The sequence below is a fragment of the Pinus tabuliformis genome, chromosome 9 (assembly GCF_031772625.1).
Source record: "Pinus tabuliformis cultivar Carrire ecotype Pingquan chromosome 9, CPIR1, whole genome shotgun sequence".
In the NCBI taxonomy this organism is placed as follows: domain Eukaryota; kingdom Viridiplantae; phylum Streptophyta; class Pinopsida; order Pinales; family Pinaceae; genus Pinus; species Pinus tabuliformis.
This window is the reverse complement of record NC_142307.1, coordinates 816935828-817007916: the sequence shown is the minus strand read 5'-3', so window position 1 is coordinate 817007916 and position 72089 is coordinate 816935828. Positions and strand designations below refer to the sequence as shown.

The 72089-nt window shown below is 37.4% G+C and overlaps 1 protein-coding gene and 1 pseudogene across 1 annotated transcript in view; both read left to right on the top strand.

Moving 5' to 3' along the window:
• Positions 1-38665: 38665 nt before the first annotated feature.
• LOC149151295 (carbon catabolite repressor protein 4 homolog 4 pseudogene) lies at positions 38666-39469 on the top strand (annotated as a pseudogene).
• Positions 39470-68610: 29141 nt separating this feature from the next.
• The window catches only part of LOC149151294 (uncharacterized), a 5942-nt gene continuing 2463 nt past the window's right edge, over positions 68611-72089 (top strand). The window contains exons 1-2 of the mRNA XM_089443109.1: positions 68611-70062; positions 70587-72003. Coding sequence (XP_089299235.1) covers positions 68611-70062; positions 70587-72003 — 2869 coding nt within the window. The remainder of the gene's footprint in view (positions 70063-70586; positions 72004-72089) is intronic.

Genomic DNA, 72089 nt, shown 5'->3' with positions numbered 1-72089 from the left:
TCTTCTCTTGTCTCAAGTAGCTGTTCTCTTGTCGCAAGTAGCTGTTCTCTTGTGATCTTGCGGTAAGTTGTAGCTGGACAAGCAAGAAGGCAAGTAGCTGTGAACACCCAAAGAGAAGGGAGATCGGATCGAGGGACAAACGGAAGACACCGGTAAGTCTATTGATCTCTCTTCTTTCACATTTCATAAAGGAAGAAACCAGTATAGCTGTACTCGTTTGTTGCTAAGGCACTATCACACCTTAGGTGGATAGGATCGTCCTGCATAGGCATTTTTCCCCACAACACTAATGGCACAACACATTTGATTACATTGATATAATTGGAAATAGTAGCGAATCTGAATTTATATGTATTAAGTAGTTATCACCATCATATGATAAAAATGTCTGAAGATAGGCATGAGTCTCCAAGCCAAGTTGTTGTGTTCGAAATCGTAAAGTGGCGGCTTATTAATCTTATTTTCTTTAACCTTGATACTTGCTTGTGAATCTTTAATTATCTTCTTTGAGTTCTTTAGTTATATATTTTCATCAAACAATACCAAGAAACAATAACAACAAAAGAGGACATATATAGGCTCCCAGTTAGGGAAAAACTCCTCCAAGGGGAAAACCCATAAACTCCTTTTCTTAAAATCTGCTTCAAATGAGATACAATGATCCAATCCCTAGACAAAGTCCTTCTCCCAATACCAAGTCATCCCTTTCCTCAAGTCCTTTCTTGATTTGGTAACAAACTGCTTCTTTCTTGCAACTTTGACCTGCCAACTTCTACAACTTTGACTTCCCAACTATTGCTACTCGATCTGCAACTTTTTCCCTCCTACTTCGTCCCTACAACGTCTTGGAAACCTTAATGTAACCTCCTTTTGAGACCTACTTAGAGCAATACAACTCTCTTAAGGTCAACAAGGTCTAAACAAGAGTTTTCCCTCTTGCAACTAAAACATTTGCACTTCGTCCTTGTGAAACATGAACCCGCAATTTCAACCTCCTATTGCAGCCCAGAAACCTTAGAACTTCACATGTGTGAGAGAGATAGAGCCCAGAAACAAGAGATTTCGTCCTTCCGCTTCTTTGACCTTCACTCTCCTTGCAACTTCCTAGCTTTAGATCAAACATTTTTTTGATAGATAAAACATGTGAGTGAGTGTGTCGAAATGAGGTCGAACTGCTTCCTTTTATAGCCTTCTCAAGGGGTCGAATTCCCTCCTTTAGGCTGACTTGAGGATCCCACTGCTGACTTGTACTGTTGGAGATTCTAGGACTTTCTAGACTAGAAAATAATTCCCTTTACAATTGCAAATTGCCTAGAAGGGTCTTATAAAAATTATTTTGACTCTTTTGACTCGTGACAATAAATACTAAGACTTCACAAACCCTAGAAGCACAAAGAACATGCTTTTACCTAGAAGACCATGAGTAATGGCCATGAAACCCATGCTTTTATAATAATAATTTTCTTTTCTTTTTCTTGTTTGTTACATAGGATACATATTAAAATGAGTACAACAATTATAAATATCGAAACTAGTTACATTCTTCAACACTCCCTCTTAACTAGGGAGGTATTCATCATTGTACAACCAACACAACATCACACCTCAAACTGAAGAGTTATCAAGAAGAGTTGGATTGATAATCCATATTGTACGTGTCATCATTATGACCAACACTATCCCTGAGGCCTAATTGGACAAGCTCTTCTTTGTTCAAGAGAATTATGATGGGAAGCTTTATGTGTGATACAACACTACCTCTCTAAGGCACATACCCCATCAGATGTCCACAAAGCATGTTCTTTTAGGAATATTCTTATCTTGGATCTCCATACCTGAGTCCTCAAAGAATATCGATCCTCTTCGACCACTCTTCTCTTGGGTTCTCATCCTATCCTCAAAGGGTGTCGGTCCCTTTTCTTTCTTGGAAGTTATATCCTCAAGGAAACCACAAATTCTTATAGAATCCTTCACTATTGTTTCTTCACCTCCTGAAGAAGAGAATGCACATGTGATGTTCACCATCACTCCCTCTCAACCTGCAAACATGACATCCATATTCTCCTTTCATCTTGAGAATAGATCCTTGCTCCTATTTAAGGAGACTCCTTTTACTTCTTCTGAAAACCAAAGGAGATTACAAAATTCTTTTTGAGAAGTCAACACCACAAACCTTACAACTTGTCTTAATCAGAGTATCAGCTACTAGTTTTCCATAACTACATGACTCCCTCTTTCCTTCACATCTCCTGCGTCTTTTCGAGGTATCATGGAACCATATACACTCTTCATTCTTGTGACATGACCTAGATCATCGTTCTTTCTCATCACTTTCTTTCCTCAACATGAAGGCATTTCATCAAGCGTTCCCAATTTTTAGTTTGATCAAGGCCTTCCTAGTGATATCATTTGACCTTCAGGTTATCTTTTCGTACAAATACCCTTTCATTTCCAAGATGGACTTATCCTGAATTCATAGTTTCCAGGTGCCACATATTGAGATTCCCTCAATACTTTTCATTCATACAATTGACCTTGCCTCAACTATCATCATCCATTCCTACAACATCCTTTTCTTGTAGCCATAAATAATATGTTATCAAGATAACCAGACCATAAATGAAAGAATTACCTTACCATGGTGACCTTCTCCTTCCATCAACATCCTCATCGACCATATCCATTTGAACATTCCTTCTTGCATTAGAGTGCCTAAGGATCGAACTTGATTATCAAGTTACAACTTTTCTTTCAGAGATTACACTAGATGTTAATCAATATCAAATTCATATTCTAGGAAAGTCCCAATCCTTTTATATATTCTTCAATAAATCAAATTCTATTATTTTCATAACCAATTTTTTATTTAATATCCCACTATTATTGGCTTGTGAATGTCCACATTTCCTATTTTCAATGTTTTAGGTTCATTTAATAATCATCTTAGGATTTGACCGAGTTACCTCCTTAGGCAGCTCTGAGGGTATGAGATGTTTGGGTTGGGGAGGTGCCCTCTTTGTTGACCAAGGTCATAAATGGTTACATATGAGATGATCCATCATTTGAGAGTGAAATTAGATGTTGGTACAAATGATATATTAATATTTTGTTCTTTGACCTGGTTATCATCTATGACGAGCACAAATGCCTTGAGGTCTTTAGATGCATAAACATTAATGTAGACTCCATATCAATGCTATTGGAACCAGACCAAAACTGGTGGAACGAGTCAGATTGATTGAGGTTTGAATTGGAAAAGGTTGGTTTGGTATAAGACCATTCGGTTCCATATAATGTGACGAAGGACATTCCTGAAAAAATAAAGGGAAAAAACAACAATATTTTTTGAGTGGGGCATCCTAATTAAGTCGAGGGCCCTACTATTTCTATGCGATTAATGGTAATGTTTTTACTTAAATTTTTGACATTACCATTAATTATTTCAGGATGTTTGAGAGTGGTTCTAACCTCATAGGATTTCATATGAAAAACTTAGAATTTTAGATCTTGCTCAAAATATGGTGAAATTAACATTTTGTCATGTACCTTGATGATAGTGCTATTGATTGTAAAAATGTACTCATCACTCAAACAAAAATATTTACTTGACATGTTAAGCTTTTCTGTCTTATTTTAATGGAATGATTTTATTGATATGTCGGTATTTGTTGTAGCATGATTTGTTTTGGATGCTAGAGGCCATCTAGAGCCTTTTTATAGATGTATTTTTGGTTTAGAGATTGATTTCACTCTATGTTATTTTGGTTCGATGCATTGTTAAATAATTGAGAACTTTTTCATATTTGTGTATAATGGTTTGGATTCATATGGATGCACATGAATATATACATTTTTCTTTAAATTTTGAATAATTTATGTTAGCACTTTGTAATTCCTCCAGGCTAGGAGAGGAACCCAAAGGTAACCACAAACCTCTTTAAAACTGGGATCTAGCCCTTCAATCTTCAGAGAGGGCTCTCTCTATATGGATCTTCAATCACTTGGATGGCTAGTTGTCTTAGGTTTTAGGAAATGTATTGAGATCAGAGAGGAAAGAGTTTAACGGTTTGATGGTAGGGAAGAGGGAAAATCCATTGGGGATGTAGTCATATTAAGCTAATGATATTCATGTTAGAAAATTATATATTACCGAGCAATGGAACACACAAAATATTGCATAAATATAAACACAGAAAATGCATAAAACAAGAGAGACACATATATACGTGGTTCACCCAGTTTGGGCTACATCCACGGAGAAACAACCAGCCCTTATTTTATTATATTATCCAGCAAACTGAAGATATACAACCTACAGCAGATCTGTTGTAACACCCTCTTCGCTCTCAATCTCCTCTCTCTTCCTCACTCAGAATACAGATCTTCAGATATACATAGACGCAATACAATTCCCTCATATATAATGAGGGGTTACCTTCTAGGGCAAAAAACCCTAAATTAAACATAACTTCTACCATCAGATCTTCGCCTAATGAACGGCCCAGATTGACTAGAAATTACTATACTTTTACAAGGCAATTTTACATCTATTCTTAGCTTCAGGGGTGCTGCCCTCGAAGCCCCCCGCCCGGGGGGGGGATACTAAAAGGTTGCAACCGCCCCCCTCCCCCCCCCCCCCGGATTCCCTCTACAACGAATATTTTACGGGTGGCGTTGCCACCCCATTTCGAACTGGGGTCCAATGCGGCGACACCTTTGGATATAGAAGATAATCAAGCTCCACACCAACAATTCAGCGAGAGGATGAAAAAAATGAGGAATCTTTAGACAGGGGCAAGGTAGACAATCCTTCTTGTGTTTTTTTATAAAATTTCATTGTAGAGGGGTGGGCAGAGGAATAGTGGAATTGACAACACCTAAAGCATCTAGCCAAGGATGAAATCTAGATATCTCAATGGAAGAAAAACACTAAAATGTTCAACAAGCCATAATAGAGCACTTAAAAAGTGAATTCTGAAACAAATTTTGCTTAATTAAACATGAAGAAATAACATTTCATGCATGATTGTAATAAGAGAGAAACTCACATACATAGGAAAAAACATCACCATCAACAGATTGACACATGAATCCCTCAAAAAAGTAGACATCGACCTTCATCATTCACTAAAAAGTTTTAAATGGAAAAGTATAATGCACAATGTTTTCTTCTCTAACCTTGACCAACCAACCATTTTCACACTAAAATTCATTAAATATATACAATCAGCTTATTCGTGGACTTATGGGGTCGTGCTCAACCATTTCCCCAAAGATAGAGTCAGCTACATTAGATTTAGAAACTATCTACTAGGAAATAGGGACCGAATTTATGGAAAATAGGGGTCAAATATTAGACCATATATCTCGAATCATAACAGATGTTACAAAACTAAAGGAGGTTTTTTTTGTATGAGATTGTTCTTGAAAGAAACCTCTCTCAGTAATCGTGGTACGAAAGAATGTGAATTATGATACAGAAGAGAAATTTAGAACTTGAGAGTAATCGTGGTACAAAAGAATGTGAATTATGATATAAAAGAGAAATTTAGAACTTGAGAGTGATCGTGGCACAAGAAAATATCCATTTTGCAAAAGCGCATCAACACCCTACAGACAAAGCGCAACAACTTTACTTTTCTTTTCAAAGTATCTGAGGAGGACAAGAAACTTGTTCGATGACTTCTTGGGAGCCAATGCATGTATTTACGATCCTCCACATGGCCCCAGGACTCCCTTTGACCGTAATAATTTCTTTCTAATTTGAAATGAAAAACCACAACATAATGTAGAAGCGTAGAAATTTTGATAATATGTTGACTCAACCTTGCAGTTGACTTGACAAGACACCACTGAACTCGACCCAATGATGAAAACAAAAACCTGTTATAATCTTCACTCATGACTTGATTGACACATTTTCATAAACTTATTAAATTTATACCTTAGGAAATCAATGACTATTTCCATCCTCAATTTTTTTTGACATAACCTTAACTTAGACTCAAACTAATTACATGATCTCACACATCTCTCAAAATACTAATAACTTGATCTCTAAGAGATCATAGAAAACCTTTCCAAATTGACAACAATAATGAAAATACTAAGCTTGACTTTGATTACTATAATATAAGACACTAACAATTTATATATTTTTTGGCCGACTAGATTTTTGGTCCGATTTTTTTATAGGTTCTAGTCCAATTCTAACTAGTTGGGAGGACTACTTATTTGGTCAATGGTATGGTTCTGATAACACTGTCTCATATTGAGGCTGAGGGTTGGAAAATAACTAAGGTTGATGGTAGATAACTTCCATTAGAGGGGATGCAATCTAGTCTAGGCCATAACTTCATCAAAAGGCCTGGGAAATCCACCTATATTGGGAAAGTTAGGTGGGCAATTTGTTCAATTGAAAAATCAATAGTTCGTGGGCCTCAAGCATGATTTCATGCATATGGGTTGAGTATTGTGTCACTGAAATAAAATAGGAAGAAATCTAGGAAGAAATCTTTGGTTAGAGTGAGGAGGGGTGAAAAAGCCCCACGTGAATTTGGTGTTTAATCAATGACTTAGGAAGCACCCTTTCATTGAAGTAATTTAAGATGAGCCAACTCTTAAATGAATTACATCTCTAGAACAAATTTTTGAGGAGCCTTGAACTCCATCATCTAGTTTGATAAATTGACAATGTATATATTACCTTGGGAAGTTTATATTTAAACAAAAGGACAAGAAAAGCTAATGTTGTAAAATTGTGTAATTACTCAACCACCCTAAGGATCACAATCTCTCTAGTTATAGCTTTTCCTTCTCTAATTAGGGTTTCAATGATCACCCAATTCATGATAATCTTTATCTTCACTATGTGAGAATATCAATAATGAACGTAGTAATAAATATTGTATTTTTCTAATTTATGAATATACTAAATTTACTTGTATTTCTTTGGTTTATGAATTTCATCTTTGTTATTTCCACATTACATCTATATTTTTGAATTTCTTTTCACTTAAAAGTGTTGCTTAGTATATCATTTTCATTGTGAGAATATATTTGTAACATATATCTTTTGTGTTTCTTTTCAATTTTAAATCACTTAAAAGTGTTAATCATATATTTGTAATATATATGTCTTCTATTGTATGTTTTATAACTGTGTGATGATATTATCATTAAAGGAAGATGAAAAATCAATGATAATTTGTTAAATATTTTAATGGTGCATATGACTTTTAGTATGACAAGTATATATCATTTTATATGATATGGAATGGAAACTTTAATTCAGATGTAACCACCATTTAAAGGAATTTTTACTAAAATTTACCAACGATTTGGCTTGATTGGCACACCTAATGACACAACTTTACATTAAATTCATGAATATATTTTAGTAGCAAATATGAACCTGTATTTCTTTGTCACCTGCATATTGTTGTCTCTGATCTTCCAATCCAATGGATATTCTGGAGAATGGGCATGAATCTCCAAGCCAAGTTGTGTCATCAATGATTTGGAAATCAAATTTATCTTAGAAGTGGAATCAACAAAGAGTCAACACCACCATATTTCTGACTTAAATCTTCAGTAGGAAGAATATTTCTCTTTCCTCTTCAATTTTTTCGTTTCCCATATTTTTCTATCTATTGGGCTGATTTTTGTTCTTTATTGGCAGATTTATCTTGCTAATTTCTAGATGATTTCCTTTTCTCTTTTAAGAGTGATTTTCTTTTGCTTGTGGATAAGTCTTCTTGCACATACATGACTGATTTTTTATACTTGCAACTGTTTGTTTGCATATTTAGCTTTTATTTTTGGGTTGGGCATGCAAATTTTATAGCTACTCTAAATTGCATTCAATTTCTTCACCTTCAACTTGAGCAGTCATTGCTTGCTTCACATCTTTGTTTTTATTTTCTCCTTTCACCTTCAACTTGAGCATTCATTGCTTGCTTCACATCTTTCTTTTTATTTTCTCCTTTCTAAGTTCGTCGATGATGCAATGCTCGCAATGATGTTTTGGTTCTCTACATGCTTGAGATGTTGCAATTGCATTTTATTAACATTTTATTTATTTTTTAATTGTGATTTTGTGTTCAAAATTGCTCCATACGTTTTGCTTATTTTTCATCTCTATACTTTTTCATGGAAACATCATAAAAATTGCGTGGACAAGAATTATGACTAATGGCACAATATCACATTTTTTTTCATCAATATACCTGGAAATAATAGAAAATCTGAACTCACATTTCTTTGTCATTGCATATTGGTGTCGTTGATCAACCAATCCAAGGTGTATGCTTGAGGATAGGCATGAGTATCCCAGCCAAGTTGTTGCACCAATGATTTGGAAATATTTTTTTCTCAAAATTGTGATCAACAAGAGTCAATGATTTGATCCTTCCATAAGAAGATTCTTTGTCTTTCCTTTTCAATTCTTTTTTCTTTTGCCTTAAATTTTGACTTTCAGGTTTGATTTTTTTCTTCATTGGAAAGTTTTTCTTGGTTATTACTAGCTGATTTATTTTTCTCCGCAACATTTCCTTTTTGGGGGGTTTGTTTATAGGTCTTCTTGCACATACATGAGTGATTTTTCTTTAGCCATAGCTGATTTTTCATGCTTGCAACTTTTTATTTTAGTTTTTTATTTTGCATATATGGGATTGATTTTAGGTCCATACATGTAAGTTTTACATCTCTAAGTTTCTTTCATTTTCTTCTTTGTTTTTATTTTTTATATGGATAAAAGGATGGAGCTTCCAACATGTCTTCGTTTTATATCCATCAATGCTACAAGGCTCACAATAATGCTTGGAGTCTCTACATGTTTGAGAAGAGTGCACATGTTTTTCTTGTCTTTGAAAAATATGTGATTGTAATTTTGTTTTCGAAATTGCTTATCTTGATCCGATGGCAGCCGACTTGAATTTTTCTTATTCCCTCCATTTCTATACAACTTGCTTTCTTGGAAGCATCATAAAACATAATTATGACTAATGGCAAATCACATTTGATTTCATTGATATACTTGGAAATAGTAGCAACTCTGAACTTATATGTATTAAATATTTATCATAGTCATATGATAAATATGTTTGAAGATAAGCATGAGTCTCCAAGCCAAGTTGTTGTGTTAGAAAATGTAAAGTGGCAGCTTATTAATCTTATTTTTTTTAACCTTGATACTTTCTTTTGAATCTTTAGTTATCTTCTTTGAGTTCTTTAGTTATATATTTTCATCAAACAATACCAAGAAATAGTAACAACAAAAGAGGACACAGATATAGGCTCCCAACTAGGGAAAAACACCTCCAAAGGGAAAACCCACACACTCTTCCCTTCTTAAAATATACTTCAAATTAGATACAATGACCCAATCACTAGACCAAGTCCTTCTCCTAGTACCAAGTCATCCCTTTCCTCAAGTCCTTTCTTGATTTGGTACCAAACTACTTCTTTCTTGCAACTTCGACCCGCTAGCTTCTACAACTTTGACTTCCTAGCTATTGCTACTTGACCTACAACTTTGGCCCTGCTACTTCATTCATACAACATCTTGGAAACCTTAATGTAACCACCTTCTAAGACCTACTTAGAGAAAGACAACTATCCTAAGGTCAATGAGGTCTAAACAAGGTTTTTCCCTCTCACAGTTATAAATTTTGAACTTTTTCCTCGTGCAACGCGAACCCTCAATTTCGGTCTCCTATTGCAGCCAAAAAACCATAGAAATGAGAGAGATAGATCCCAGAAACAAGAGATTTCGTCCTTCCTCTTCTTTGACCTTCGCTCTCCTTGCAGCGTCCCGGCTTCAAATTAAACCTTTTTCTTAATAGATCAAACTTGTGAGTGAGGCTGTCGAAATGAGGTCAAACTGCTTCCTTTTATAGCCTTCTCAAGTGGTCAAGTTCCCTCCCTTAGGTTGACTTGTAGTCTTGGAGATTCTAGGACTTTCTAGAATAAAAAATAATTCCTTTTACAATTGCAAATTCCCCATAAGGGTCTTATAAACATGATTTTGATTCTTTTGACTCATGACAATAAATACTAAGACGTAACAAACCCTAGAAGCACAAAGAACATGCTTTTACCTAGAAGACCATAAGTAATGAACATGAAACCCATCCTTTAATAACAATAATTTTATTTTATTTTTCTTTCTTGTTACATAGGATACATATTAAAATGAGTACAACAATTATAAAGACCAAAACTAGTTACATTCATCAACACTCCCTCTTAACTACGGAGGTAATAATTGTACAACCAACACAACATCAAATCTCAAATTAAAGAGTTCTTAATAAGAGTCGGATTGATAAGACATATTATATGCATCATCATTTAACTAGCACTGTCCCTGAGGCCTAACTGGACAAGATCTTCTTTATTCATGAGAATTAAGCTGGGAGGCTTTATTTGTGATAAGGAACTACCTCTCTAAGGAACATACCCCACCGGATGTCCATAAAGTATGTCCTTTTAGGACTATTGTTATCTTGGATCTCCATACCTAAGTCATCAAAGAATATTGGTCCTCTTCAACCAATCATCTCTTGGATTCTCATCCTATCCTCAAAGAGTGTCGGTCCCTTTATTTTCTTGGAAGTTATATCCTCAAGGAAACCACATATGCTTATCGAATCCTTCACTATTCTTTCTTCACCTCCTGAAGAAGAGAATGCACATGTGATGTTAACCATTACTCCCTCTCAACTAAAGAGGACATCCATATTCAACTTTAATCTTGAGAATAGATCCTTGCTCCTATTTAAGGAGCCTCCTTTCACTTCCTCTCAAAACTGGAGGAGATTACAAACTTCTTTTTGAGAATTCAACACCACAAGCCTTACAACTTGTCTTCATTAGAGTATCAACTACTAGTTTTCCATAACTACACTACTCCCTCTTTCCTTCGCATCTCTTGCTTCTTTTCGAGGTATCATGGAACCATCTACACTCTTCATTCTTGTGACAGGATATAGATCATAACTCTTGCTCATCACTTTCTTTCTTCAACACGAAGGCATTGCATCGAGCCTTCACATTTTTTAGTTTGATCAAGCCCTTCCCAATGATCTCCTTTGACCTTCAGGTTATCTTTTTGCACAACTACCCTTCCATTTCCAATATGGACTTATCTTGACTTTGTATTTGCCAGGTGCCAGATATTGAGCTTCCCTCAATACTTTTCATTCATACAGTCGACCTTACCTTAACTGTCATCATTTGCTCCTACAATATCCTTTTCTGGTAGCCACAAATAATATGTTAGCAAGATTACCAAACCATAAATGAAATACTTACTTTACCATGGTGACCTTCTCGTGCCATCACCATTCTCATCAACCATCTCCACTTGAAATTTCCTTCTTGCATCAGAGTGCCTAAGGATCGAATTTGATTACCACGTTACAAATTTTTTTTAGAGATTACACTAGATTTTAATCAATATCAAATTCATATCCTAGAGAAAGTCCTAATCCTTTTATATATTCTTCAGTAAGTCAAATTCTATTATTTTCCAAAATCATAAATGCTTAAGCATATTTTTCATAACCAATTTTTTTATTTAATATCCCACTATTATTGATTTGTGAATGTCCACATTGCCTATTTTCAATGTTTTAGGTTCATTTAATAATCATCCTAGGATTTGACCGAGTTACCTCCCTAGGGAGCTTTGGGGATGGGAGAGGTTTGGGTTGGTGAGGCCCCCTCTTGGTTGACCGAGGTCATAAATGGTTACGTACGCGATGATCCATTATTTTAGAGTGAAAGTATATGTTGGTACAAGTGATATATTCAACTTGGCTACGTTGACTTGGTTATCAACTGTGATGAGCACAAATGCCTTGAGGTCTTTAGATGCATAAACATTAATGTAGACTCCATATCAATTTTATTGGAATCAGACCAAAATTGGTGGAACCAGTCGGTCCGATCGAGGCTTGGAATTGGAAAAGGTTGGTTTGGTATAAGATTGTTCGGTTCCATACAATGTGACGAAGGCTGTTCCTTAAAAAATAAAGTGAAAAAAAAGCAATATTTTTTGAGTGGGGCATCCTAACCAAGTCGAGGGCCCTACTATTGCTATGCAATTAATGGTAATGTTAAATGCTTAAAGTAAAAAGTGATTTTTTTACTTAAATTTTTAACATTACCATTAATTATTTTTGGATGTTTGAGAGTGGTTCCAACCTCATAGGATTTCCTATGAAAAAATTATAATTTTAGATCTTGTTCAAAATATGGCGGAATTAATATTTTTTTGGCGAAATTAACATTTTTTCATGTACCTTGATGATAGTGGCATTGATTGTAAAAGTGTACCCATCACTCAAACAAAAATCTTGACTGGACATGTTAAGATTTTCTGTCTTATTTTAGTGCAATGACTTTGTTGATATGTCGGTATTTGTTGTAGCATGATTGTTTTTGGATGCTATATCTAGAGCCTCTTTGTTGATGTATTTTTGTTTTCGATATGGATTTCACTCTATGTTAATTTGGTTGGATGCATTGTTATATAATTGAGAACTTTAACATATTTGTCTATAAATGGTTTGGATTCATATGGATGCACATGAATATATATATTTTTCTTTAAATTTTGAATAATTTATGTTAGCACTTCATAATTCCTCCAATCTGAGGAGAGGAACCCAAAGGTAACCACAAACCGCTTTAAAACTGGAATCTAGCCCTTCGAGCTTCAGAGAGGGCTCTCTCTATGTGGATCTTCAGTCCTTGAATGACTGGTTATCTTAGGTTTTAGGATAGGTATTGAGATCAGAGAGGAAAATTTTTAATGGTTTGATGGCAGGGAAGAGGGAAAATCCATTGGGCATGGAGTCATATTAAGCTAATGATTTTCAGTGAGGATGATAAAATGTGGAATCTATAGACAGGGGCAAGGTAGGCAATCCTTTTGGTGGTTTTTTTATTAAATTTCGTTGTAGGGGGTTGGATAGAGGAATAGTGGAATTGACAACATCTAAATCATCTAGATGAGGATGAATTCTAGATATCTCAATGGAAGAAAAACACTAAAATGTTCAATAAGCCATAATAGAGCACTTAAAAAGTGAATTATGAAACAAATTTTCATTAATTGAACATGAAGACATAACATTTCAACCATGATTGTAACAATAGAGAAACTAATATACACAAGAGAAAACATTGCCATCAGTAGATTGACACATGAATCCTTGAAAAAAGCAGAGATCGGTCTTCATCATTCATTGAAAAGTTTTAAATGGAAAAGTACAATGAACAATGTTTACTTTCTCTAGCGTTGACCAACCAACATTTTGCACACTAAAATTCATGAAATATATACAATTATCTCATCCCTGGACTTATGGGGTCGAGCTCAACGATTTCCCCAAAGATAGAGTGGATAACATTAGATTTAGAAATTGCATGCTAGGAAATAGGGACTGAATTTATGGAAGATAAGGTTCAAAGATTAGACCATATCTCTCGAATCATGGCAATCGATACAAAACCGAAGGAGGTTTTTGTATATGATATTGTTCTCGAGAGAAATGTCTCTTAGTTTTGGAAAATTCTTCTCCAAATCCTTTGAATATGCACCAAAAGGCCATGACTAAAACAAGAAGTTACAAAATTTGAAAAATGGGCTGTAAATAATCACTCGAATCTTCCAATATATGATACGTGTGAATAAACTGAAGGACATTTTTGTTATTTAGATTTTTATTTAAAAAACCATTTTTAATTTTTTTAAATTCATCTCCATTTGGTTAGAAATCAATTTTTAAGTTAACTACTAAAATAGTAAAAAACGTAGCAAATCCCCTGTAGGAAAAATGCAACGAGCTTCCTTTTCATATTATATGATCAATGCTTGAATGTTGAACCTTCAAGACACTTAATGACACTTTTCATAACCATGAGAGTTAATTAAATGAGGTTTAGAGTTGAATTAGAAGGTCAAATTGTTGAGTGTCACTTTTCATAATTGTGAGAGTCAATTACATGAGGTTTGGAATCAAATTAAAAGGTCAAATTGTTGACTGTGTGGAAGCATAGTGCATTCACTCCACTACTTCAAAAGCACAACAAATTCCTGATTTTAATACTTCTGATCACCTCCCAGGCTTCTAAATGTATCAGACACATAAAAAAACCTAAAAATTATCAGATACATATTAGATAACATTTGTTCATACTGTAAACCTCCACCCATAAAAATCATCACTTATAGAAGAAGTGCAAACAATTCAAGTTTATGAGGGTTGCAAGCTCATTTGGGAGATATTCTTGGTTGTTTAAGAGGAAAGTAACAACATAGAACATGAATTATGCTAGAGAAGAGAAATTTAGAACTTGAGAGTGATCGTGGTACAAGATAGTCTCCAATTTGTAGAAGCGCATCGACACCCTTGTAGACAGCACAACAACTTTATTTTTATTTTCAAGGTATCTGAGGAGGACAAGAAACTTTTTTGATTACTTCTTGGGAGCCAATGCATGTATTTACAATCCTCCATGTGGCCCTAGGACTCCCTTTAACTCTAGTAATGACTTTCTAATTTGAAATGCAAAAGCGCAACATAATGGAGAAGCGTAGCAACAACTTGAAATGATGATGATATACTGACTCAAACTTGCAACTGACTTGACAAGACACCATTGAACTTGGCCCAATGATGCAAACACAAATATGTTATGATCTTCTCTCATGATCCTAGTGCAAATAGATCCGGAGGGGAGAAGAGGAAAATGGATTGCTGCCTTGCTGGAGTATGATGTGGAAATCAAACCGACAAAGCTCATTAAAGGACAGGGGCTGGCTAAACTAATGGCTGAGTCAAATCTGCAACCCTTTGACATTAATCTAATTGCTTCTATGTCTGAGGAAGATGAAGAGAATCTGCCCACTCAGGTATCAGAAATTTTCCTTCTTTCTCCTTGGTATTCGGACATTGTTTATGTACTCCAAAATCTGTCATCACCACCTGGAATGGCTAAGAACAAAAGTAGGACACTGAAATTGAAGGCTGAAATTTTTTGTATTATGAATGGTGCACTCTATTGGAAAGATCATGGTGGTGTCTTGCTGAATTGCTTAGTAGAAGAAGAGGAAAAACAAGTTATGGAAGATTTTCACAAGGGAGATTGAGGAGGCCATCTTTTTTGGGAAACAACAACCAATAAAATCTTGAAAGCGGGGTATTATTGGCCAAGTATTTTTTTGATGTGTATAAAACAATGGCCAACTGCCACGAATGTCAGATTTTTGAAGGTAAGAGGAAGTTGTAGCCTTTACTGCTCAAGCCCATTGAAGTAAGTGCTCCATTTCAGCAATGGGGTTTGGATTTTATTGTTGAGATCCATCCTTCTTCTTCAGCACAGCATAAGTGGATCCTCACAACGATGGATTATTTCACCAAATGGATTGAGGCAATTCCTACAAGGCAAGCTACCGATTCGGTAATTATCTCATTTCTTGAAAACAACATTTTGTCTCGTTTTGGCTGTCCAAATAAGCTGATCACTGACAATGCAGCAACTTTTAAATCGAAAAGAATGATTGAATTTTGTCATAAGTATCAAATCACTTTGGGGCACTCGACTGCCTATTACCCTCAAGGTAATGGATTGGTGGAATCCTCAAATAAATCTCTTGTTAACATTATCAAAAAGCTATTGGAAACTAACAAGAAGAGTTGGCACAAAAAGCTGGTCAATGGGTAAGTCAAAAGAAATATATAGGCATGTCTCCTTTTGAGCTTGTGTACGGTGTGGACACAGTCTTCCCGACCTCTCTGGCAGTCTCGGTGGTCAAACTTTTGCAAGAAGCCGACAACGAAGATGATAGTTTGCAGCAAAGGATCAATCAAATGATACATTTGCAGCAAACTAGAGAGGAGGTATTTCAGAACACTTCCAAGTTGCAGGAAAGAATTAAGAGGATATATGACCGAAAAGCAAAGGCAGACAGGTTTGAAATCGGAGACATAGTGCTGAAATGGGATGCAAGGAATGAAGAGAAAGGTAAGCACGACAAATTTGAAAATCTTTGGAAAGGACCATACAAGATTGTTGCACATCGGGGCCAGAATGCTTTCCTTTTGCAAGAGCTGAATGGTGAAGACTATCCTGGTGGGTCGGTCAATGGTCGGCTCCTCAAACGGTATTATTTGTGAAATGTTTTCTGTTGTCCTACTCATCATTGTATATACCGGTTTGTTTAAATTCCATTGCAAGTGTGTACTATTTTCATTCTTCAGTTTGGGGCCCGAGGTGAAGGCTATAAAGCTGAGGTTTGATTTCAGTATTTGGTTTGGTTTGATAGAGTCAAGTCTTTCAGTCAATTTCAGTCTTGAACATGAGTCAATTTTGAGTCACATTCAGTCCTGAAATTGAGTCATTGAGTCAAGATATTGGTTTCGGTTTGTCGAAGTTATTGATTCCATAGCCTAATGGACGAAGGCACTCCTTGCTTTCCTAGAGATCTACAGTTCTTGGCACCTCCAAGGAGCTACCATCCCCATTGGAGCCAATGTTAGTGTCGGTATCTTCATCCCTTCATTAGAGATCAAATCCTCTTGTTGCATTGCATATTAGGTGTCCCGCCCAGTCAGCTGCATTCCATTAGGCACATGGATCATCTGACGGTAGTGGCTTCTCCTATAGTTTCCCTCATGACATTTACATGCTGGCTCATGTTTATTCATCAAAAATTGTACACAGTCACCTTTTTTGTCTTAAAGATTGCAGAAGTCTTTACTAGGGTTTTATTGTCATTAGGTCTAGGGTTTCATTAGGGTCTCATCAAAAAGTGTTTCAAAGTGTCCAATAACAACCAGCAGGCCATGAGGAGGCTCCAGTCTCAATAAATTTTATAATCAAGTATTCAGAGATGTGTCTTTCCTAAAAACTCTATTTTGAGGAAAAACAAAGTATTTTTGCTTTTATTGTACAAGTTTATGTAATTTTATCCCTTCATCTGTAAATTACTTCACCTGCAAACCTGGGCACTTTTCCTAGCCTCAATAGCTCCAACCCCATGCAAAACAAGTAAAATACAGGTCATTCAGTTCATTACGAGTTCTAATAAAGTGAAAAAGCTCAAAAATAGAGTTTAAAAATAAAGGAAAATTCAAAACATTGCAAAAGTGGGTTTTGTGAAATAAAATTAAAGGCTCCATGAATATAAGTCATTGTTTCAATTTGAAAGCTCATTTGCACTCTTAGAAGCAAGCAAAGTCGTGTTTGAAGGCCAGCTAGAGAAAATCGGAGAAGTTTACCAAAAACATAGAGGTGTGGCGCATTGGGTAACTGGCATGGCGCATAGGGCCACGATCTTCAGTGCAAATTAACACAGGCGCGACACACATAATTGGCGCGGCGCGTTGGGATTGATGCGCGATGCATACAACCAGCAAGCCCGAAACCTTCATCAACTTGCTCCAAATCACCTAATACGCTTGGATCTTCACTTGTACAAGTAGGTTGAGCCTCTATCACTGTTTTTCATCCAATTTTGGTGGTTGTTTTATGGTGTTTGTCTTATGGTGGTTGGATAAGAAAATCAAACCCTACCTCTCTCTCCAAAGAAATCACTGCTAGGGTTTGTATCAAATATTTGGCTGCCAAGTCATTCCATCATCCTTCTACTCCCTCACTCCATTTTCCCTCATTTCCCTATTCCCTAAACTCATATATCCCTAAATTCACTAATCCCATACCCCAATCCCATATTCCCAATTCCAAAATATAATTCCCAAACCCTAGTGCTATACCATAATCCCCTATTTCCCTAATTAAAACCTGTCCCAACAGTCCCTAAATCCCTCACTGTTTCCTCCCTCCACAGTCCCTGATATCACTTTTTCCCTTGGTGGAAAAAGTCAAAACACATCATAAATCACCTATTTCTCATCAAAACAGTTCATCCACTAGCAGAAATGGCATTTGATCCCTCATATGATTATGAAGAGGAGACACATAGTGACTCACCTACAGAGGTACATGCACCTAGGAGGCCTCATAGAGGTGGCAAGCATATTCGAGAAGAACCAACCACTCTTGCTGAGTTACAGGCCTGCCCTCTTGCCATCACTTGTTTTCAACACCAGTCCTACTATGAATTTTGTGAGAAGGTTGCTAGCATTCAGTTTCATCATGATTTGGCCCATTTGTTTGTGTTTCATTTACAAGATGGTCAAGCCACTCTAGCTGGTGTCACTTTCACATTAACACCAGAATCTATTTCACTAGCAACTGGGATTCCAAACATTGGAGAGCAATGGAACAAGAGGCAGCAAATTGACCGGCAGCATTATGAACCATACATCAAACCTAGCTATTTGAGACAACTCAGCAGAGTATTTCCTTTCCGATACCTCAAATATGCTTATGCTCCTTTGATGAAATTGATCATGAAATATTTCAGCTGTGAGGGCCGGTTTTCACGTTTATATCCTTATCATATCAGGTTGCTGATGCATTTTACCAGGGTAAGGATGATGAGCATCCCTTACTTCATGTGCCGAAACATAGAGAAGATGACCACCCTAGTGCAGCACAAGACTCCTCAGCAGCAGTTCAACAGTATTTACCATTTTGCTCTCATTAAATTGTGGTCATTCATCAGCCTGGCTTACAGGGCATTACTTGGGAGGATTTCATCTCTCGTGAGTTTTTCACAGCCCCTCAGGGATCTTCAGAGGCTTTGCATGAGACAGGTGGACCTTCTTATTAGCATGAGGGTCACGAGATAGAGACCTCTAGTATGCCGGTGTTTATCACTTATCAGAAGGGCACTAGACGGTTGTTTACAACAGCAAAGCGAGTGTTATCTCCACCCGGGGTGGAAGGGGCCTCGCTTCCGTCATCAGCACAACATGTTCAGGACAAAAACAAGAGGCCAATTCAGGAGGAAGGACCATCAGGTGAGCGTGAGACTGATTTCATTCTCATTGAGGGTGATGATACTGATATGGGCCCGCAAAGCACAAATCTCAAAGAAATCATTCAAGAGAAACAGGCGGACATTGATGCCTTGTCCATCAACTTTGATAGAGCCCAATGGAAAATACAGTACCTGGAGCAAAGGAATAAGTAGCTTGAAGACCAACAAGTGATTATGGAGTTGCAAAACATTCAGGAGAATCGCCAAGCTACCCAAAGGAGGAGGGTGGAGTTCACTTCACTTGAGCGGGAGGTTAATGCCGATCGGGAGTCATGGCTTGAAAGAGCCAATATCCACTTGGAGAGAAAGTTAGAAAAGGCCATCAATGAGAAGAATATGTTGAGAAACCTGTCATATCATTACTTGTCAAGGAACATGGTGTGCCAAGCTAGAATCAGGAGCTTAAAGGCAAAGTTGAAGAGAGCATCAAGGAGGCAAAAAGAGCATGAAGGACTTCAGATATTGGCTGAGGCTTCCTTGGCTCAAAACAATGTTTTATGGATAAGTCTCAGCCCAAATTTCAAAAAATTTGGGGCACTTTTTGCATTTTTGAAATTTTTGGCACAAAAAACAGAGTTTTCTGCCCTATGCGCCACGCCATGTGGCGCTTGCTTTTGCTAGGAGCCTCTGAATGAAAAAAAATCAACATTTTTGGATTTGGGATGAAAAAATATGCTTTCCTACCAATGGCCAAGAAATTTGGACAGGTTTTGAGCCCTCAAAAAGGTCAAAAACACTCAAAAAATAACCTCACTGCCCCTATTTTGACACACAGGAAGCAGTGTTGGAAGAACTGGATTTTAGAGGGGAAAATGGAGGAAAATTTGAAACATTCCACTTGGGTTGGAAAGTAGACAGGTAGATCTTTCCAACAAGCACACTTGGAGCTAATTTGGACACCTGGAAGGCCTCCAAAAGTGGGTCCAAATAGGCGCTACGCATAGAGAATCAGGCACGACACATAGAGAAAATTTTGCCAGTTTGACCAAGTATTACTCTGTTTTTCGCCCAACTTTGGCCAGTTTGACTTTTTCACTTTCTTAATGGAAAATTTGTGATGTAATGTAATGTAAATTTATGGATCATGATGTAAATGTGTCAAATGTTCACTTATGGAGGTAGATTCATCAGTTTAAAAGTTGTTTGACATTGAATGAATCAGTTCCCTTGTTTCAAGAGGCATGTTGTTCTATTGCCTGGTTTCTAGTTCTCAGTTTAGAATTAGTTGAAACAGCTCCTAAACATGTGAGCTTGACCCCTAGAGGCTAGGATGAGCTATGGTTGTCTATATTAGGTTGTTTTTCAGTCATTATCATGGTTGGACTTTTGAGAAAGGCTTGAGCTTCATTGTACACTCATATCAGCATTTTGGCTAAGGAATTGAGACTAGGGCTTGCAGCACTCTTTGGGATCCATGTGGAAATTTGTCTTGGTACAGTGCTTTCTTTTGTAATTGTGAATTTTCTTATGTGTTATGTATGCCATTCTCTATCTTGTTTCTTCTTAACTAAAAAAACAAGAGTGTAAGTAGAATCCACTGAAATTGCAGTGCTCTACTTGAGGTTTGCTTTATTTTCTTGATGTTTTCAGCTGTTTGGAGAGGATCCATGACTTTCCTTGCCCTCTTCAGCTCCTCATCTGTCTAATCCTTCCACCTCATTCAAATTGATGTGCCAGAACAACTGCCTACCTTGCCCCATTGAGATCTTTGCAAGACTGAGCCTCAAACCCCGCACCCAAAATCTACCTTTCCATCTGAGCCAACAAAAACATCATTTTATTCAATCAAACTTTTTCGCACATATGCCTAGCCTAATATCAGTATTTCTATCAGTCGTCTCAAGCCCTCATTGATCATAATTTGCTGAGATTGACCCGGAGAGAGCCCTCTCTCGACCTGGTAGGGCTAGCTATCAGGTTAAGCGTGGTTTGATGTTGGCCCTGGATCCTACCTTTCTCAGCCTAAGGTAAATCTAGGCACTAACGTGCAAGATCACATAGTATCGAAATCACATGGAAAGGAAACTCCATTTTCTATATGGAAGACACTCGCTAAATTATTCAAGAATAGTAGTGATGCCAGAAAATTGAAATTAAAGGACAAACTTAGAATTATTATGATGTAGAAAAATGAACCCGTAGTCCAATATCTCTCTCAATTCACTCAGGTTCGAGATGAGCTTGGAGGTGTTGGATAAATTATATCATCGACTGATCTAGTGAGGATAGCTCTCCTAAGCCTTCCAAAATCCTATCACAGCTACCAATACTCTATAAATGGAAGGAAAAATTTACCAAATTGGGAGCGACTGTGGTCTGATCTGGTACAGGAAGAGATCAGAAGAAACCCCCAAGATGGAGTAATATCCAAAGTTTAGGAATAAGGGAATTTTTCCTTGGCCGGGAAGGGAAATAAGGCTAAGGGAAAGAAGGACCAAAGTAAACCATAATCCAACTAGAATAATGGCAAGGAGAAGTAATTGAGAAAGATAAAATGTTTTCATTGTGACAAATACGGGCACTATGCTACAAAGTGTCTTTACAAGAAGTCTAACAAAAGGCCTTCAGGAGGAGTAGGAGGTGAATAATTAGCCTCACAATTTGAATTAGACTTCACCCTAATTGCATGCATGACCAACATTGTAAGGGGGTAATAGGGAGTGTGTGGTACCTAGATTTAGGTGGTTCGTTTCATATGACAGGATGTAAAGAATTATTTAGTAGCCTAGAGGAGAAGGATCTCCAAATGTACATCAAACTTGGTGATGATGGGAGGTACAATACTCAATGAATTGGTATTGCTACCTTTAAGAGGGATTCAAGCTCCCATCTCCATATGAAAGATGCCATGTATGTACCTGGGCTCAACAAGAATTTGATCTCTATAGTAATATTGGAGGATAGAGGCTATGATATTGTTTTCAATAAGGATAAAGCCTTTCTGAAACATGTAGATACCGGGAAAGTGAAACAAATTGGAGTTCATGTGAATAACCTATACAAACTTTAGGTGGACGATTGTGCTGCACTGAGTATCAAGGCAGAAAGTCTATAGAGTTGAGATGTTAGAGAACTCTGGCACAGGATATTGGGTCACTTACACCATCGCACCTTAAAAATCATGCAACAAATTACCACTGGTCTCCCTAAATGCACCCTTGACCAACTTGATGTCTGCAAAGGATACACATTGGGGAAATATGTAAAATCCACCTTCCAAGACTGAGACAGTAGAGCATGAAAAATCTTGGAGTGATTCCACTCTAATGTATGTGGAATGTTTTCTACAACATTGACAACAAAACATAGGTATTATGTAATTTTTGTTGATGAATTTTCTAGAAAATGTTGGATTTTCTTCATGAGGAAAAATGATGAAGTGTTTTCTAAATATTTTGAATTCAATGCATTGGTTGAAAAGGAGACTAGTTTGAAATTGAAAGCACTGAGAAGTGACAATGGAGGAAAAAGTTGTTTCTATCACCTTTAAGGAATTTTTTGCTAAAGAAGGGATTGGAAGAGAACTGATAGCACCCCATAACCCACAGAAAAATGGGGCGGTTGAGAGTTAAAATAGGAACATAGTTGGAGCTAAAATGGATATATTTCATGATCAAGGTTTTCCATTACATTTATGGGCAAAAGAATGCAACACTATAATTTATTTGTAGAACCAAAGTCCTCACAGAATACTTGGTATGATCACACTCGAAGAAGATTTTTCTGGGAAAAAGTATGATGTATCTAATTTTCAAATTTTTGGAGCTACTATATATTGTCATGTATCCAAGGATACTTGGAAGAAAATGGAGCTTACAACTGATTTGGGGATATTTTTAGGATATACAAAGACTCCTCACAGTTGCAGGGTGTATTTTACCTCACTCCAGATGACAGTGGTGAGGAGAGATGTCAAATTTGATGAAGATAAGGCTATGATATTCTCTCTAGAACGAAAGCTTAGTATCCCACTAGAGGAGGAACTGTTAGTTCATAAGGAAGAGCCTCAGATGGAGCTTAGGAGATTGTGAAGCAATCACATTTGGAGGAGTAGAGAGGAGGTTGAGTGGAGACACCCACTCAACCAAAAACTTCCAGAAAGGGGAGGAAAAGAACCAGAGAAGCTGACAGTGCAGGATGCACGGGAGCATGTGGGAGCTCCTACAAATTTTCCTAGACAGAGGAGGTCACTAGACAGGTACACTGGGTATATGACTCTCATGACAATGTTCATTGAGTCAAAGCCTTCTTCATTCGAGGAATCAATTTCTCAACCAGTTTGGGTTGATGCCATGGTGGAAGAGTATGACTCCATCATGAAGAATAGTGTATGGGAGGTGGCGTCGAGGCTCGAGAACAATATAGTGGTTGGTTCAAGATGGATCTAAAAATTCAAACATGCAACTGATGGAAGCATTGAGAAGTACAAGGCTAGATTTGTGGCCAAATGCTTCTCATAGGTAGAGGGAGTGGACTATGAGGAAACGTTTTCTCCTGTGGCAATATATTCCTCAATTAGATCTATTCTTGCATTAGCTATGCAGATGGGGTGGAAGACCCATCAAATATATGTGAAGAGTTCCTTTCTCAATGGTGTTGTTGAGGAAAAATTTTACATAGAGAAACCAGAGGTATTTGAGACATATGATAGGGAGACACACATGTGTAGACCCAAGAGAGCCATGTATGATCTCAAATAGGTGCCCCAAGCATGGTATACTTTGATCAACGCCTATCTCAGTGGATTGGGCTTCACCAAAAGTGAAGAAAATTCCAATGTCTATAACATTATTGTAGATGTCAAGTTTCCTATCTTGGTATTGTATGTTGATGACTTGATACTTATATGGGATGAGTAGTTGATCAACTCTTGTAAGATAATTCGAGATGAAGGACATATGCTTGATGCATTACTTCCTTGGTTTGGAGGTATGGTAGGGAGGTGGAGATTTTTTTGTGAGTCAAGGGAAGTATGCCTTTGACATACTACAAATATTTCATATGCAGGATTGCAAGCACGTGGACACTCGTCTAGCCACAAATTGGAAGAAAGAGCATGGTTCTTCAGGAGAGGCAGTATATGCTACAATATATAGAAAAAATATGGGATCCTTGATGTATCTAATGAAGACAAGGCCTGAAATATGCTATGAAGTTAATCAGTTGATTCAAGTTATAGTGAAGCCTACCAAGTTGTACTGGAAGGTAGGAAAGAATGTGTTAACATATCTCGAAGGCACTACAGGTTATGGATTATTGTACAAGAGGACAGAGGGAGTGAAGCTCCAAGACTTCAATGATGCAGATTAGAAATGGAGTCCATCAGACATGAAAACTACTTCATGTGCTATCTTCAGTGTTGGGTTTGCAACTATTTCCTGGTATAGCAGGAAACAAAGGTATGTGGCACTCAACTGAGAAGAGGCTAAATACATGGTTGCAAGTCAAGAAACATGTGAGGCCAAATGGATGAGGAAAATACTTGTTGGTATTTTCAGTCAGGATATGGAGCCAACAATGATTTATTGTGATAATCAAATTTGTATCAAATTCTCCAAAAATATAGTATTTCATGACAAGTCCAAGTACGTTGATATCCAATATCATCACTTGAGGGATAGTGTGCAAAGAAGAATCATGACGCTAGAATATATTCCAAATATGGAGCAAAATGTCAATATCTTGACAAAGGAATTTTCAAGATGGAAGTTAAAATTCCACAAGTGCAGGATAGGGGTGGTGCAAAATTCCTTTCTTGCTAAGAGGGAGTGTTAGAAATGTAGCAAGAAAAGGACCAATTTTTACTTGTGCTTTAGTCAAATTGAGTAATTCGATTTTCCACATCATCGAGATGACTTGGATTTCAGTTAGCTAGAGTGACATGGTCTTATCTCCTAGTTACATGAGTAAATTCAAGTTTTTAGGCTATGAGTAGAGTTGTGCATGTAAATATCGCTAAGGTTTAGAAATCTAGTTGAGTTATTGTTAGTTGAACTCAGTTAACTTAGCTCAAGTAATTAATTGAGTCAATTGAAGGTCAGTTGAGTAGTTTTGAATGTTGTTAACTCAGTGATCTCTTAGTTGATTGGTCAGTTAGCCCAAAATTTCCTATACATGCATGGAATTCGAATTGCCGAGTTGGAGTTGAGGAAAAGGAAATGATGTAAAGTTAATCGTATACTAGTTGAGTGTACAGATTTTGCATTGGAAGTAGGTGATCAATCCTTGGGAATTGTGTAACAAAATAGGGACTTCCCCTATTGTTTAGGAGCTTAATTTCTCTATAATTGTGCAAGGAAATAGAAGATTGGATAAGGATTCAATAGGCTAAGTGTTGGCCAAAGATAGTCATTTAGTGGGAGAACAACTTTACGGTGCTAGGTGTGCTTCAGTCTTGAAGCAAGTCATTGTAATAACTTCTCATTTCATATGAATTAATGCAAAGAGGAAAAGGGGTTTTGTCCTAGTTGGGTTCCCTTGTAAATAATTTTTTTCCTATGGTATTGGCGGTTTCATATCATTGCATGTGTCTCTAAATTTTTATTTCCATTCTGCAAAATTGTAGAGAAGAATTTGTGTCTCTTGTTTTCAGTTTGAATTCTTGAGCAGTTGCAATTTCTATTAATTTCTACACATCTTGATCCACTCATATGGATGCATTTGATTGATGTATTTATTGATAGATATTATTTTCAAATACATCTCTTGAAGAGGATTTTCCAAGCCCTTTATGTGATTTCTTAGGTGTTCGGATCCATTCCTTTATTTGCATTGGGTTTATACATTTCTTGATCAATATTTCTTGCCAAATATGTCTCTCAATGATTAGTTTTCATTCCTTCTTCCCAACCAAGGCCTTTGAGAAAAGTGATATGTGGTTTATACGCCAACCATGTTGTTCCTTAGGATTTTTATTATAGGCCCTCCTTGTTAACCAATGGAATTCTCCTTCGCTTCTTGGTTCTACTCCAATGATAAGAGAAGCATTGTTTCCTTCTATTTATATTCTAATCGGGGATGCATGCTAGTGAGAGATATAATACAAGGATGGAGAAGAGGATGCATTTCATGAGTACCACCCTGCTAGCCATAGAGATCCACCTATGTACCTAACAATTGACCTTATAGTTGTTATCTATGATCCACAAGTTATAACTAGACCTTGACTCTATATATTTGAGTTCTTCATCTGGAAACCCAAATAACTATATGCTTACTCAAAAGGGGCTAAGGAGAAGGTGAAAAGCTTTGAAATCATGTTCTTGTGGTGTTTTGATACTAGGATGTACCAAACAAATGAATTATTTCAATCCACTTACATTTCAATGGCTCTGGAGAATATATAATATAACTAAATACAAACTTTGGCCTCTCTACTAGCTCCATTATTGAAGCTATTGCTTTTTCTTGCTTTCACTTTGCAGCTATTTCTATTGCTTTCCATTCTTTGAAGCTATTTTTTATTTGCAGCTATTTATTTTGGTTGCTTTCACTTTAACAAGTGTATTTTTCATGTTATATTTTTGCTACCATGTGTCACTTTCAATTTCGTTAGCTTTTGCAAGTGTCGTTTTCGCTTTTATTGCTCATGATTTCCACTCTTGTATGTGTTGCACCCTTTCATATTACTATAGATATGTTTAACACACTTTTCTACATTACATGGTATTATATATCATTAGAACATGTTCTAGACACATTCTTACAACTTAGGCATTTTCTGGTTGCAGTCGACCCTTGTTTCACAACTTGTGTTCTAAGTGTCGTAATGATGTGTTTCAACTGTCACACTTAGAGATAAGTGTCACTTTGTTATCTTTACAAGGTTTGGTTGTTGTTCATGAGTCCTATGCATTCCCCTAGATTGTATTGATAGCATTCATGTGTGTGATCCATGTTTGAGTCTTGGTCAGGTGCTTTTCCCTCTCTTACTCTATTGGTCCCACACTTAGCCGTTTTGGAGTTGTTCTTAGTCCTCTTGACCAATGCAATTTGTGAATACATGAACCCTTTCCTAGGTGATGAGCACAACTTATTCATGAACCCCGTTGATAAAAATTTCCTCCTCGACTTGTGCATTGAGCCTCTCTAAATGTCAACTTCTATCACTACGCATTAAGAACATTCAAATCAGAGTCACCTAACCCTTGTTGAATGCACTGACTCACTGCACTAATATTTGATAAATTCTCCCTTGTATAGCACATGGAGTATTTCTAGTGGCCCTTTACAAAATAAAAATGCACCACAAGGCCTTCACTGCCTCCCAGTGCTATGAGCACCTCCAAGGCAAAGCGACCTAGCCTTCTCCTGCTTGCCTTAAACAACAATGCAATCTCCTCTTCCAGTGAGCCTTCCTGAGTGTAGGGCACATTTCTAGTGGATAGTCAACCACTACAGAAGAAATCTGACCTAGCATGGACGCCTTCCTTTCAAGTACAACACATGTCGTAGTTGTAGTGCCTAGTCCTGCTCCCACTTCTAAATGTAACCCCTCACTGTGCCCAAGACTAGATCTTCCTACCTTCCTAAGCATAGGGCACATTTCTAGTGGAAAACCATCCACTAGTGAAGAAAATTTTTCCCTCCCTAAAGTCTGCCACTCAGTCATAGCACATGGCACAATTTTAGTTAGCAAGCCATTAACCCTTGTCCACTAGACACTCTCACTATGCCAAGAATGAGTCTGGCCTTGCTTCCCTAATGCATGGCATAGTTCTGGTGCATAGTAGGGTCTCCCTCAATCTACCCATCAACTACCAATCAATTAAATAATTGGTTTTCTATTTGTTGACTGCCCCTCAATTGAATACAAGTACCAACTAATACATTGAATGCCTTATCGGCCATCTATACAAATTGGCTATTCATCGATGCTATAAATATAGTTGTATGTTAATTGTTCGTCAATAATATAATGAATTTGTTGTCGAGCGTCCAATGAATGAATACATGAATTCACTATATACAATTTTTCCCACTAGTCTCTAACGATAGTCAACAACATTTTAACTAGTCCATAATATGTTTTCGGTGCATTACCAGATTAAATTCCTCTATTACAATATCCCTATACCATAATTTAGGTTTATCATGAATATCTCATGAATTCTAACATGGTATGCATTAATTAACATGTTTAGAGTGGCAATAGAAATATGCACGACACAAAATATACAAAGTGCATGTATACATAAGAAATAACACATCACAAAGCATTTAAACACATAATAAACACATTCATATTATGTGATTCATCAACCGACTATAGACCTCAGACGTTCCATCCAATCATATATCTCATTGCTACGACTCCATTAGGTCAAAATTTCACCTAGAGCTGATTATAGTCATGTAGATAGTGACAAACAAGTCATAGGTTGCATATCAAGTTCAATAGCCTCTCCAACTACAATATCGCATCCCTGAGCTTGCACAACCAAAGTTGATGCACCCCTTCTATAGTTTTGCAGTACATTGGGTTGTGCCACTACTCTGATTGAGCTTCCAACATATACCAACCATGAAGACTAAAAGTACTATTTTGGATATACCTGTTTTGGATATTTGCCACCTTCACCTTTGGATATTTCATATGGGTAGTGAGGAGGAGTGAGCGAATACCTTACAAGAGATGCCTTGAGGGATGAAAATTTTATAGAGAAGATCAGACAGATCCATATCTAGTTACGAGAGACACAATAGAATTCGTAGGAGAAGTATAAGGCTAACCATGATCAACATAGAACAAAGAAATCATTCAAGTTGGGAGATAGAGTATGGATAAAACTGATCAAGGAGAGGCTATAGGGGCTTGGTAAGAAAATCAATGATCTGAGGTATGGTCCCTTTAAGATACTGGAAAAGGTGGGTGATAATTCCTATCGACTTAGTTTAGCACCATATATGCTCATTTACTTAGTTGTGAATGTAGAGAATTTGGAACTCTATGAGCCTTCAATTCTAAATCAGGAAGAGGAATAGGACCTACCATCTATGGAGAATTTCACCCTAGATGCTCATGTAGAGTTGACAAAAGATATAATCTTGTTGAAAAGGTCTAGAACTACAAGGCAATGGAAAATTGGGATGAAAGGACAACTTCCAAGCAAAGCTAAATGGTACACTAGAGAGAAGGTGGAGGAAAATTTTCCTCACCTCATTCAATAAAATATTTTGGGGACCAAAATCCTCTCAAAAATGGGGAGCGGGGTGTAAGGACCAACCCTATATTTTTTTATTTTATTTTTTTAAAATACTAAAAGTAAAACCATACGAAAATAGCATTGGGAACTCAAAAATCATTAAGAATTATATAAAACTTTCCTGAATTTTACTTTATTTAACATATCATCTAGTTTACATGTTATTAGCGAAAACCATAATGCAGGCATACAAAAAATATTATAACAACATAGGTACCGTTCACCAGGAGACGAGATTCAAACTTGACTTGCCGCTATTTGCCCTCTTTCGTTGTCGGTCGCCTCCAAGTCTGAATGTCGACATGCTTAATCCGACTGCAATGACCCACTGGTTGACCTCCTAGCCTACTCCTTGGCTACTCTCCTTCCCCGCGGACCCCCGAGCTGCAATGGGGTTGTACAATGGAGGAATGTAATTAGCTGGTAGAGGAGAGCACTCCTTGGCTCAAGAGTCCCCTCTATAAAGTCCTTTACCTCACCAAACTCACTATAGCTTATAGTCACTACTCTGGCATAGTCTCCTCCATCCAACAATAGGGTAATTCTCCCATGGCTTGTCCCTTATTTTATAGGAGTCCTCATATGTGAAACTTAGCATTTCATGCATAATTAATTATTTTTGCTAATTCAATAGTTTTATTATTCACCCACCCATGTGTCACTCTCTCATCAAGGATCTCCAAACTTATTTACTTCAATTTTAATTTAAAAATAATATTTTTCCTCACCTCAACAAGATTCCTATTTCTTCTCCTATTTGTCTCTTGATTTCCTTTTTTTTACTCCTTAATTTGTGTTCATTACTAAATTCAATTGATAAGTCAAGATTGTTGAAAATAACAACAAGAAATGCTAAATATAGAAGTGCTAAAAATAGCACTGCTATAAATAGCATTTTGGGATACATTCCAATTTTAGCTAGTCCCTGAACTAAAATTTAGAATTAAAATTTGAATTTGATCTTAGTAGTTGTTTGAAAAATAATTAATTAATTCATCTTGAGTTAATTAGTTGGAGAAAATCAAACATGAAGTCTATGTGAAGACATGCAACAGTTTCCCCTTTGATTGAGGAAGTTATCCTTTGATTAAGGAGATCAGGATGAGTTGTACTTTGAGTTGTAATTAGTTAGCTCAGTTAACTGAGTTAAGTCCAGTTAGATTAGTTCCAACAGTTTGTGGAACTGATTGTGAGTTCAGTTAGTTAATGCAACCATGCATGTAACTACTGCACTTCAGATAACTGAATATTCTCTCATAAATAACTCATGCATGTCAGTTCAGTCAAAGACCCAGTTGAGATCAGATGATGGGATAGTGTACTATCAGTTGTAGGAATATTCCATTGAGGATATCTCTTGCATGCAGAAGGAATTCATTCCTTGGAGATTGCGTAGTTACTTCTGAGTTTGGTGAGTTGTGTGAGAGGTGAATTCACACAGGTGGCAGCCAGAGGACCCAGGAGAAACTGCAAGGAAATATGAGGCTTGGACTGAGGGAAGACATATGTTGTGTCTATTCAGTCTATGAGCAGCATTGAGGGATTGTACTGAGAGCTGGATAGCTTGTGAGCTAAAGCTTTTTGTAATCCAAAGATATTTCCACTTGTATGATAATACAGAGATCAGGGTTTTTAGCTAAGGCTTTCCCCACAGTATTCTTCTGTGTTCATGTGTGATTGATTTCTCTTCATATGTTATATGTGTTCTATTTGATATTTCTCAAAATCGATTAAGCTTCCGCAAGTTTGTTTGTAGAAGTAGATCAAGTATTTTGCTTTAGTAAATTGCACTATCAGGTGATCTACACTGGGAATTTCTACAAAGATTTGATCCCCTATATACTCCCTAATTTAACTCAAGTTATCTCTTAGATGGATATTCTTATGTTGGTTGTTGCCACATGGAGGTTCTCTAAATTTCTCTAAATTTTAATTTATTAATCTTATTTTAAATTCACCATCCTCTTCTCTTAATTATGTTTAACTATTTTAGAATTAATATTTATCCTTACATTTATGTCCCTCTTCCCCCTTTTTACCTAATTAAATTACATTATCTACCTAATATTTTCCAACATGGGAAGGGTAGAGTTTTTAAGTAAAATATCTTATTTCTTCCTATGATCCTCTTAACCCAATTTTTATTCTTGATTCAATTAGCTCAGTCTCTAACATCATTTACCCTTGATGTGAATTTACCTGGTTTTTCATATCTTGATTATATTTATTAATTTACCTTCAAGAACTCCCCTTGAAGTTCCAAGGGTGTCAAGCCTAACAGTTTATTTGTGATGCCAAGGGTGCCAAGTTGGTCGTGCCCTTCAAGAAATTCCCTTGAAGTTCCAAGGGTGCCACGCCTAACAATTTATTTGTGATGCCAAGGGTGCCAAGTTGGTCATGCCCTTCAAGAAATTCCTTTGAAGTTCCAAGGGTGCCGCGCCACTTTCCCTTCAAGCATTCAGTGGCTATGAGGGGAAAGTATAGGTGCAATGACAGAGACCACTATCATCTCTTATGTTGCCTATTATTGTGAGACTAATGGTGTCGGGGATCAAGGAATCTGCCTTGATGCGCGCTCCCCGGTAAAATCCTCATGAGCGACCAACTTTGGGACCTGCCCTCATGACATCGTGATCTTCATGGTGAAGGTGTTTCAACCTTTCCATCCCAAGTCACGATGGGAGTGTTAGTGGGTGAGATCAGGGACACTGTCCCACCCTCCCATGCAGTTCCATCCAATTGTCCAACCCCATCACCCATATGTGAGTCATTCGACCGAGCAACTAATTTGTGCCTGCAACCACTAACATATCATCAGAATATAGATAAACATATATAGTAGGTTTTCAAAATTGACTTTAGAATTTCAAAGACAAAATATAAATTTTCATCAGACCAAGTGTCGTCAACTGGTCATATGTGAGTGCCTCTGGTGGTTTCTTGCCATACTCGATAATCATCAATAAAAATGTTTCTCAATGTTGATCATTGTCATAATAACATCATCAATATCACCTAGTTATTCACATCATTGTTCATTGTGAATCAGATCTAATGCAAGTAGGTGACATAGGGGACACATCCATCATGGCTATCATCATCATAACATCAATGGAAACATACATATCCATCAAAGCTATCAACATCGTAACATAAATAGAAAACACACCTATCCATCAAAGTTATCATCATCAAGATATCAATAGAGAGCATACATATCCTTTACTGTTATCATCATCATAAATTCAATAGAGACCAAACATAACCATTTATGTTACAATCATCATAATATCAATAGAGAACATGCATAACCATTGATGCTACGATAATCATAATATCAATATAGAACATGTGTAACCATTAATGCTATTTTCATCATAATATCAATCTAGAACATACATAAACATCACACCCACTAATAATAGATTCATGTGTCCAGATCCTCAACCTGAAGTCCTCAAAGAATAAAGTGTGGGCCTTAGGGCTAAATAAATGTTAATGTCATATCACTATCAGTCAACTAGAGCGGGGCACTACATACACCCCCTCTTAATAATAGACTTCATCTCGAAGTCCTTGGAATAGATAAGGAAAATGGTGACGCATCTCCTCGGCATCCTCCCAAGTAGCTGAATTGGGATTATAATTGTCCCACTGGACCTTAACCTAGTCCACTAACCGTCGTCTAAGATGCAAAGTTCACTGGTCCAGTATGTGAACTGGTTCGGCCATTATTGTTCGCTAGTTTGAAACTTGCAAATGACCAAAGTCAATAACATGCAAAGGATCTGAAATATAACGATGTAAAATAGAAATATGAAACACATCATGCATATGCTCTATATATGGAGGTAAGGCAAGCCTATATGCCACCAACCCTTTCCTTTCTAAGATTTCAAAAGGTCCCACAAACCGTGGAGACAATTTTTCTCCCTTTCCAAATCTTATAGAAATTTTTTGTGGCCTTACTCTCAAGGACACCCTATCTCCCACTTCATAACTTTGGTCTATCAGATGAGCATCAACGTAGCTCCTTTGTCAATCTTGTGCTTCTTTTAGCCTTCCCTTAATCTTAGTCATTTGTTCTTCCATCTCTTTCACCACTTCTCGTCCTATTAATACTCGATCCTCTAGTCGGTCCCAACTGAGAGGTGTTCTGCAAGGTCTTTGGTATAAGAACTCAATGGTGCCATCTTGACGGAACTCTGATAACTATTATTGTAAAGCAAATTCCATGAGGGGTAAAAACTCCTCCTATCTCTTTTTTTGGTCCATCACACGCATCTGAAGCATGTCTTCGAGGATTTGATTAGTCCTGTCTGTCTACCCATTTGTCTCAGGGTGATAAGCAATGCTGAAGTTCAACTAGGTTCCCAAGGATTCTTGGAAACTGGTCCAAAACCTCACTGTAAACACTGCTCCCCTATCAGATATGATCTTCCTAGGCACTCCATGCAATCTCATAATCTCATTAATAAAAACTCTGGCCATTTCTGGTGCCTTATATGTAAGCATAACTGGTATGAAATGGGTGTTCTTAGTCAACATGTCCACCACTACAAATATGGAATCATGTCTTCTAGAGGTCATTGGTAGTCCCATAATGAAGTCCACTGATATAACTTCCCATTTAGATTTTGGTATCTCATGGGGTTACAATAATCTTGTTGGATGTTTGTGTTCAAATTTTACTCGTTGACACTCTAAGCATCTTGCTACCAAGTTTACGATGTCCTTCTTCATCCCTTTCCAAAGAAGAGTGGTTTCAGGTCCACACTCATCTTCTTGACACCAGGGTGTGCCATGTATACTGTGCGATGTGCTTCATTCAAGATTAACGGGCATATATCTTCATTTGGTGGTACATATATCCTCCCCCGAAATCATAGTAGCCCATCATTATCAAGGGAGTATTCTTCATATTTTTGGACCCTCATTTCCTCCTCCCTCAAACTTTTGCTAACCTCTTGGTACCAGGTTTCTTTAAATTGTAAATCAAGCAGTTTCTCCCTCAAATTTGTCTTTAAGGGAATCACTGAAAATATCCTAGGTCTCCTACTTAAAGAATCAACCACCCTATTTACCGTTCCTTTTATGTAAGTGATATCAAAATCATACTCACTAATTAGCTCAGACCATCGTCTTTGTCTTGAATTTAAGTAGTCTTGAGTAAATATGTGTTGTAGCCCACAATGGTCGGTCCTAAGATCAAACTTCCTTCCTAGAAGTTAGTGTCTCCAAATCTTTAGTGCATAAACAATTGTTGCCATTTCTAGATCATGGGTTGCGTTGTTTTCTTCGTGGGTTCTAAGTTTCCTTAATGCATAAGCTATTACTTTTCCTTTTGGCATCAACACACAACCCAACCCTTCCTTGGAGACATCAGTGCAAACCAAAAATTCTTGTTCCATATCCGGCACCTTCAAAATTTCAAAATTGGTGTTGTCGTTAATAACACCTTTAACCTTTGGAATGCCTCTTCACATTTTTTAGTCCAAATGAATTTCGTGTTCTTTCTTTGGAGCTCGGTAGTATACTTACAAAGGAACAATTTATGCATTTATAGGTTCTTGATTATATTATTCACCTATCAATTTCAAACGTTCCTATAAGATTTAATCAAAAGAATACAGTCAATCTACTCAGCATAGTAGGCTTAGACTACATTATGTCATGTAAATGGTAGAGGTGGTTGGTATCATTATCATAACATAAACTGAGATTGTCATTAGTAAAAAGACAGAGAGAATAAGATTCTAATGTTTTATGATTTTAATAATGGAAGTACCAAAAACACTAATATTAATAATAAGCATAGATAAATATTGTTTTATATAGCATATGACTAGAATAGGGTAATTATTATATTACATGTATGTATTATAGGGATACCAATTCCAAACAATAATTAATTTGTAATGCTTATATAGCTAAAAGTGTATGGTATGACACAATGTTATATCTTAGTACATAAGATATCTAAGAACAAGTATTAATAATGAAAGAATATATAATGATCAATTCCATTATTTATATGGTAAAGTAATTAAATAATTAAAATAATGTAATGATTTTGAGAATGTTAAACTAGCACAACCATGAGGATTAAATGACTAGAACAATGCAATAGTTATTTGAGATATTATTTACATTCACGTAAAGAAGCATATCTACCAAGAGTTATTGCCCACCATTATTTATGCAATTTTTTTTTTTTTTGGCATAATTTAACTTTGAGTAAAAATGTCAATATGTGGTTTACCATGGTTAATGCCCACCAAAATTTATGCAAGTTGTTGAGTAATTTTAGATAAGAAAATTATTGATGTTGTATTTAAAGGAGTCGTGGTATATGACCAATTTGTACATTAGTATTTTTATAACTTACAGAACATTATTACCATATATATCAAATCCAATATATTATTATTTGTGAATGACCATAATTAACAGTTTAGTAAAAATAGATTCCTTAAAAACTTTTAGACTCAGCATTATTTTGTAACTTTAAACCTCGGTCGTAAAAAGTTACAATATTCAAACAAAAACAAAAAAAAAAACACATCATTTTAATATATCTATATTATTTCTAATTTGTAATTAAAAATTAATATTGCTCCCTCTAAAAAATTATTTTCACTATTAAAGGGCATATTTAATAAATTTTATAAGAACTTTTATCTACATATTAACTGGATAATTGGGGAGGATAGGAACAATCTCAAAAAAAAAAGATATGGAGAGTAGCCCATCATCAATAATTGTAGTTCAACCTACAAATTTTCTTAACTTGGTTAATTTCCAACACATTAATTTTCTTAATTTGGTTGAATTCCAGCACAATAATAATTATAGTTCAACTTACAGTCCATATAACTTCGTTAATTAGTTCAACTTACAGCCCACCTAACTTAGTTAATTCCCGCATTCACTGCTAAATTTGTTTCCGCCTTTTCACCTTTGCACTATCATGAATTTTTCCTATATTTTCTTATTTATTGTCTTCCACTTTATATTTTGAAATTACCCATATTTTCATTCATTTGATGTAGGGATTTTAATCCTTATTTCAACCTATAAAGGAATCTATTACCTAGTAATAAGGTTCAAACAAACCAACAATGAGGAAGAAGCATAGTTACCAATTACAAATTCGAATTCGATTCGATACAATAAAAATTTCATTGAAAAATTTAAATTCGAAAAAATTTGACAGTATACTAATAAAAGAGTGCAGCTTAAAATATTAATACACTGCACTCTTTTATTCAAAACCTCTTTTGGTTTTATTTTAAGCTGTTTTATAATTAATACATATTTAAAAATTAAATATTCTAAATTTATTTATTTGAATTTCTCTATATTAAAAAAATAATAATTATAGTTTATAGACTGTGCTCACCTTCACAAATGGAAGGTTCAAGCTAAAAGAAAAGACGCTGCTGGGCAATACTGAAATTGAAAAATAGAAAATATACCAAGTCACAATTAGTTACTATTTCCTACCCACTATCCCTCCGCCATCGATTTGGTGATTACAGGACATTCTCAGCATTTTATACACCATAATTAACAAATACATGCCGATAAAAGATTAATTACGTTTTCTGTTATCCAAGGAAAATTTAACTATGAACTGAATTTACCCTGCCCACCTTGTATGTATGCATGAAGTGAATGTCTGAACCGAACTTCGAATTATTAGTCTCCAAACCGAATCGAACACTTCAATTTCGGATTTTATTTATTTATTTATTTTCGTCAATTCGGCCGAATTTGGTCACTATGGGAAGAAGCCCTGGAAAAAAAATACACACTTTCATTGCCGCCCTAAAGTTGGAATTCAAAATCGCTTTTTATTCCAGAGAAAGCCATTTTTTTCTTTTTTTTTTTCTTTTTAGGAATCAGAATGGAATTGCAAAAGAGGGTAGTTTCCTGTTCTGTTGGACAGAATTTGCAAAAAGTTAGGAGTAAGAGGAGCAAAACCATTCTTTTCGACCTGTTGTCAAATATGGATGGTGATGAAGAGACAGATATCACTGTAGATATGACTGAAATTGAGAAAGAGCAAGATCTCGAACTCAACCTTTTTGAAGGCCATTTTTCAGCATATAGCTCATGACTTTGCCCCATTTTATGGAAAGAAACTGTTGACTTATGCATGTGGAAACTTTCTCATATATATATATATATAAAGCCTATGAGTTTATTTAAGCGCAAGTTCGGAGATAAATTACAGCGTTCTGGGTTGTTCCCATCCATCTGAAAGAAAGTTGAAATGAATGGTCAAAAATCTGAAATAAGTAGAATATTTATTGGAGTTGTCTATAATGCGATTTTGGAGATTCTGGTGACGGAATCAAGAAATTGAGGTTAAATCTTGATTTGTTGCAGTTAAAATGGTTTTTTAACTGCATATTTGGATTCAGCACCCTGAAAAACCCCTGGGATGCTTTGATTGTGCAGAAACCTATCAAACTTGCGATTCCAATAAATTGCTGCCGGATTTTGACCGGAAAAACTCACCGAAAAAGCTTCCAAAAAGTGTCACAACTTCATATTTATTCACGATTTACACCATTGTTTAAAGGATTAGAATATTTATAGTTTTGATATATCAATGGATCTAGATCCTTGCCAGTTGTATGGCGATTTAAGGTTTCTTACGCTTTGGAATTGTCAGCATTAATTGTGAGCCCTATGAGATGTTGAACATTAATGGTCCTCACATGCCAGGCCCCAATCAATGAAGGGAAAAAAATTTGGCGCTGTTTTGTGTAACTACCCTCCCCAAACATGGTCACACAGAACTCATTTGCTCTCTCTCTCCCCTGGAGTGACCTCTCTGCAATGCTTTTACACATAAAATAACTCCATGTAATTGTGCTCCAGCTCTTAAATGGATTATTGGATCTTTTATGACCATGACGAGATCAATTGAGGGTATTCACGATTGACCACAACGAAGGAAGAGAAGTAAATTTAGCACGTTTAATCACATTAATATCAAGGAGATCTTCATGAATCTGTGAGATCTGCTATTGTTGAAAGTGATTTAGTTGCGTCAGTTGTGCTGTCTGGCAACAGAAATTTTGAAGGCCGTATTTATCCTTTGACTCGGGAAAACTACCTTGCTTCTCCTCCACTTGTAGTTGCATATGCTCTTGCTGGCACTGAATATGGTAGTGGAAGTTCTCGAGATTGGGTTGCAAAGGGTCCAATGTTGCAGGGTGTAAAAGTTGTTATTTCAAACAATTTTGAGCGTTTTCATCGCAGCAATTTGGTTAGCATGCATATTATTCCGTTGTGTTATTATTTAAATACGGAAAAGTAACTGAGCATGTTTTCCTAAAACTTAGCATTTTTTTTTTTTCACAGTTTTGAGTTTCTAATTTGTTTACAATTCTTAAATGTCTTTCAAAGTTAATGTGGTTTGAGCGATTTCTTTTAACTTCTTGAATCCCTATGCCTTTTAACTTCTTAAATCCCTATTCCTTTTCAAGACCAATGACAGGATCAGTCTCACCATGCTTTCCTGAATTTATTCCCGTGGATAATAAGGAATGGGCTGTCAAAAACATATCAGAGGGGTCCATTATCCGCATTGTCTCATACAATGTTCTTGCTCAAGTATATGTAAAGAGCAAGTTATTTCCATGCTCTCCATCACATTGCCTGAAATGGAAGGCACGCTCACAATCTCTCCTAGCACTACTAAAAAGTTTGGAGGCTAACTTCTTATGTCTACAAGAGTTAGATGAATTTGAAACATTTTATGAAGGAAACATGGACAAAGAAGGGTATTCAAGTGCATATATCCAACGAAGTGGATGCAAGCGTGATGATTGTGGAATCTTTTATAAGCGCGAGCGAGCAGAGCTAATTTTAGAAGAGACCAGTGATTATAATGACCTTGTACTTTCTAATGAAGATCCAGAAAATTTCAGACAAGGTGAAAGATGAAGAAAATTTAGGTACCAATAACAGCAAAGGTAGACTGCCAGGATCCCCACAAACTGATTTACCAGAAGATAGAGGAGATCCAAATCACCCTGGGGTGAGATTGAAGCAGAATTGTGTTAGACTATTAACAACATTCAAACTTCTAGAGCCCCCGCACCACGTGATTGTTCTTGCAAACACACATATTTACTGGGATCCAGATTGGGCAGATGTAAAGCTTGCACAAGAAAAGTATCTTCTATTACATGTTACTCAATTTAATGATGCAATCAGAAAGATTCAGTTGTACCAAACATTCATATTGTACCAGACTTGTTTTTATACTCAATCAAATATATGAAGTACGTTTTGGCACACATTGGCTGTTTCCATTTTTCCTGGACTTGTGTTTAACTAAAACATATTACTTGGATTTCTGTTTATAATTATCTGCATTTTACTCTTATAATTTTAGGGTAGAATGTAGTAGATATTTAACTAAATAGTCATGCATGCATGGGCCCATAGGTCTCAAGGGTTCTACATAGCTCTGATACCAAATGTAAGGACCAACCCTATAATTTTTTTAAATACTAAAAATACAACCATAAGAAAATAGCGTTGGGAACTCAAAAATCATTAAGAATTATATAAAACTTTCCTGAATTTCACTTTATTGAACATATCATCTAGTTTACATGTTATTAGCTAAAACCATAATGAAGGCATACAAAAGAATACTATAACAACATAGGTACCGTTCACCAGGAGACGAGATTCAAACCTGACTTGCTGCTATTTGCCCTCTTTCGTTTTCGGTCGCCTCCAAGTGTAAATGTCGACGTGCTTAATCCGAATGCAATGACACACCGGTTGACCTCCTAGCCTACTCCTTGGGTATTCTCCTTCCCCGTGGACCCCCGAGCTGCAATGGGGTTGTACAATGGAGGAATGTAAATCGCTGGTAGAGGAGAGCACTCCTTGGCTCAAGAGTCCCCTCTAAAGTCCTCTACCTCACCAAACTCACTATAGCTCGTAGTCACTACTCTGGCATTGTCTCCTCCATCCAACAATAGGGTAAAAAAAAAGTCTTTTCTCCCATGGCTTGCCCCTTCTTTTATAGCAGTTCTCATAGGTGACACTTGGCATTTTATGTATAATTATTATTTTTGATAATTCAATAGTTTGATTATTCACCCACCCATGTGTCGCTCTCTCATCAAGGATCTCCAAAATTATTTACTTTAATTTTAATTTAAAAATAATATTTTTCCTCACCTTAACAAGATTCCTATTTCTTCTCCTAGTTGTCTCTTGATTTCTTTTTTTTTACTCCTTAATTTGTGTTCATTACTGAAGTCAATTGATAAGTCAATTTGATCCCCTATCTACTCCCTAATTTAACTCAAGTTATATCTTAGATGGATATTCTTATGTTGGTTGTTGCCACATGGAAGTTCTCTAAATTTCTCTAAAATTTAATTTATTAATCTTATTTTAAATTCACCATCATCTTCTCTTAGTTAGGTTTAACTATTTTAGGATTAATATTTATCCTTACATTTATGTCTCTCTTCCCCCTTTTTACCTAATTAAATTTCATTATCTACCTAATATTTTCCAACATGGGAAGGGTAGAGTTTTTAAGTAAAATATTCTATTTCTTCCTATGATCCTCTTAACCCAAGTTTTATTCTTGATTTAATTAGCTCAGTCTCTAACATCATTTACCCTTGATGTGAATTTACCTGGTTTTTCATATCTTGATTATATTTATTAATTTACCTTCAAGAACTCCCCTTGAAGTTCCAAGGGTGTCACACCTAACAGTTTATTTTTGATGCCAAGGGTGCCAAGTTAGTCATGCCCTTCAAGAAATTCCCTTGAAGTTCCAAGGGTGCCACACCTAACAGTTTATTTATGATGCTAAGGGTGCCAAGTTGGTCGTGCCCTTCAAGAAATTCCTTTGAAGTTCCAGGGGTGCCACACCACTTGCCCTTCAAGAATTTAGTGGCTACAAGGGGAAAGTATAGGTGCAATGATAGAGACCATCATCATTTATTATGTTGCCTGCTATAGTGAGACTAATGGTGCCGGGGATCAAGGAATCTGCCTTGATGTGCACACCCCGGTAAAATCCTCATGAGCGACCCAACTTTGGGACCTGCCCTCATGACATTGTGATATTCCAGGTGAAGGTGTTTGAACATTTCCATCCCAAGTCACGACAGGAGTGCTAGTGAGTGAGATCAGGGGCACTGTCCCACCCCTCCCATGCAGTTCCATCCAATTGTACAACCCCATCACCCATATGCGAGTCATTCAGCCAAACAACTAATTTGTGCCTGCAACCACTAACATATCATCAGAATATAGATAAACATATATAGTAGGTTTTCAAAATTGACTTAGAATTTCAAAGACAAAATATAAATTTTCATCAAACCAGATGTCGTCAACTGGTCATATGCGAGTGCCTCTGGTGGATTCCTACCATACTCAATAATCATCAATAACAATGTTTCTCAGTGTTAGTCATTGTCATAATAGCATCATCAATATCACTTAGTTATTCACATCGTTGTTTATTGTGAACCAGAACTAACACAAGTAGGCGACAAAGGGGACACATCCATCATGGCTATCATCATCATAACATCAATGGAAACATATATATCCATCAAAGCTATCAACATCGTAACATAAATAGAAAACATACCTATCCGTCAAAGTTATCATCATCATGATATCAAGAGAGAGCATACGTATCCTTTACTGTTATCATCATCATAAATTCAATAGAGACTAAACATAACCATTTATGCTACAATCATCATAATATCAATAGAGAACATGCATAACCATTGATGCTACGATCATCATCATATCAATATAGAACATGCATAACCATTAATGCTATTTTCATCATAATATCAATGTAGAACATACATAAACATCACAACCACTAATAATAGAGTCATATGTCTGGATCCTCAACCTGAAGTCCTCAAAGAATAAAGTGTGGGTCTTAGGGCTAAATAAATGTTAATGTCATATCAATATCAGTCAACTAGAGTGGGGCACTACATGGGGGTGATCCGGATTGGATCATTATATTGATTTCCGTACATATCGATGCTTCTAGAGTGGAAAAAGTGGAGGAATTAGCTCATGGGATTATTTTTATCGGCGAGACCTAGTTTGGAAAAACAGGGTCTGAAACATTCCGAGATTGTTTTGAGGCATCAAATGATGTTTTTTGGGGGTAAAACTTTTCTTCTTTAGCGCAATATCTTTTCATGCTATTCTACACATAGAGACATTTCCAATGGCATAAGAATTGTGTCAATCAGAGTCTGTATGTGAATGTTATGCCACTCAGAAGTTGACCTTCTTGTTTTCACCACCATAGTTCAAGAGGATTCCACGTGAGTGCCCATTATTCATCAAAAAGAGGCTAGCCACGTGATTATGATGTAGAGGAATCTAGAAGAGTGTATGTTGTAACTATGGTTAAGAGTTGAGGTAGTCAAACCTAACCATTAGTAGATTATTTGGCTATGTTATAACCAGGCCACTGGGAGGAAAAGGGGTTCCCTTCTTTTGAATGCCTTTGTTCCATAAATGAGAAAAAAATAATGAGAAGGGATAGGAGGTAGAGCACATAGATAGGATGTGTGCAACTTAGTAGCCTATGGGCCACAAATAGTTAATTTGGAAGCTCAGGGACAAATTGCCTCCTTTGGACAACCTTCCTCATCTAGAGAAGACCTTCTTTGCCCTTCGAAAATTTTAATTTAGTCAAGGAAAAATATTACTTTTAATAGAAAAAACGCAAGTACACAAAATTTCAGGTCGGCCTAAAGTCATATTCGGGTCTCCAAAGAAGCATATAAATACACATCAAGGCAACCTCATTTGGACATCACATCATCATATCTTCTCTCTCTCCCCTCTTCTGATTGGTTCATATAGGTCTAAAGCTAGGAAGCCAAGCTCACACATGCAAAGGGAAGAAGGGCATTCGAATTTTCTGTATTGAACTTGTGATTGGGTAGCCGTTAACTTAGTTTGACTTGGCATTTTGGCACACTTTGACTTGCAAAATTTTGATTTTTGAAAGTCAAAATTTTATGTGGAGAGATCGAAATTTTTTGGGTATTTTGACTAGGGTTGATTGCAGGTTTTTTGACCAAATTTTGGCTACATAAATTTGAAGCTTGACCATAGCTATCTCTCTCCTTTGATCGAGATCTTTTGGGATTCTTTTGACTAAAGTTTGACCGGCGAAGGAGGTTGAATTTTTTGACCTCTGATCGAGCTAAATTGGAGCTAATTTTACTGTTGAATTTTGATTGGTTAGGGAAACTTTGACTATTGTTGACTTTGACCAAAAATTGTAGACTTTGACTTTGGATCACATTTGAATTTTGAGGTCATGTCTCATTGGATATTGGTTAGTTGAATTGGTTGCTCAAATTTGTTGTCCTTTGACTCATTGTATCTCTCTACTAAACATTTGATGACAACCTAATAGAAGAAGAATTTGAAATGGTTTTCCTCCTTGTGGGGTTTTCCCTTGTCTTTGACCAAATATTGTGTCTCTTGTCATTGATCTTGACTATCTTCTATTTCATCTTGGATTTAATGTTCTATCTACAATTTCTCATTGTTATTGGAAGATTAAATTGGTTTAAAAAGTGATTGCTAATTGAAGAAATAATTGGGCCAAGTGATTGTACTAAGCATAGAACAATAAAAAATTAAAATGGGATCAGAGTTGAGGTGAAGACAAGCCCAAGAAAACAAGAGACAAGAGAAATCACCTTTGAAGAATTGACTTTGGAATGAAGCTAAAGGAGCCTATTTGACTTGGTCAAAATGTCTACCTCTTACTTCAAGAATACATATAAGCTTGGTGACTCATCAAATTTTGTTGCTTGGAAGATTAGGGTGGAAGTGATATTAGATGATAATGATTTCTTGGAATATGTGGAAGGAAAAGTACCTGAGCCATCAGAAAATACTCCAAATAATACCAAGGCCAAATTTAATAAAGGTGAGCTCAAAGCCAAGAAAATTCGTATTGATTCTTTGAAAGATTATTTGCTTACGTATATTTGAAAATTGAAGTATTCTAGAGACATCTATGATAATTTGGTTGGGATGTATGAGGTAAACAATTTGAATCATATCCTCTCCTTGAAGGATCAACTCAAGGACATGAAGATGAGCAAGGTTGAATGTGCGCAATCCTATGTTATGAGGATATCACAACTAAGGGATCAATTGCAAACTGTTGGAGAGCCCATATCTGATAGAGAGATAGTTCTTGTCACTCTTCAAGGTATTCCTCCTATTTGGGAAACCTTCATCGCTACTATAAGAAACGACGAAAAATTTCTGACATTTGATGAGTTGGTTGGAAAATGCACTCAAGAAGAAAACAATCATATGATAATTATGTTTGTAGATAGGCATGAGTCTCCAAGCTAAGTTGTTGTGTTAGAAAATGTAAAGTGGCAACTTACTAATCTTACTTTCTTTAACCTTGATACTTGATTTTCAATCTTTAGTTATGTTATTTGAGTTCTTTATTTATATCTTTTCATCATACAATACCAAGAAACAGTAACAACAAAAGATGATACATATATAGGCTCTCAGCTAGGGAAAAACCCGTCCAAGGGGAAAACCCATAAAATATTATCTTCTTAAAATCTTCTTCAAATAAGATACAATGACCCAATCCCTAGATAAAGTCCTTCTCCTAGTACCAAGTCATCCCTTTCCTCAAGTAATTTCTTGATTTGGTACCAAACTGCTTCTTTCTTACAACTTTGACCTACCATCTTCTACAACTTTGATTTCCCAGCTACTGCTACTCGACCTGTAACTTTGGCCCTGCTACTTTTCCCCTACAATGTCTTGGAAACCTTAATGTAGCCTCCTTCTGAGACCTACTTAGAGCAAGACAACTCTCCTAAGGTCAACGAGGTCTAGACAAGTTTTTTCCCTCTTGGGGCTACAATTTTTTCACTTCATCCTCGTGCAATGCGGACTCACAATTTTGGCCTCCTATTGCAGCCTAGAAACCGTAGAACTTCACACTTGTGAGAGAGATAGAGCCCATAAACAAGATATTTCATCCTTCCTCTTCTTTGACCTTCGCTCTCCTTGCATCTTCCCAGCTTCAGATGAAACCTTTTTCTTGATAGATCAAATTTGTGAGTGAGTGTGTCCAAATGATGTTGAATTGCTTGCTTTTATAGCCTTCACAAGGGGTCGAATTCCCTCCTTTAGGCTGACTTGAGGATCCCGGTGCCTAATTGTACTCTTGGAGATTCTAGGACTTTCTAGACTAAAAAATAATTCCTTTTACAATTACAAATTCCCTGGAAGGGTCTTATAAACATGATTTTCACTCTTTTGACTCATGACAATAAATACTAAGACGTAACAAATCCTAGAAGCACGAAGAACATGATTTTACCTAGAAGACCATCAATAATGAGCATGAAACCAATGCTTTAATAATAATAATTTTCTTTTATTTTCCTTGTTTGTTACATAGGATACATATTAAAATGAGTACAACAATTATAAAGACCAAAATAGTTACATTCTTCAACACTAGCTCTTAACTAGGGAGGTATCCATAATTGTACAACTAGCACAACATCACATCTCAAGCTGAATACATAAAGAATCACTTTTGTAGCTTGAAGAAAGCACTTTATGGTTTGAAGCAAGCCCCCTAGAGCCTAGTATGCCCATATTTATAGTTACTCGATGAAGCTTGGACTCACAAGAAGAAATGTTGACTTGAACCTATAGTTCAAAGTGGTTCAACGTATGCCTCTCATTTTGGTTTTATATGTTTACTATTTATTCTTGATAGGTAGTGAAACTTTGATGGTCGAGTGTAAGAGGTAGCTGACCTCTAAACTCAAAATGAAAGATCTTGGTTTGATGTGTTACTTCCTCGGATTAGAAGTATGGAAAGGTCCCAGAGAGATTTTCCTTTCTCAAGGAAAATATGTTGTGAAATTGTTTGAAAGATTTGTATTAGTAGAATGCAAGTCCTTGGCCACATCAATGGAGATGAACTTTAAGAGTTTATGTAGAGATGTTGTTGGACATGACTTGGCAAATTCTTCTAAGTATCAATAGATGGTTAGGGCATTGATGTTCCTTGTGAACACTCATCTAGGCATATGTTTTGCAGCTAACACTTTGAGTTAATTCATGACTAAGCCTCTTTATGCACATTGGGTTTCTGCCAAGCATATGCTGAGATATTTGCATGGGATGATCAAACTTAGTCTAAGATATACTACCTGTGATGTGAGACTTCATGGGTACATTGATGTTGATTGAGCCGATTTTTTTTTTTGACAGGAGAGCACATCAGGGTGTTGTTTTAGTTTAGGTTCCGTCGTGACATCCTCAATGAGCAAGAAGCAGAAGTTTGTAGCTTTGAGTATGGTCGAGGTAGAGTATATTGATACTAGCATGGCTAGCTGTGAAGAAGTATGGTTGAGGAATCTCTTTGCAAAGCTATTTGAGCATGCTCTGGACATGACAGTAATATATTGCGATAACAAGAGTGGGATCCGATTACTAGAGAATCACATGTTTCATGACAAGTCCAAGCATATTAAGATCAAGTATCATTATATAGGAGACATGGTGCATAGAGGATTTGTGGGGCTCCTTCATATTTCTAATGATGAGTATATAGTAGACATACTCACCAAGGCTTTGCCGAAATGGAAGTTCTTGGTCTTCAAAGAGTAGCTTGGACTAATGGATGTGACCCTCTTAGGTATGGTCCTGACTGATCAAGGACACTAAGCTATGCTCTTCCCCCTTATTTGAGCTACCAGGGAGAGTAATTGAGTTGGAGAGCTTGTGGGGTTGAAGGAACTTTGAAAAATGGGATAATTGTGATCCTTACCACACGATAAGTAGTATCCTGCCTATTGTTTGACAATAGGATAGATGAGATCCTTACCACATGGTAAGTAGCATCCTTCCTATTTTCATCTTTGAGACTTGACAGAGTATACCCCAATTGGCATCCTACCCACAAGTTGGGCTTGTTGGGATTTCTACCCATCTGGCCAATGGGTGAGGAGACTTGGGATAGTTGTGATCCTTACCATTTATGGTAAGTAGTATCCTGCCCAAGTGAGAGGATGCAAGTGTTCTACCACTGACTCTTGAGGGTCAAGATGGGAAGATCAATAGGCAATTCTGATCCTTACCTTATGGTAAGTAGTAATCCTGGCTATTTCCCTTGGATAGAGGGTGGTATCTTGAGCTCCCCTATGATGATTCTTCTTCTTTATATTCAAGAGTGTTTAATCGATGATAAAAGATGAGTAGAGATGAGACATGAATTGATTTGATGACTGCGATGAGATTCATGATGTAGTCGAAAATTTCTCCCTAGTTGGGAGGGAGTGTTAATTTGGTAGTTCAGGGACAAATTCCCTCCTTTGGACAACTTTTAAGAGCTTCTTTTCCCTTGGAAAAATTTAATTTGGTTAAGGAAAAATATTATTTTTAACAGAAAACCCACAAGTACACAAAAATACGTGTTGGCCTACAGTCATAATTGGGTCTCCAAAGAATCATATAAATACACAATAAGGAAACCTCATTGCAACATCACATCATCACATCTTCTCTCTCTCTCTCTCTCTCTCTCTCTCTCTCTCTCTCTCTCTCTCTCTCTCTCTCTTATGATTGGTTTGTATAGGTCTAAAGCAAGGTAGTTTAGCTCACACATGTGAAGGGAATAAGTGCATTCTAATTTTCCACATTGACTTTGTGATTGGGTAGGCATTGACCTAGTTTGACTTAGCATTTTCACACACTTTAACATGAAAAATTTTGATTTTTGGAAGTTGATATTTTTTGTGGAGAGATCAAAATTTTATGGGAAATTTGATTAGGGTTGACTATAGGTCTGTTGGCTGAAGTTTGACTAAAAAAATCTAAAATTTGACCACAAATTTCTGTCTCCTTTGACTGAGACCTTTTGGGACTACATTGACTAAATTTTGATCAACAAAGGAGGCCAAATATTTTGATCTTTGACTTAGCTGACTTGTAGTTGATTTGACTACTGAACGTTGATTGGTTAGGGAACCTTTGACAAAAAATTTCAGACTTTGACTTTGGATCAAATTTGACTTTTGGGCTCATCTCTCATTGGATATTGGTTTGTTGAATTGGTTGGTCAAAGTTGTTGTCCTTTGACTCATTGATTGATTGGAATATTGTATCTCTCTGCTGAACATTTGATGACAATCTAATAGAAGAAGACTTTGAAAGGGTTTCCCCCTTGTGGGGTTTTTCCTTGGTCTTTGACCAAATATTGTGTCTCTTGTCATTGGTATTGATTGTCTTCTATTGCATCTTATATTTACTATTCTATCTACAATTGCTCATTGTCATTGGAAGATTAAATTGGTTTAAAAAGTGATTACTAATTGAGTAAATAAATGGGCTAGGTGCTTGTACTAAGCATAGAATAGTAAAAAATTAACATAGGCCATACTTCTATGTACTTGTAGCCATATTTCCATTCAAGGAAAGAGAGCGGAGTGACCTCACCTTCCAATTGGATTTTTATCTCGAATAATTTTCTCAGAGCATATCTTGTGTTATATGTGTGTGTGAGCTTTTATTTTGTCATTCTGTATTTTCTGCATAATATTAATTCACATGCATGTGCTAACAATAAATCTACATATCCATAAATCTAATAACAATATAACCGTCTAGAATTTCAGATTTTTTAATTTAATATTATCATATATGTTGTGACAAACTGTCAAGTTGAATATCCACGACAATGTATGGGTCACATGAAGTAATAAAAAACCCGTAATAAACCAATAATGAATTGGTAATGTACTAGGGAGCAATGATGGTTGATGACAGAACATGGCTTTTACATGCATGTGATATTTCCACCAAATGTCACATAAGGAACTCACCCACGCCACTTGGAAACTCACATAAACCACTTCCCACTCACTTTTTGGACTTGTGCTTTGTTACAATAACATCTAGCACCTAGTGTAAAGCCTCATTAACTGTCCTAAGCAATGTGCAACACATGGGAGTGTTACCATTGTCACCTCAACAAGTATTCCCCTTTCTTTAGTGAAGAACACAGTCCAACACAAGGAAGGATTTTCTTGTAGAGCTTAGGGATCAAGTGACCCAAGGATCTTAAGTTAAGTGACCCCTAAGGATCCTACAATAAAAATATCCTTAGGATTAGTGTATGTCAATTTAGGGTTTACAATGGATAAAAGAATAAATCCAATATATGGGTTTAAAGGACCTATGGTTCAATCTAAATACTAGGGTTAGCTACGAAGTTTGAAATTGTCTACCCAAACACACCAAATCATGAAAAATCAAGGTTGCTATAAACTAGGATTTTAGGGCAACAAATTGCAACAAAACTAAAGCTTATAAAAACATAAAATTTAGACATAAAATTTTTTATAGAAACTATATGGAGTAAAGTATAAATTTAAGAGCCTACTAAGGACAAATTTACAACAAATTTTGATGGTTAACGTATCTTGTAACAACTAATAAAGTATGACCTCAGCCTTAAAAAAAGGCTAAAAATGCATGAAAAACAATAATTAGCTTCTCTAATACACCTATAAATAAAAACTAACCTTAGGACATACATCAACAAGTCATTAAATGCTAATACCACAAGATTTTTCTAGAAATTAACATTAATTTACAATGAAACAAAAAGAAAAACGAATTTAGGGTTTTAATAGAATGCCACAGATGATGAAGACTAGTGCCTTATCATTCTAGGGAAAATGGAGTCTAAGATACAAAGAAATATAGGGTTTCCTTAAGGAGTGAATTTAAGTTCAAACAAACTAGGGAAAATAAACTAGCTTTTACTTTAGGGTTTGCAATTTAGGTTCTCAATTTTCTGGATAATTAAGGGAAATAAAAACTTATCTTTATTCCTCAAAAAATTGGATTAGGGGTTTAGCTCAAGAAGGGATGATGATGCAAATACCAATTAACTAACTTATCACAATAATATACATCCCATGGAACTTAATACCAAGATAAATCAAATAAACCAACTTACTTCACCAAGCAACATCAGAGATCAGTAAGCATCCATGAAAAGAGATCACATCACATCCAAGATCCACCCAAGAGAAGTTGCTTTATTGGTCCTCCATTGCACACTAGAGAGAAAATATCACTAATGAACAAGGGTAATAATCAAAGTGTTACATTTATACAAGGGAAATTGTCTCGCCTCTTTATTTCTCAAATACCAAGATCCACCATAACCATCCATGAAAATAGATCACTTCACATCCAAGATCCACCTAAGAAAATATGCTCTACTAGTCCTCCATTGCACACTAGAGAGAAAAGATCACTAATGAACTAGTGTAATAATCCAAGTGTGACAATGATCTAAGGGAAATTGACTCCCCTCTATTTATATGAGGGAAACCAAGTCGATTTTCCCTAAATTAGAGTGAAAGTCATAAAATATAATTAAATCCCTGATAAAAGTTAGATAGATCATAATCCAACCCCCAATGATATCCAAATCAATGAAAAACTTAAAATTAAGCCTCAATTAGCCCACACATGTGAGTCTAATGTCCTCCAAAGGTGACATTATCATCTAAAGGGCATGTCTCTCCATAAAAAGGTGCAAAGGAACAACTTAAGGGACATGTATTATCCCCTAAGTCAAGGATCTCCATTAAATGAGTTGTCATATCATCAACTAGTCCTCCAAAGCACACTTCATCCTTAAAAGGGTTTACATCATCATAAAAAGAGGAAGTAGGATAATTTCTTAAGGAATAACATGATGTCATCAAGGTAAAGTGTGCATCTACCCCTCCAAAAGGGTCCTAAGTGATCAAAACCATCAATCATCATCATAAGAAGTCCAACATCCATCAAAGAAGATAAATGATAGATTTTGGGGCATCCAATCATTTAAGCGGTGTGCCCTTTTTGATACCAATGCCCTAGCTCTAATACTAAGATTTCAAGGTCTTGGGGTTTGAGGAGGGTCGCACCATCAATGAAAAGTCATCATTTAAGTCAATGCTCAACAATTTTCCAACATCCTCCATCATGTGTCACATGTCATCATAGAATGGGGTTGGAGAGGCCTTATAATGTGTTGGAAAAACATCACTCATCCCTCAAGAGGTCTTGGCTAAACCTATAAGAATCATCTAGCACATACTCAAGGAATAAATTGAGATCAACATTATGGATATAAGAACAATAAAAGAATCAAGGTGGACCATTTTCAATTCCAAAGAAGTACCTCACACGAGCATCATTTTCAAATGTACAACTAACTTATGAATGTGTACATGTTACCTCTTTTAAGTATGAGGGGGTTATTATAAGAACTTATTAGGTGATTCTAGCCCTAAGGCGAGGAACAATTCCTAGGCCGACCCTTTCAAATGACAGATGTAAGTGATATGTGTTACTAACTTGAAGTTTACTTCATGAATGGTGCCAAAGCCTTATACTAGGTTATGAAAAACCATTGTCCATGAGCACCTTTGTAGAGGGAGTGCTTAGTTTCTTTAGTTGCCTTCCCTCGCCTTTGTTTTTCCAAGCCCCCATTATATTACATTTTCTTTCTTGCTTTAATATGGATTGTTTAAGAAGATTTATGGATTTTCTTTACAGGGTGTTCCTTTTACTTTGATACCAGTCATACTTCTTTGTTTTTGAGCTTCTCTAGTCATGATTGTCTTATAGGCAACACATTGAGTTGCTTTGTGACCAAAGTTATGGCAAGAGAAACATTGGCCATTGAAGAAACTTCTGTGATTATCAAATCTGCCAGCCAAATGATTGTAATTTCTATTGTCATCCATTCTTGAAGCAACTTGAGAAGTTTTTACCTGTGGCTGGTTGTAGCTTTTGTTCACCCTTAAGATGGATTGCCCCTGGTTTATCTGGTAGTCTCTGTTTGTTCTTGATGTAATTCGTCCCTACTTTACCTGATGATCTCCATTGGGCTTTTTCTCATTCCTCCTTGCTGCATCAAGATAACTCTTTGAGGTGGATGCTTGAGATGTTTCTCCATTATAACGCAGACCTGTCTTAATTAGTGGAGAACGTTGTATATTGATAATCTCATCCAGAGTTTCAGATCCTTTAACAAACTTAAGATTAAGAACCTTTGTTTTCTCAATTTCTTTTCTAAGGCCAACAATTTCACATTCTAACTTCTCAAGAGATTTTTCTTTTTCATCAAGTTGAAATTGCAGAGTATCAATGATCACATTCTTTTCTTCTAAACATGTCTTGAGTCTAGAAATATCTTCATAAAAGTCATCCACATCTATAGCATCCATGTAATCATCATCTTCAAAAGCCATTAAAATTTTATAATCATTACCTCGTTCATCTTCGTCACTATTTGATAGGCCATCACTGTCTTCATGAGTGTAGTAACTTTTCTTAGTTGCATTATGTTTCTTGTTCCATCTAACAGGTTCCTTCCCTTTGTCAATCTTATCCTTGTGAGGGCATTTGGTAGCATAGTGACCGACTCTTCCACAAGCAAATAATTTGAAAGGTAACTTACCTCGGAACCGTCCAGTACCCCGTTGAAGATTTCTGACAAAATTTGATTCTTCTTCTTCTTCTGACACATGTCCTGACTCGTAGTACTCGCCTTTGCCTGAAGCCTTGAAGGCAGCTTCTCTCCTGTTTGATGGACCTCCTTTCCTCATTTCATAAGCAGTTAGAATTTTGTGCAGTTGTGACATTTTAAGGCTTTGTAGATTCTATTTTTCTTCTATAGCAGAAACTTTAGATTCAAACTTAGGGGACAAAGATCTTAGAACTTTTTCAACCACAACAGCCTCTTTTATTTCTTCACCCAAAATTTTCATACAATTAATAATCTCATCTACACGAAGAAAATAGTTAGCCACACTTTCATCATTATACATCCTGAGATTTTCATACTGAATTCTGAGGGTTTGAAGTTTTGCTCGTTTTACCTGATCATCTCCTTCATAGCTCAGAACAATCTTGTCCCATATCTCTTTTGCAGATTTAAACTGCATTACCTTGACAAATTCTGATTGAGATAGGCATCCTAATAGAGTATTGACCGCCTTTGCATTTGTTTCATATTTCTTCTTCTCAGTCGGATCTGTAGGAGTTGTTGATGGAAAAGTATACCTTGTATCTATGATATCCCAGACTTTTGTACCAAGAGATTGAAGATAGGCAGTAACTCTTACCTTCCAATAAACGAAGTTTGTCCCATCAAAAATCAGTGGCCTGATTGATGCTTCCCTCTTATAGTTGCTCATGATGCAAGATCTTTCTTCAAGCGATCAAGCTTCTTCTGAAGAACCTGCTCTGATACCAATTGTTGAAAATAATACTGAGAGGGGGGGTGAATCAGTATTATTAAATTCTTTTCAATATGCCTTCCAGATTTATACTTTAATTTATTCTTCAGATATTGATCATTAATTTGTATGTCAGTGCCATATAATAATGAACAAGAACAAGAAAAATAGATAAGCACACCAAAGAACACCAGATATAAGGTGGAAACCCAATGTGGGTGAAAACCACCTGCTGCAATATGTCTCTATCTTCTTTCAATTAGAAACATCTTTTACAAGGATTTCGTACTGGTGCAGTCCTTTACCAGTACGCAGGCTGCAACCTGCAGAGAGCTACAACTCTCTCTCGTTTTCCAGTCTCTCCTGGAAGGGAGCTACAACCCCCTTTGCTCTTCTACTTCTTTAAGGACCACGTTTCATTAATGATCAGGTACTCCAATCAGGATCCATCAACATCCTAAATGATGAAACCCAATTACAGGAATGTACTGACCTGGTGCACAAGGAAGCACAACTCTCGAATGCGAGTGTACATCGAAATTGATATGCTAGTAGGTGAACGGACAACAAGTGGCCTTGCTACATGGCCCTCAGTAATCCTGCACACAAAGCCATAAAACGAAACAGTAACAGTAAATGGCATTTAAGTTGGCACTCTATTCAACTTGGCCACATCTACCCACCTCGGCTCTGCATAATGGTGCCCTCTGGTAATTTCAATTCCACCTCCTTTGTCTCTAATCCTACTCCTCTGCACTGCCATTGTCCACTAGTTACAGCGGAACCAAGCTCAAGCACTGCTACGGGCAGGCGCTGCAACATTCTATGCTGCATTGAATTTGGTCCAGGCAATCTTTATTTGCAGAGCTTTATTTGCAACCTTATTCTCCATTCTGTGTGTTCTAATCTTTATACCTCTGAGCCGACCTCTGAACCCGCTGCACCTTCTCAATTCTCAGTGTCGCCTCCTTGCAGAAATTCTCTTTGTCCCCGCGCCAGCATGCCTAGGCTTCGCCACAGAATGCGAAGTGGAAGAGGGAGTAGCAGAGGTAGACTGCCTCACTGTCCACCATCTCTTGCCTCAGACTCCTCCTCCCCCTTGGCTCAATATGTATCTCGCTGCCATCCAAACACTTGTAGCGGTAGAGGCCGCTCACGAGCCCTCTGCTCCCAACCGTCGGAATCCACATCTCCAACCATTGACAACCCCTCTAGCTCACAAGAACCCCTTCACTTAGCCCAGTTCATGTATCACTGCTCCCTGAACCAACCACTCATAAAGCCACCATATCAATTACCTTCCACGAGGAGCCAGCCGAAGAAGATGGATGCCCAACCTACGAGGAGCCAGCCAGGGACGATGGACGACCACACTATGCAAGGGAGAAGAAGGACAATCCTCAAGACAAGAACACTGTGGAGGAGAAGAACCGCGACCCTCAGGAGAAATATGACACGAGTGCGCTGCAGCAGGAAGAGGACGACATTGATGCATACAGGTGTTTCGTCATTGAGGAACACCCGTCACCACCACATAACACTTGACTCGCCAGCACAACATGCCACATGACTCGCCACACGTCATCGAGTCTCAGGTTTCCGGAATTACATCAATAGGTTTTTTTAATGCATTTTTGAGAATCATGTTAACTACTGTTCTTGTTTGCTAGTTTCCCCTGTGCAGGCAGCAATTTCATTTTTGCAATTTCATTTTTGGATTGGACTGGTTTCCCATACTAGGTAGTCTCAATCTTGTTTTTTTGTTATATGCCTTGAACCATGGCACTGACCTGCAGAGGCCAAAGCCTCAGTGTATCACTATGTTTCAGTAATAGAATTTAGAATTATTTAGAAAAAAAAAAATAGATAAGAGAAAAATGTATTTAGGTATTTATAGTTTGTTGGTTAAAATTTGGGCTTTTATTAGAGTTATATTGGGTTAATTATCCTATTGTGCTACCTAGGAGACACTGCATAAAACATGTGATAGTTTGGATGGCAGAGTATAAAAGGGAGTTAAATAATAGAACAAATATTCAATAAGCAAGCAGAGAACATAATTCAGTTTTTTTTTTGGGAAAACTCCAACAACTTAGAAAATTTTACCTTTATTAAAACAAATCATGGAAGAATAAATATTTCATGAGAGAGATTAATTGATATGGGAGGTTGTACAGATATCACAACAAATTCCATGGAAATATATTGCCAATAGTTGCAAGCCTTCCATAATATCTTTTATTTCATTTTTCTTACAATCATTCGAGGGGTCTCCACTTGAATTAGATTGGAAAGATGATTTCATACAACAAATGTTGTGTCCATTCATTTGACTAGCTATAAATCCAAACACTAAGCTCTAAAAAAGTTGTATACTTCTTATTGTTAACTAGGAGATTGTGATAAGATGGTTGTGTGCATTTCAAATAGATATCATATAGTAACTCCATATTAGGGAAATATTTTGGCCTGCACCAAAAATTGACTCGTAGGTAATGCAACCAAAATCATTACTACTAAATCATTGGTTACCATCAACCCCTTGATTCCAAGGCCTTTAGGTGAGTTTAGGGCTCCATTTTAAATAGTCCTATAACCGAATGCAAATTTAGGGCTCTGACATGAAGATTCAAATAATGCTAAGTGAATCAAGGTGTTAGTGTATAATATTGACTTTGGTCTTATTATCACTACCACAAGAAAAAAAAATGTAGATATAATATATTATATTATTATTAATATTACTACCATATACTAAGGGCATGCCTAATTGGTCACAACCCTTATTTTATTCCACTATATAATTGAATTATCTCCCATTATATTGGTTATCAACTAGCAATTGCACCAGATGTTCCAAAGGAAACATCGTAAGTCGATAGCATAATATGGAATTTGTATTAAGAATAAAAATGTGTTTTACATTCAAGATAGAGTTTCACTCATTATTAATAAAATGTCTATTAAAAACAATAACACCTCAATCATTATTATTAATCCCCTTTGCATTCTCTAATAAGATTATTAATTTTCAACATGGATGCCATGTTATTATGGTGTTTCCATACATGTTCCTACATTATTAAATTAATTTTGTCTCTTAACTTTTATAGTCACACTAAGATTATCCAAAGCAAGAAAATGAGGTTAAACAATCACAAGGAGCTCCTTGTTTGTGGTAGACTTGAAATTATGTTGAAACGCTCCAACAACTAAAGAAAGTACTACATGCCTATGTCCATCTTTTAAATTTCTTCATAATAATATTTTCATACATATTAATGAACTATTATACAATTTTGAAACCTAAAATTGTTTAAATATAAAAAATGAAAGCTTCCATTCTTCTTAAATTCAATTATAAGACAGGTCATGGAAGTAATAAAGTGTATGACAACCATTGATCGAAGACAAATGTGAAAATCATGGATAATCTATAGCACAAGAAGCTACATTCATGTCTATAATGAAGAGGATAAATTATGGAAAGACTTTGTGATTTTATTAGTTACAAAGTAAGATATTTAACTAAAATGCTGAGAAAAGCCCTAAAAATCAAATTTCATTCAAAAATTTTAAGGACTTAAAAGATGCACTATGATTCCCACATCTCATTATATTCTAATGAATGAATCAAATTAAAATCAACTAAAAAAAAGTCCACTTTTGGGAGTTTATGATACATGAATTGGTTGAATTATCATTAATGAGGATGGAAAAAAGGTTATGAAGTTCCTTACCTTTGAGCTAGCTGGATAATAAGTGTTTTGGTATTTATCAGAGAAAATATAAGACTATGTTACTTTAAGACCATAAAAAAATTCACAAAATTTTGAGAAAATATATGCATAGTCATACCACATTTTGAACAGAACTAGTATCTCCACTAGTGTCAAGTCTTGGGCTACTGGATGATGACTAAGTTGCAACAAGTATATTTGGTCCATACAATAGCTCGCCAATAAGAATTTGGTGTCTATCAAATAACTACAGAAATATTTCCATGCACCCATTTTGCTTCTCCATTTCTGTCTCCACCTGGGGATCATCTGTTATCCCTTGAAGAAACTTTACAGACATTTTTTATAATCAAATATCAATTGTAGATATCTTTCTTTAAACAATTACTATGAAAGATATTAGAATACAAGCAGAGTGCTCAATTATAATGGTATGAATATGTTTCTTCCATCAATGGTACTTCTAAGAACTACACTTCTCCCCATGAATATTTTGAATAAACTACTATTAACAAGTTAATGTTTGAAGTTATCCAATAGAAGACCGAGTTTCTATATTTTCATAAATAGTTGGAATCTTTAATCTACGACCATGAAATTCCGTGCAAGTAGTTTATATGATTTGGGGAATGAAGCATTGGAGTAGGCATTAGAGAATGTAATGGAGACTACAAGATTGATAAATAACATGAGGCACTACGTCAGAGAAGCAAATGGTGCATTACTATACACCACCATGAAAATTTGAGTGAAAACATAATAGCCTACAACCTTGTTTTGACTTCAAAATTACTAAAATTAGTCTTTACTCCCATGTCCCAATGTTGGATGGGCTTGGTTTCTTAACTATATAAAGCCCAAAATTTTAATCCCATGGATCGTGATCTGAAGCTAGCGAGACCATCTTCGTTGAGAGATCTATTACAGGTTCAATTCTCTTCCCTCTGCAGACTAGAAAATATGATTTGAGGTTTTTTTTTGGTGTATTCACATAAAAGATTTGATAACCAATATCAGTGTCTTGATATTGAAATTGCCAATATTAAGGGCACACTTTCCATCACATTTGTAGAGAAAATTATAATACAATAAAAAAATGGTTGGTGCTATATCTTTTGTGCTAAGGGTGCTATGTCTTTGATCCATAGGTGATGAAGACTTTAGAAGGCCTAAGTTTTCTGGTCATGTGGATACAGATCTTTTCTTGTCTCTTGCACCTCGAATGGAAGTACTTTTTGTCCTTGGAAAAGGTTCTGTGGCAATTTCATCATACCATTTAGAGAGGAAAACCTAAAGCATAAACAAAAAGATCTTATTAGCATGCTTCCTAATGAATGTCTTCTTGAAATATTCAAGTGTCTACCACGAGCTTGAGACCGCAGCGTATCTGCATATGTCTCTAAGCATTGGCTTATGGTCTAGAGCACCATGCAGAGAAGTGAAATCAAGATATCCAATCCAAGCCCCAAAACTTATGGAGAAACACTAATAGAGACCAGTCAGAACAAAGTAAACTATGTCAAGAGAATGCAAGTTTATATGTTTATGCCATGTATACTCCTTTTGCATATATAGCTTGTAAATGGGTTTTAGGTCGACCCCAAACTAGTGCAAAAGATTATAATCCACATTTTTTCATCAGACACAAACTTTGTTTCTTTGTAAAGTTTGATCAACTTCTTTGTATGAGTTAGATTATTCCTTTTTTCTACATAAGACTATTTCTATTAACAAAGTAAAGGTAAATTTACAGCATGACCGGAGTCAAGAACTTTGCACCGGTAGGAGGCAGAACTATCCAAAAAAACATATGTAAAAACTATCTATTTTTAGGACCCACGCAGGGGACCGAGTTGAGATACATATGATAGTGCAAAATTACCCAAAAAACTAAGAAACACCAGAGAACCCAAAAACTATTTTCCTTACAATCATGCCCAGTGGTGAAGGGCGCACTGCAAGAAGAAGAGGCTTGGGTGAACGAGCTAGTCATCAAGAGGCTCTTCTATGATACGACACCAACCAATATCTGGAAAATCCCCTGCTTGTGCTGCGTTCTGAATAGAGGGACCCGGGTCAACCATCATCACATCCTGAGCTCTGCATGTCTGTTCATTTGCTGCCTGCCGAGGAGCATTTTCGACATTCAACTGGAGGGAAGAAGAAGGAGCCGAGATTGCCCCCGAGCCCCCAGGCTGAGTCCTTGTATCTTCGGCTTGGCTTTCTTCATGAAATACCACCGTGAAATAAGCAGTAATCCTGGGTCTGTTCAGAGTGCTATCAAAGGTGAAGATGGCAGAACCAGAGGTGGGGACAGACCCGTGGTGAGAACTGGTGGCGCGGGATCTTCCTCTCCTGCTTCGGGTTAAAGGGCGACGCCCCACTGACAATTCACTGGAAGACGAACTGGTTGGTGCTCGCCTCGGCTGGCCTCTACGGCAGCCCATCCTTGGTCGCAAACGAGGCATCTGGAATATAGCAACCGCAGAGGTCCAGGAATGCGGCACCAGAGCACTAACCAGCTGGTGGCAGCAGCTTTGTCTTCTGATCGAACCGCCTTTGCTGAGCTTAAACCCGTCCTCCTGGAGAGCCAAACTTAGCTCAGAGAAATCCCTGCCTGTACCAGAAACCAGTGGCCAGAAAAGGAGATGAATCACTGAGATATGGAAATGAAAGCAACAACACAGAACGCTAAAAAGAAACACGAAGAGGAACAAAATTTGCCTCTCTGAGAGGGCCGAGCCAAGTGACAGAGGAACCCAAGTCCCTTCAGGTGACCTGAACTCCGAAGCGAGACCGGAGGCGAGCGAGAAGAGCAAATAAAACAGTAATGTTGCCGTCTCCCCGGGACCTCCCCTGACCTTATCATTCTTTGTCATGCCTCAGGAGGCTCCTCCCATTACTCCCACATTGATGGATCTCACCTTCTGATGCAGGCTGGTGCATGCAGAGGAATAAACCATAACTCTGAACCTGATGTGTGAGCCGAACCGTCTGGATTGAGGTCCCATATGCAAATCTTTGCGCTCATGCCACGCGCCAGATGTCGTATCATTTTTTATCTTCTTGTACTGGTGGGGAAGGTGGCGATCTGCCTCGCCCCAGCCCTGTACCGTCGTTTTAATGTCCATCACAAGCACCCGCATCCGGGAGGGCAGCATCCTTTTGAACTAGAAGTTTGCATTCCTGTCCATGATCATGGTTTTGGATTATGTCGAGAGTCCCTATGATTAGAGTGTGCTCAGAATCCACACCCAAGTTGGCCAGAAGGTCCACGACCTTGTTTCCTTCCCTCTTAACATGATTGAAGATGATGGCTCGATTATTGTGAAGCCATTGTTCTATGGCCTCCAATCTAGCTTCAAGTCTCCAGCTATTGGCAATTTTTCTAGCATGAGTCCCATTAAGGAGTTGTTTAGCCATGTTGATGAGGATTAGGGAGTCACCTTCGATTTCCAGGGGATGAAAGTTGTGTTTCCTGGAAAGGAGGAGTCCTTGCCACAGTCCCTCCAACTCAGCCGAGTTGTTGGTATCCCATCCTATGTTGCCAAAGTAAATAAGGAGGGGCGAGCCTTCATGATTTCTGAAAATTCCCCCATATCCAGCTTTTCCAGGGTTGCCCTTTGATGCTCCATCAAAGTTGAGCTTGAAAGTGTGCTTTGGAGGGGAGATCCAGGATACCTTCTTTGTGTTGATGCTTTCTGGGGGGGCTTGAGTTGGAGTTCCCTGTGGGAGAGGCATGTTCCAATTAGCCTAGATGGCCTTCTCATTCGCCAGAGTGGGAAAGTCATCTGGCATCCACGTGCAAAGCACCAATGTCTCTTTGAGATTCAGACAGAAGTTTCCCCAGATGATCTCTAGTGGAGTAATTTGATCTTTGAATATGCGCTTGTTCCTTTCCTTCCAGATACACCAAGTGAGGAGCCCAGGAATCAATCTCCATAATTGGTTGAGAACTTCACTTTTGTAGGGATTCTGATGCCATTGGCAAATGGATTCGGCAATATCGTCTGACACCCTGCATCTTTTTTGGCATCGAAAATTGGCCTTCTCCCACAGTTGGTTGGCAAGGGTACAGGAATCCAGAAGGTGCTGGAGTGTTTCCTTCTGAGAGTTACAATTAACACAGATTGAGGGACCATGATAATTTCTTCACCTGAGTTTGTCCCAAGTGAGTATTTTCTGGTGCCCCACCAACCAGAGGAAGAGTGAGACTTTGGGCCAGGTGCCTGTTGACCATATTCTTCCCCAGATGGGATCCAGGGGTGAGGGATTTGTACATATGATTTTATAAGCCTCTGTGGTGGAGAAGGTTCCTCTTGGCAAGTAGCCCCATTGAAGGATGTCTCTGCCCTCGGAGTATTTGACTCGATGTTTTTGGAGCTCCCTTTCCAGATCCCTCATAGTTTGGTGATCTACTCTACTGATTATCATGTCACTTTGCTGCCATTGCCTATACCCTTGATCTATCTCCTGAGTCCAATAATGCCATATCTCTTCCTGATGCTGCTCTTCCTCAGAGTGGCCTGGAAGCTGGCTGAGAATGCCATTGAGCTTTGGCAATTGGTTCCATGCGTCCGTCCAAAAACGAGCTGTTCTGCCATTTCTTACTTCCCAAAAACTGTGTTGCTGTATCATCAAGAAGTGTTGCTTGGTTGTGTTCCATATGAGTGAACCTTTTGCATTGGGCGTTAATCTGATGAGCTCCTCCTGTGGCCTGTGGTTGGCATATTTGGCAATCCAAATGGCTGCCCATGGTTTGTTGGGAGTGGATAGCCATTGCCACCAGATTTTTGCGCACATAATAGCATTACTGTGACTGGGGTATCTCAGACCAATACCCCCTTGTTCTTTAGGCTTGCACGCAGTGGTCCATTTTACCAATGCCCATTTGCGATTTGTACCTGTAGCCCCCCAAAGAAAGTTGCGCTGTAGATCATTTATTATTTTAATTAACCATTTAGGAGCTGCAAGGATTGAAAATAGGTAAAGCGGCATTGCCTGTAGCATAGCCTTAATTAGCACCAATCTACTAGCTATATTCAGAGATCTGTGAGTCCATAAGTTGAGGCGGGATTCAAGCTTCTCAAGGAGCATACGCCAAGAGGTATGCTTGATGGCCGAATCAATAAGGGGGGCTCCAAGATATTTAGAAGGGAGAGAGTCTATGGAAAAACCCAAGATACGAGCTATGGCACGCTAAATAACAGGTGGAGTATGGAAGAAGAAAATCTGTGATTTGGCCTTATTAATGCTTGTTCCTGAAGCCTCGGCGAAGTCGTTCAGCAAGGATTTGTACATAGAAGCTTCCTGTACTGATGGGTACCCAAAAAGCATGTTGTCATCAACAAACTGCTGATGGGTTATTACAGGGGAGTTGTGAATGGATAGACCTTTGATCTGCTGGGAGAGGAGGGCTTGTTTGATGTGGCGACCCAATCCTTCCGCCATGAGAACAAAAAGGAATGGAGAGAGAGGGTCGCCTTGCCTTATGCCTCTTGAGGGACTAAAGGGACGGGATGGGATTCCATTTACAAGGATGGAGAAGAAAGATGAAGAAATGAGACTCAGAATCCATCGAACCCACATTGGAGAGAAACCAAAAGCTATTAAATTTTTTTGTATGTATGCCCAACTTAGCTTATCAAAAGCTTTTGACATATCTAGCTTGAGAATCATACCTGCCTGTTTGGAGTGCTTTAGAGAATGAATGATTTCGTGCGTGAGGATGATGTTGTCTAAGATCTGTCTTCCTTCCACATAGCCAGATTGTTCTGGCGAAATGAGCAAGGGCAGCAACGGCTTTAATTTGTTGGCTATGACCGTAGATATCACTTTGTAAATTACATTGCATAGAGCGATTGGACGAAATTTATCTGGAGTATTGGTGCTTTCTTCTTTAGGAATGAGCGTGATGAAGGTAGAATTGAGAGAGGGTAGAAGCCAATGAAGAGTGTGCGATTCCTCCACCACCTGCCAGACTTCATCTTTTATCAGCTCCCAGAAGGTGTGGAAGAATGTGGTAGTAAAGCCATCCGGGCCAAGGGCTTTTACTTCCTTGAGCTGATGCATTGCAGTGTCCACCTCCTGAGGCAGAATTGGGTGTAGAAGGAGTTTGTTGTGTTCTTCAGTGATGATTTTCGGCACATTTTGGGTGATTTTTGCAAATGCAGGCTGTCTATCTGTTTGGGGCTCTTGATGAACTTGCCGGAAGTGTCTTATGAATTCCTACTCGATCTCATCATGCTCTTCTACTCTTTCCCCATCCTGCTTCTGAATGAAAGAAATAGTGTTGTGCATTCTCCGCTGTACAGTGGTTCTGTGGAATAACTTAGTGTTTCATTCTCCTTCTTTCAGCCATCTTATCCTGGATTTTTGCTTCCATAATATTTCCTCCTGCTTTCTCCTCTCCTCCAGTTGATTGTGAATGCATTGCTCCTGTTCCAAAGTTCCTTCATTGTGTCCCCCCGTGATTATTTGTTGTTGGAGCTCTTTCATTTCCTTGTTTAAATCCTGTTGCGCCTGAAAAATGTTTCCAAAAGTTTCTTGATTCCAAAGCTTGATTCGGGATTTAAGATGTTTGAGTTTCTGTTGAAACTGGAACATTTTGGATCCCTCTGGTGGTTGGAAGTTGTTCCAAGTATTCATGATGAAGTATTTGAATGTGGGATGGGTGAGCCAAAACGCTTCAAAGCGAAATGGTCTCCTATTGGCGTTGCCCGGTCTTTGCCACTGAAGGGATATGGGCCAATGGTCAGAGCCTGCGTAAGGGAGAATTGCTGCCGCTATGTCACCTCCCAAATGCACCGCATTATCAGATATGAGGAATATGTCCAGTTTGGATGTGATTTGTTGCCTTCCAGTCCAGTGATTACTCCATGTATGCGTACCATTTCAAAACTGCAGATCGATTAAAGCATTTTTTTGGATGAACTCTTTGAAGTGTCCATTTTCCTGCTCCATCTTGGCTCGACCCCCTTGCTTTTCCTCTAACTTAGTGATCATATTGAAGTCTCCTCCAATGATCCAAAGAGGATGGACTCTGTGGAGATTCAGTACTTCTATAGTATTCAGTAAAGCTATTTTATTACATGCCTCCTGTGGGAAATAGATGTTGGTAAGATGGCCATGGATGTTTGTGCCTATTATGTGAAAAGTGGCTTGAATAATGTGGTGAGATGCATGAAAATCTGAGAGCATTATCGCTTGCGAGTTCCAAGCAATAGCCAGCCCACCTGAAGCCCCTGAAGCGTCCACTGCTACTGAACAACTGCCTGGCCATGCTCTGGAAAGTATGTTTCCCAGAGTGTTACTGTTACACTTCGTTTCTTGAAGGAAGCAAATCTGTGGCTTCTCCTGCTTTATCATGTTCTTTATCATTCTTAGTTTCCCTGGGCTGTTGAGCCCCCTTAAATTCCATGAAGTGAGCTTCATGATTCACTACTAGCGGTGGGCTTGTAGTACTTTGTCAACTTCGCATACCTGCCTGAGTCAACCAGGATTTTCCCTATTGCGATTGTTCGTTGGAGATCAGTTCTTCTCCCTCTCTTTTTGGAATCTTTTGGGAGGAGACCGCGTCCCAATGACTACCTGGCTGAATGCCTAGTTGTTGTTGCTGGTATGCCCTGGCAATGATGACTTCCAATGTGCTGAGTTGATGCTCTGGAATCTTGTCATAATCCTTCTTTTTGCAAGCTGATTCGAGCTCCAGAATGTCTAGTCCTCCCAAGTCGAAGCTTTCCGGTTCTTTGTCCATCAGTTGAGGCTGGCTTGTGTCTTCTGAAGCGATTTCTACGCTCAAGGATTGGTTGGGGATGCCATCCACATCCATGTCCTTTGCTTTCCAGTCTGAGTTCTTCCTAGTCTCCCTAGGGGATCCATGGTCAACTTCGGGAGGGCGAGGAGTGGGAGAGGATCCAGAGGGTGGAGGGATTGCAGGAGCGGAGATGGGCGGGGGGCTAGGCCTCGAATTCAGGGGCTGATCTTCAGAGGTATTGGTGAGAATCTCAAAGTTGTTACTGGTAGAAGGAAAGGATGCGGCATCCTGCTGGGGTTTTTCCCATTTGAGGATTTTTTATGCGATCTTTTGCGATTTTCTACTTTGGTGAAGCCATCTTGGGTCTGCTTGTCAGAGGGATCAGGGGATTGGGGCTTGGCATTCAGCGGGCAGTCCCGAAAAAGATGCCCGTGAGCATGGCATTTGCGACAGCGAAAGGGTACATGTTCGTAATCCAAGGGTTGAATCCATTCATAATCATCATGGAAGAGACTTACCGAGTCTGGCAGGGCCTTGTCCAAGCGCATGAAGATGCAAATGTGGGCATAGGATGTATATCTGCGCAGCTTCGTTTCTTCTGCCGATTTTATATATTCCCCCAGCCCGTTTCCAATATCTTTGAGCGAATCTTCATCCCAATATTCCTCTGGTAGCGAGTACATCCTGATCCATACTGGTGCCCAGCTGAGGTCCTCCTTGTCCGGGTTGAATCTTTCTACCCATTCCCTTAAATACAATCCTGCAGAGTTGAAAAAATAGGGCCCTTCATCCATTATTCTATTCTTGTCTTCAATGCAGAAGAAAATCACCGTGAAGAACCCTTTTGGTCCTAGCTGCAGGGTGACATGACCCTTGGGTTTCCATTTGGCAGAGATCCATCCATGCAATGCTTTTTCTGTCGGCCAGAATCCAATAAATTTTCCAATGAGTGCATGGTCCTTCATATACTGGATTCACCCATTGATTCTATGACTGGGTAGTTCTATCTTGGGCCTTTCAGCTGCTATGGGTTTGCATGTCTTCGAGGTGACCTTGGGTGCTTCTTCGTGCTCTGTTTTCCTTTCTGGTATCTCGTTGCGTCTTTCTGACTGACTGGGGAGTGCGTTTGTCTTATCTTGCAGAGGGGGCTCTCTATTATCCGCCTCTTCATGCTCTGGCCCTGAAGGTAAAGACCAAGTTTGCGCTGAAGGCTCTCGATTAGAGGTGGGGGAGGGCTTTGAAGCCCCCCCCTGGGGGTTGCCCATTTCCGCGCTGGTTAATCCAATGGCGTATTGTCGTGCTCAGGTAGGCGACAGCTTTGATGCGGCCGAGGAGATGCGCTCTGCGCCGTTGCAGTGGTTTGCATAAACCCTAGTTGCAGAGCTCATACGAAACCCCCCCCCCCCCCCGCCAAAAAAAATCTATTGCTTGCTTTTACCACATGCTTCATGTACCATTATAGCTCAATTTCAACTGATAGGATCCTACATGAGTTAGATTATACGTTAAAGATGTGGTTGCCTTTATTTTTCTAGAACATGTATCAAAATATGTTTACAATCCTACCATTACCGAATTCCCTCTTCATCAAGAGTCCTCCTTGAAACAAGATTGACTCAGAAGTGCAATGCATGAGATACTAATCTAGACTGAATTTTGTTCAGTCTTAACATACATCTAATCTAGACCGAATTTTATTCAGTCTTAATATACACTTTTTGTAATGCATGTAATAAACAATAGAAAAACATCAAGAATGATACATCATGAAGCCAATAATAATTTAACTAGTTTCAATAATGATATTAAAAATTATTAGTTCAAGAATATTATTAATTGAAGAGACAATAAAATTGATTTATAATTGATATAGTTGTTATGTTAATATTTTAATATCAAATTTATTGTAAAGATGTATAGAGTATTAAAATATATAAATGTATTAAAATCAAAATCACAATAAATTAAAAAAACCTAGACAATATACAAAAGTTAAATGTTAAAATAGCTTTAAGATTTAACTTTTCTTTCCTATGAAGTGAAATTGGTCAAAAATGGAGCCAATGTACAAAGATTAAAAGTTAAAATAGCTTAAAGACTTTAACTTCTCTTTCATATGAAGCTAAACTGGTAAATGAGTGAAAACAAATGATTACTTTGGTATTATATACATTAAATAATTGTATTTCAAATTATTTTTACAATAATTATAATATTATTCCAAATATCATTAAAGTCAATGCGAATGGCTTAGCATCACAACAATTGTCATAGGCATCAACATATTATCGAAGAAAGAAAAGAATGAGCATTTGAGCTTATAGAAAATGTCCAAATTCATTAATTTAGAATAAATCAATTAAATAATTTATGAAAAAAAATTAAAAAAAAAAAAAAGATAAATAAATTATCTATTTAATAGATGATAATAATATATAAATAAAATATTTATTAATTTGTAATAAATAAATAAAAATAACATGTCTATTCATTTATAATAACTAACAAATAAATAACATATTTATTAAATTTATAATTGGTAAAAAAAACTAAAAAGATAAAAACACGTAATAGAAACATATGAAGAAATGATAGCTAAGAAATATATTTAATTCAAATAATATAATATTGCATAACATAAGACCATATCCTCATAATGTTGTCCTTGCAAAATGGAATACATTTATTTCAATATTCATTGTATTTTGGTAAGTGTTTTTTGCATTAATTTGTTAATAACACAATTTAATGAGTTTCAATAATGATATTATAAATTATTAATTGAAGAAGATTATTAATTGAAGAAACAATAATATTATAATATCAAATTTATTATAAAAATGTATAAATTATTAAAATATAAAAATGTATTAAAATCCAAAGCACAATAAATTAAAGAAAAAATGGAGAAAATGTATAAAGATTAAATGTTTAAATAGATTTAAGATTCAACCTCTTTCTTATGAAGAAAAATTGATAAATGAGTAATAAATTAAAGAAAAATGAAGAAAATGTATAAAGATTAAATATTTAAATAGCTTTAAGACCTAATCTCTTTTTCATATGAAGCAAAATTGATAAATGAATAAGAAATAAATTACTTTGCTATAACTTTATTTATTATATATTTATTATAAATATAAATGATATAAAATAAATATAGAATGGTTATACTTTTAATTTCACTAATTATTATTGAATTTAGTTCTAGATTTTAACTTTAATATAATAATCAAGTCAAATTTTACCTATGTAAAATTTCCTTACAAATTCCACAATATAAAACTACTACTTAAATGAAAAATAACATATTTATTCTTTTATAATAACTTACAAATAAATAATATATTTATTAAATTTATAAAACTTAAATAAAAAATAAAATAACACTTAAGAATAACATATAAATAAAATAACACTTAAGAATAACATATAAAGAAATGATGACGGAAAAACTGCTCTGATGCAAATCACAGCCAAATGCTGCCAAACCCTAGCCAATAGCCGCCCCTGACTGCTCTCACTGTAGCCGCCGCCGCACCTCTGTTGGTCGCCTGCAATGGAAATGGCGATAGGAGGGGAGAGCTCCGCCTCCCCTCCAAAAAACTCCACAAGCTCTGACAAATCTCAGTTCGTTCAGCCTCAGTTCCCCTCTGGCGCAGGCGCAGGCCCTGACGTAGGACAGGATGGACATCAGACGAATGAAGCAAAGCATCATACGGCCCCGACAGAAGAAGACAATATAGACAATGAGATACACAACAAAGCTAAGGCGTCACAGCAAAAGGTAACCTCGGCCACTTGTATCCCAAAAGCTGCCGAACCCATCAAGGTTGAACTGCCTAGCCACCGCATCAATGGTGAGATCCAGTACATGCAAGATCACGCACTAATCGGAAAGTTTCTAGGCTTCTGGCCTACGGAAAAAGCCTTACAAGGTTGGATAGCTTCCAAATGGAAGCCCAAGGGACAAATCACTCTGCAACTAGGTCCAAAAGGCTTTTTCACAGCAATCTTTCACTGTGTGGAGGACAGAGTGCGGATATTCGAAGGAGGCCCATACTTCTTCAACTCTTCAGGCCTCTATCTCACAGAATGGAAACCAAGATTCAATCCCGATAAGGAAGATTTCAGCTGGGCTCCAGTCTGGATCAGGATGTACTCCCTCCCAGCGGAGTACTGGAAAGAAGAAACGCTGGCGGATATAGGCAACAAACTTAGCAACTTCATCAGAGTCGCGGCTGAAACAAAAACTCACAAATATACCTCATATGCCAGGATCTGCGTCCAAATGCATCTGACCAAAGCTCTAGTTGATACGGTAAGACTCTATCACGATGATTATGAATGGACACAACCTTTAGATTATGAGCATATTCCCTTCCGCTGTCGCAAGTGTCATGAGCATGGCCATCTCTTCCGTGACTGTCCATTAAACTCTCAGTCCAAAGTAGCTGTTGCTGTCTCTGATAAAGACTCCGAAGGTTTCATCAAAATTCCCAACCATCGTAGGCATGCCAAAAAGATTCAGCCAGTCATGGACAACGCTCTCAAAACTGACTCCGAGAACAGATTCTCTGTTCTTGCAACGCACAACAAGCAAGATCATCCTAGTTCTGAACCTCGGCGCAATACCTCTTCGCCCTCTTCCTCCCTCATTCCCACAGACCCCTTGCAGCCCTCTGATCTTGCTTTTTTGAATCCCATTCCAAACCCTTCTTTGGAGAAAGGAAAATCGGTGTCAAGTCTCAGTCCCTTCTCATTCTCCCAAGAGAAACCTTCAGTGGATAATAAACAGCAAGACTATGATATGGAGACAGATGTTGCTCTGGCTCTTAGTCTTCAGCAGGAAGCGGATGAGGAAGAACTAGGGGATACCACTGTCATGGAAGAAGATCAGGTGGATGTTAGCATAGATGGTCTAGACATTTTCACACTTGAAACGGCATGCAAACAGAGAGAATACAACTCTATTCAACCCTGGAAAATAGACAAGCTGGAAGGAGTCTTAGCCAAGGTACACAATCATAAAAGCCTTGGCATACAAGGAGGCAGCCTATGGGACGGAAAAAAGATGCTCAAAGACCCTAAGAAACGAGGAAGAAAGATAGACCTTCAAAGAACCATAGCATTAGGTGAAATACTTATGGAGTCGGGGCGATTCCCTAAGCTGACAAAGTTCTACAAACCCAAATCTCAGTTTACATGAAGTTAATCTCCTGGAATGTGAGAGGACTCAACAGCCCCTCAAAACATAGAATGATTAAAAACTTGATTCAACAAGAAAAACCAACCATAGTTTTTCTGCAAGAAACAAAAAGCAGCACTGAAGCTATTGAAAGAATACGCGGCAAAGTCTGGGCAGGAAGCAGCGCCATCTCAGTAGACGCCTCTGGAGCCTCAGGCGGTTTAGCCATTTTATGGAACCCGCAAATCATCACACTATATGATTTCCATGCCACTCTCCATCTTATTCAAGCCTCCTTCCACCTCATTGGCACCGGAATCCATGGGCATCTCACAAATGTATATTTTCCTCAGACAATTCAGCAAAAACTAGAACTGCTGGAAACGATCTCTATCCTCAATGAAAACAGGCAATTCCCGCTCTGGATTGGCGGCGGCGACTTCAACATAATAACATCCATGGCAGAGAAGCAAGGAGGTAGAATCAGGCTCGACAGTGACAGCGAGGGCCTCAAAGAATTCATTCAAAACAATCATCTTATGGACATACCAACCTCTAATGGCATTTTCACTTGGACTAACAAGCGTCGAGGTATTCATCACATTGCCTCCAGGCTTGATAGATTCCTTCTTTCTGACAATGCAATCCACCTAGGAGGGGATTTCAATGCTTCCATTATCCCCCAAAGTGGATCTGATCACTGGCCAATTTTGCTACAATGGACCAGGCCAGGTAACCGCTGCAACAGACCTTTCAGATTCGAAGCATTCTGGCTAACAAATGCCACTTTCAAGACGGTAGTCAGCGATGCATGGGCAGCTTACATTCCGCCAGAGGGAGCCAAAATGTATCAATTCCAACAAAAATTAAAAAATCTGAAATATGTCCTCAAAGTGTGGAATCGCACAACTTTTGGCAACATTCAGGAGAAGCGTTCACAATTGGAACAGCAAATGCACATACTTCAACAAACTCTCATCCTTGAAGGCAGATCAGAAGAACAAGCACAACAGGAACAGATCCTCTCGAATCAAATTGAGGAACGCGGGAAACAAGAGGAAATACTCTGGCGGCAAAAATCTAGAATCAACTGGCTCAAAGAGGGAGAGAAGAATACAACATTCTTCCACAAAGCCACCATTCAAAGGCGCATGCACAATAATATCACGTTCATCAACAACCAACAAGGCGAAAGAATTGAGGAACATGAGGACATGGAAAAGGAATTCACAGGGTATTTCAAGGAAATTTTAACGGAACCCATTGAGAACAGGGATGCAGCAATCAGAGCCATCACGCAGCATATTCCAAGCATCATAACTGAGGATCACAATAACAGATTACTCCAGCCCACGACCTTGCAGGAAGTTGAAGAAGCCATGGCTCAACTCAAAGACAGAAAAGCGCCTGGGCCTGATGGCTTTACAGCCAATTTCTTCCACGAATTCTGGGAACTCATCAAAACTGAGGTATGGGCCCTCGTTGAAGAATCCAGAAGCATGCACTGGGTCCTCCCAGCCCTAAATACCACCTTCATAGCACTGGTACCCAAGGGCGGAGAACCCAACAGGCCTGAAAAATACAGACCAATCACATTATGCAATGTAATTTACAAGCTAATCTCAAAGGTCATCGCAAATAGGCTCAAACCTCTCTTGCCCTTACTCATATCTCCGGAACAAACAGGGTATGTGGAAGGATGGCAGATCATGGATGGAATCATACTATCAAATGAGGTAATACATTCATTAAAGATTCTCAAGAAACCAGGTATGATTCTAAAACTCGACCTCTCAAAAGCTTTTGACAAGCTAAGTTGGAATTTCATTCACAAAATGCTTTTAGCCTTTGGCTTT